The following is a 72,089-nucleotide window of genomic DNA, read 5'->3' on the forward strand; positions in this document are numbered from 1 at the left end:
ATGCAATCGTTTGTCCTATGAGCTGTCCAAGGTATGAGGCGCTTTCTTCTTCAGCACCACAGCTTAAAGGCATCAATTTTTTGGCGCTTGCGTGAGCGTATAGTCCAAGTCTCTGCTCCATATTGAAATATTGAGAATACAAGGGCATTCACCAGTCTCATCTTTATATTTTGTGAGATAGATTTGTCTTTCCAAACTTTAGTTAGGCGACTCATCGCATTTTTTGCCATACCAATACGTCTCAGAACTTCTACTTCACAGTTATCGTTAGTTATACTAGACCCCAGATAGACCAAGGTGTTTACTATCTGGTACTCCTGTAACGTGTTACTCAGTTGAATAGTATCGAATCTGTCGACTCCCATAATTTTTCTTAGCCTTATTGACTTTCAGACCAACTTTATTGCTTTCGTTCTCAACTCTCCTCGGGAGATCAAACATTTCTTGCTCATTTGCTGCTATAAGTGTAGTGTCATCAGCAAATCTTAAATTGGAGATTTTCCTACCAGCTACTGTTACTCCACCGGCCCATCCTTATAAAGACATCCTCATGACATGTTCGCCATAAATGTTGAATAAGTCAGGTGGCAACACGCATCCTTGTCTAACACCTCTCTCGGTCTTGGATTGGTTTGAGAACTTCTGATCTAGTCGTACTGTTGCTATATTAGACTAGTACAGATTTTTAATAAGTATCACCAGGTGCACTGGTGTGCCCATTTCTATTAAAATGGGCCACAGAGTTATCCAGCTAACACAATCAAATGCCTTTTTGGTAGTCAATGAAGCAGATAATCATAGGTACTTGAAATTCTCTAGGTACATTTTACATAAGTGATTCTTATTTATTGTGTATGATGAGAGAGTGATAAAGTTCTATTATTTAGGGCTGTTGAATCTTTGAGAATATAGGACATTTCATCGAGGAATCTTTTCTGATAATTTTGTTGGTCAGTATTTTGTGTGTCTGTCTATCAACAGGCCTATGTCCAACTTTAATCACAAAAGGCTAGATGATGATGATGGTAGTTGGGCAAATAGAATACTTTGTTGGGACTTTGCATAATAAGTGCCATATGAAAAAGGCAAAATTGTGACAAATTCTGGAAAAGACAAAAAAATATGGAATTGGCAGATGATTTATGTTTCTTATACAGGGTAGCGAAAAAGTCTAGCAACACTGTAATTTCTCGGAAACCGCTAGAACGATTTTTGTAGATTTTGGTGGGTTTAGGTATTCTAATACGGCCGATATTCTAGTGATAATAACATTATTGTCAAATCTTCCGTTTTTCTGGAAACTTAATGAACTTTCTTATTTCAAATGGAACACGTTGTATATTTTTTGAAGTCCTTAAGAAATACTGATTATTTTTTATGTTATATTCACTACCTATACCTAAATGCCAAAATATCGAAGATATTCCTACATTTACTAAAAAAAATTTAAACAAATTATAAAAATCAATTTTTTCGACCCGTGTAGACATTATTTTAGGTTCCTTGGATGATTGGGAAGAAAAAAGTCCTTTTGTAATTTTTCTCTAAAGTTAATCGTTTTCGAGTTAAAACATTTAAAACTGAAAAAAAATCAAAAAATACATATCAGTCTGCATAGTCCTGTCGCCAGGGGGAGTACAACGGCCTCCTGTATTCAGATGGACTTACCCAAGTTTTTTTTATGTATTTTGACCTGTAGAACACGAATTCTTTGGGTAACAGTTGATCCGGATGTCGATAAGATTGTTATAAACCAAGAAGTTGAGGAATCACATAACAGCGATTTCTCGCAAAACAAAACATTTTTTTGTATTTTTTGGTCCATTTTAACCGAAAAATGTTCCTACAAATTTTTTCGTAGGATGCATAGTTTTCGAGATATACGCGGTTGAACTTTCAAAAAATCGAAAAATTGGAATTTTTGAACCCGAAAAACTTTTGATTGAAAAATAAAATAGCAATTCTGCTTACCGCATTTGAAAGTTCTAGTCAAATTATATCGGTTTTAATTATTTGTATTGCCAAAAATGTATTATTTTATTTTTAAAACAAAGCTATAAACACCTAGTGCTTGAGTGATGTTTCAATGATTTCTCATTTAAAATCGAACGAGTACGTATATATAGTATATATAGTATATATAGTAGAGGAGGTAACAGTGCAAGCGGGGCTATTTCTAAGTAGCATGCATTAAAACGCATGTATTAGGCACGGGAAACAGTATGTGTTTATAGCTTTTTTTAACAATAAAAAAATAAATTTTTAGCAATGCAAATACTCAAAACAGATATAATTTGACTTAAACTTTTAAAGGCGGTAAGCAGAATTGCTATTTTATTTTTTATTTAAACGTTATTCGGGTTCAAAAATTGCAATTTTTCCATTTTTTGAAAGTTCAACCGCGTTTATCTCGAAAACTATGCATCCTACGAAAAAACTTGTAGGAACATTTTTTGGTTAGAATGACCCAAAAAATACAAAAAAAATGTTTTGTTTTGCGAGAAATCGCTGTTATGTAATTCCTCAACTTCTTTGTTTATAACAATCTTATCGACATCCGGATCAACTGTTACCCAAAAAATTCGTGTTCTACGGGTCAAAATACATAAAAAAAACTTAGGTAAGTCCATCTGAATTAAGAAGGCCGTTGTACCCCCCTGGCGACAGGACTAGCAATGATTTAACGGTAAATTTAAATCTCAGTTTTGCCATTTTATAATTAAAAATTATTATATTTCTATTAGAACAAATGTTGTTTTGTAATAATGTTTTTATTCAATAAACTTTTGACAAATAAAATTTAATTGCGTTTCTCTCTGTAAAACATAACTTTATAATTAATTTCATATGCAATATTAATGATTTAGAAATACATTAGAGGAAAGTAACCAAATATGGAATAGTGCCCTAATATTGATTTCTGCGAAAATATAAGTTGGAAGCGCACTACAAGACCATCCTCTATTTCAGTCGCTCTCTTTATTATCGCATTCACACCTCTGTGTCACATGCGCGAACGATACGTGTCTGACAGGCGCGTTTTGTTTTATCGTCTCGCAGAAAATTTCAAAGGTAAATATATTCAACGAGTATTATTGGTTATTATGCATGAATACAGACTTGTTATGCTATTGCGTATATCAATAGTACCTTAATTTTGATATTTTATGACCTGCAATTAAAACATTATGACTTGAAAAAATGTTGATACTAGTTTGAACTAATGTAGAAATCCAAATATGGACAATCGTTGGTGCCTAATTATGGAATAGTGGATTAATGATTTTACGATTGTGCTGGTCCAAAGTTTCATACATGGATCTGTGATGTCTGCAAGTGAATTAAGCTACTTCTTTCATTTTTTACAATTTTCTTATTTAAATTTATTTGATCTCAGATGTTTTATGCCTATTTTGTTACTTATATGTTGGTTTATGCCTATAGTCCATATATGGGTACCTATTCCGTATTTGGTTACTCATTTGGGATTTTTGTTTTTTTGTTCGATTTTTTTTTTGTTAATTAAGATATTTAATAGAAGGCTTTTAATTACTACATAAAAATGTATGACTGATGTCTCATAATAATAAATTGTTTTCATTTCTATAAAGATGATATTTTATATCCCCAAAACAAAATGGTATTCCATAATTGGCGACTTTCCTCTACCTGTAAAAAAGAAATAACATTTAAAGCTTATATTTATTATAGTTTAAAAGAAAACTGAACAGGTAACAAAAAATATTTTAGCAATCGAAATTAATTAATTGTCACTGTCAAAACACCTCACAAATCATAAGACTGTGTAACATAAAAATAAGAAGAAATTAATATTTTGACAGTGGTGTAACAAAATGAGAATAATTTACTAATAATCTTACTCGTAATAATTAAAATACGTAAAAGACTCATAAAGCCCAACACCGAAAGGTACGAATGGGCTTAACTGATTAAATAAATAAAACAAAAATAAAATACAAAAAGACTCATAAACAAACCTAATTTTTATACAAGATATAATGTACCATACTTGGTTTCGGCATTAGAATATTTTTTTCTATATTTTAAAAAAATATACAAACGCACAAATTTCCATGCTATGAATTAGACTATAAAACACCAATGAATACACTTCCAATTCTAAATTGTAATATCAAAAAGAATGACCCGATGATTAAAGAAAAATTCCTTATGACTACTAAACAATATGGAAATTAACCTTTACATTTATATACTGATGCCTCAAAAAAACAAAGAAAGGGTTGGTTTTGGGATATGCATCCCGAGTAGTAAATAGAATTCCTTCTCAAAACTTCCTGGAGCTCTAAGCATAAGCAAAGCACAGACAATAGCAATACATCAACCGGTGGAAATAGCAACTACAAAACATCTTAAGAAAGCCATAATATTTTCTGATTCGCTCAATGCAATGCAAAGCTTCAGCCGATAGATGGGCTCTAAAAACAAAGAAATTTATATATTCAGCCCATGAGAATGGCACCAAAATTCTCCTTTCTTGGATACCTGGACACTCTAATATATTTGGTAACACCAAGGCTGACATACTGGCCAAAATAAGAAGAGACCTGAATGTACCAATGAAAGTACAACTGGATACCCGGGATGCCCTATCAGTCATCAGAAAAAAAATTACAAAAGAGTACCAAGAAAAATGGAAATTTTTATTCCAGAAGAACACCTCACAATACAAAACAATTTAAGACTTTTTCCCACCAAACTTTGGTATTTAAATTTTCCATATAGAAATAGAAGACACACTACCACCATCATTAGAATGCGCCCGGCCATTGTTTAAAAAAACAACATCTGTATAAAGTGAATATAAGATATTTTTTTTGTGAATGTGGTCATCTCGAGGATCTAAACCACAACTTTTTTTTTAATGCTCGATTAATGTGATTCCTAATTTTTATAAATATGTTATAGTCAAAGCCCGAATTTCAGGCACTCCTAGGTTTGGTTAGGCAATCCTCAGGTTTGACTGCAAAGCCCGAAATAAATTACAGTTTCGGCCTTTGACTAGTCAAACCTAGGAGAGACTAAGTTGTTCAGCAAAGGTCGAAATTTAATTTTATAAAATCGGGGTTTGACTAGTCAAACCCCGATCAGCTATTAAAATGCCGCAGTTTGTTAGATTAGGTTTAATAAAACGTCATTTTTTAATTTTAATATTTATTATTTTTATATTATCGTAATTAAAATAAACAATAGTGTTTATTCTCACATGTTGAGGTATTATGGCATTTAGAGTTGCATAATACGTTAGACCATTTTTACACTTACATAATTTTTGAAGAGCATTTCTTATTGCAGTAGCATTCTATATAAATTCTTGTCCTCCAACTTTAGAATCTTTTATACTAATTTCTCTTAGAGACAGCTTAAAGTCTGGAAAATCTTCGAAACTAAGAAAATTCTCTTTGCATTCTCTTATTTGATTTCTTGAAAAAATAATGTTTATTGTTCAGTATTTCGACCTGAGGATTGCCTAGTCAAACCTAGGACTGCCTGAAATTCGGGTTAGACTATAACATATATGTACACAAAATTCATTTCCATGAACTTCAAAACATCACTCTCTATATACAATAGGTATTCGAAGTTCCGTAATGGAAGGATCAGTCAAGGTAATAATGCGTTTTCTTGCAATTAACAAAATAAGCTTACAAATTGCAAGGCTCAATCATTGCTCAACTGTTTATATGTATTCGTGTTATATGTTGCTATTTTTCATTTATTTCATATTTAAATCATACTTAACCTGACCTTCAAAAGCTTTTTACAAGTTAACATAGTCAGCGATTTAGACCAGGCCGTATCTGTAAAAATATTAGTACAGTGCAACCCCGATAAGTCGGCTCCCGATAACCCGAAAGTCCGGCTAACCCGGACCAATTTTCATCAGACAAACATTTCAACAATAAAAATGTATGTAACATAATATCTGAGAAATAATGTATATTTATGTAATTTGAACTATACGATAGTAAAAATGACTCATGGCACACGGCGGCGGAAGAGCGACGTTGATTGTTTCAGATTATCGGAAACAAACCATTCCTTTTTATTTATTTCAAACTGTTTTAGCATTGTTTAAAAAAGACTTAAAGACTATTTAAAAATTATTTTTTACACAATGGTCCTAGTATAAATTGTTCTTAAATATCATAATATCGTTCCGCTTGTGACTGTATTGTGTATAGTACAGTCTTGTATTGTTCGCTTCCGTTTTAATCGTGCTTCAGATAGTGTTTGTATTTGCGTGTTTTTTTGTCTAGGTAATGCTAACGTGTGCATATATGTTTCATGTTATTGCAATTATAACGGAGTTTATCTGTAATATACCGTATTTTATTAACTTTTACCATATTCTCCGGCTAGCCCGGATTTTCAATAACCCGGATCGGTCGCGGTCCCGATTAATCCGAGTTATCGAGGTTCCACTGTACATTTGGACGTTGAGAGGTGACTCATATTTTTTTGCAGAAATTGCTTGAAAATAGCTCATGTAATATTATTTGAATTATCCTCCCATTCAAAAAGGTCCGGAACATTGTTTAAATCATCAAAATGTCAAAAAATGAAGGAAAAATTCGATTTTTTTCTTCGTTTTTTGATTATAACTTTAAAAGTATTCATTTACAAGAAAAGCTGCAGTAACATAAAAATTGAGGAATTAAATTTTCTACAATATAAGATTAGTTATATATTTTAAAAATTGTCACCCTTGTTGCAAAATAGCAATAATTGCGAAAAAACATGAAAAAACAAGTATTCGCATTTTACGTTTTTTAACCATTTATGCTACACTTACGAACTTCATGTTTTACCCAGGAAAACTATATGATATAGTTAACCAATACTATGAATTTCATTAAGATCAGTTCAAGAGATATTGCAAAATAAATTTTGAAATCCAGCTTTCGCAAAAAAAAATTCATTTTTTTCAAAATGTTGAAGGATTGAAAATAAAGCAGACAGCACATTGATTTTTTTTTTCACATATAGAAGAATACTGTACCTTTCATTTGCGATTTGCAAAATTAAAATCGGTTAACGGCTTCAGGATTTTTTTAAATAAATATTAATTTTTGGTTGCTACGCCCAGGACAGCGGATAGTATTGGGCATTCCAATGCCCTTGGATAATGATTGATAAATTTTAATTTTTAGTACATTTCGATATAAATAAATAAATTTGTTTATTGCAAAATAAAAACACATACTCAGTCCTTTGAAATAACACTTTTTTAGCATAAGCTTTCTTTGTTGATAGATTTTAAATTACAGAATAAAAGTTTATTATTTTTAAACATATGCAATTGTTTAAACAATAATTCACAACCAATAATCAACTTAGATTGATTTTTGTGGAAATAAAATATTAAAATACAACAAAATGTGCCTAGAGTAAGAAAATAATATATTACAGGTATAGATTGGAATAAATTTTGGTGGAAATCAACTTATGTAAATCGAACACCGCTGTCCTGCGCGTAGCACCAAAAATTATTGGTTATTTAAAAAAAATTCTGAGGCGGATGGTAGTTACTCGATTTTAATTTTGAAAATTGCAAATGAAAGGTACAGTATTCTTCTATACGTAAAAAAATATCAACTTGCTATCTGCTTTATTTTCAGTACTGCAACATTTTGAAAAAATTAATTTTTTTGCGAAAGCTGGATTGCAAAATTTATTGTGCAAAATATTTTGAACCGATCTTAATCAAATTTACTGTGTTGTGTAACTATATCATAAAGTTTTTTTGTGTAAAATATGAAGGTCCTAAGTGTAGCATAAATTGGTGAAATACGTAAAATGCGACTACTTGTTTTATTTATGTTTTTTCCGCAATAATTGATATTTTGCAACAGTGGTGACAATTGTTAAAAATTTTAACCACACTTATATTGTACGAAATTTAATTACGCAACTTTTATGTTAGGACAACTTTTCTAGAAAGTAAACACTTTGAAAGTTATAATCAGAAAACGAAGAAAAAAATCGAATTTCTCCTTCATTTTTCGATATTTTGATTATTTAAACAATGTTCCGGACCTATCTTAGTGGGGGGATAACTCAACTATTATTATATGAGTTAATTCCAAGCAATTTCTGCAAAAAAATATGAGTCACCTCTCAACGTCCATCTCAGAGATGCGCCTTGGACTAATTTTGATATGGCTTAGAGCCAGACTACATCAAGATTGCCTATAAATCGTGCTAGTAATCGCCTTGCAACGAGACCAAAATCAAAAAGAAGAAGAATCTATGTTAAACAATTAAAAAAACAAAATTTATTTACAGTTTTTCTTTACATTAAAAGAGATCTATTGTGTGTTTGTTTATCTAGGCAATTAATTTTCATCAAAATTATAATGTTGCAGATATTTTTGCTTTCGGCCTTGATTTTACATGCTCATTTACAACGTAAGTAATAAAATGCATATTATCATTTAGTTTATTCCTTTTTTAAACTTATTTGTTAAAGAAAATGGAGCAAAAAGCAAAATTTTGACGCATGTCAAAATTTTCAATGTGTGTTTTAAATGTATTCATTTTTTTCGAGTCCTGAGAAAACTAATAAATATTTGTTTAAAATTTAAACGCAGAATGAAAGATTATATTACTACCGAGGGCCGAAAGTCCCTGAAAACTTCTATAATGTTTACGCTTACGCCTCTCCTGAAATCCTCAAAGGTATTCCGTACCAACCGCAACACGCTGATGTTTGGTCAATGGGTGTGGTGCTCTTTGCCATGGTTTTTGGACCGTTGCCGTTTGATGACAGTAACTACAAATAATTAATAAAACAGGTATCAAATAAAGTGACTTTTCCTAAGGAGCCCAAGATTTCAAGTAGTTGTAAATCATTAATCAACAAGATCTTAGCCCCACTGAAATCAAGAATTCGAATAAGTGGAATAAGAATTGATCCTTGGTTTACGTTTACTCAACCAGATTAAGGCAGAGCTAGAGCTGACTCAAGCGATTCAACAGACGACGAACCAAGAGTATCGATAGTTAGCAAGGATATACCGCCGCCCTCATTAATTACAAAGTCTCAATTAGAAGCAGCAACAAAACCGAAAGTAACTGGAAGAAGAAGCACGTTAGAGGAGACCGATATTCTCGTTAAAGATCCAGATGAACAAAGCCTTAAACCATACATTCTATAATGTTTATTTTAATAAGTTACAGGGGTGAAAATAAAAGTGAAAATTTAGTGTGATTTTAAATTGCAAATATTTCATTCAAAAGAAACTTTTTATTTATTCTAAGGGACTTTCGACCGTCGGTAATAATTATCGGTCTTTTATTCTGCGTTTAAATTTTTCAAAAATACTTATTAGTTTTCTCAGGATTCGAAAAAATTAATACATTTAAAACCAATGAACTGTCAATACTGATGGAATAGGCATGAAGAAAATTAATGCCGCCAACATACAAGAGCGAGGTCCTAGAGAGACAGAGAATTTTTCAGGTAAAATTTGACAGGTCGCGCCGTGTAATTCCAGTTGCCTATTGTATCAACTTTAATGTGGAAAATAGACCTCATATTTTTTAAATTTTATTAACTTAACTTAATTTTTAAATACTGCCTATCAGCCCTGATACCAAGTTAAAAAAATATGAGGTCCATTTCCCCGATTTTAGTTGATATATTATACGGCCTGTCAAATTTTACCTGACAAATTCTCTGTCTCTCTCAGGACCTCTCTCTTGTATGTTGAGTCAATCTTGCTTCACTATTTGAATGGGACGGGGCCATTCCATCCGTATTGACAGTTCATTGTTTAAAACCCATTGAAAATTTTGACATGCGTCAAAATTTTGCATTTTGCTCCGTTACCCTTATAAGGGAAGGCCTGGATCCCGCGTGCGAAAAAAAGTTGATTAATAGCAAACTGAAAATTTGTTAATAGCTTAACGGTGTCTCGTCGGACAAACTTTGATGTATGGGAACACTGTAACAGGGGCAGTTTTAATTGTGGAACAGGTTAAAAATTTGGAACGTCGAAAACTACGAAAACGTCCCATGTATTTTGTCGGACAGAACTTCCAATTGATTTGTTACCCTTTCATTAAACTGTCATGCAAAAATCAGACTTGTATTTTTAACAGTTCCATTTATGACTTGCTGGAATAATGAAAGATTGGCTCGTAAGGGGTACCTATTGTTTGTAGCTGTACACAAGAGAGAACGAATTGAATGAAGAGCTGTATCAGCTACTTCTTCCCACTGTTCAGTTTTTAAATTTTTAGATTTTAAAGCAAGAGAAATAGTTTTCCATATAATTCCATTATATCTTTTATCTTTCTATCTGGCCATTAGTCCAGGAACCAAAGCTTTTCACCTAACAATTTTTACAGAATCGATCAATTTGCTTGAAAATTTGAGAATAAGTAGTGGATAGTCCATGGATCAAAATCTATATAATGCCGACAGGCGCTTTTACAATGGGGGTGGTTGCCACCCCATCTCGGGGGTGGACAATTTTTATTATATTTTGACCGCAAATGTTAATAAAAACATTCATTCTAAGCAAAAAATGTTTTATACATTTTTTTGATAAAATTAATAGTTTTTGATTTATTCGCTATCGAAAGTGTTAGTTTTATATCTAAAAAATCAATGTTTTTCGATGGTATACTCATTTACGATTCAATTAATTTTTGCTGTAGAACAAATTTTATCAAACCAAGTTCTTGGGAATTAAATTACCTACAAGTTCATATTTAACCATTTTTTCGTATCTCTGACGCTAATCTTTCTATTCTGAAGAAAATGGCATTTTTCTCCAAATTGCAAACATTCGTTATTTTATCGTTAAAAAACTAATCATTCTAAGCCAGTCAAACTTCTAGAATCTATAATTAATACATAAATAAAGAAGAATAAATAAGGCCAATGACTAAAAACACCGCCAACTTACAATATTATGCTTTCAATTGGATTTCTCCTTTTTTTATCCAAAAAAATATATTGATTTTTTAACCTTAACCGTAACTTTTTATTTTCTATCTTAGAAAGTTCGTAAAAAAGAATTTTGTAGAGATCTATTATTTTTATAAGATCTATAAGGCTGTTAAGATTAAATCCTTTTAAATTTCTCAGTCACAAAAAGAGGAAGCATTGAAAGGGATGATAAAGGTGGTTTTTGCATGATATTACAAGATTTAACAAAACATAAATCCACTGGCGAAGCGTCCATGTAACCACTGTTACCATTGGTAATAGTTAAAAATCTTGCAATAAATATTTTATGACTGTTATGAAATAATTCCATTTATATTTTTTACCAACAGAAATATTTGTTAATAGTACCTAATTCAGTAAATTATAGCCAACTAGACGCACGAAAATATTGGCGAGATATGTGAATCCATTGCACTTGCACGTTATTATATACTGTTACCAATACTGGCAGTGGTAACGCAGGAGAAACCTCGCTACCGCTCGGGACTAGCTCGTTTCTGAAAATATTGAAGGAGCGACAGCTCTGTTAGAGACGGCGCGCGGGCACGCTGTGTATATCAGCATTGTAACCATTTCGAGGATTAGTAACATTAGTTTAGTACCTATTACAGATTACAGAGTGCGTGCATTTAAACATGGAAAAGTGTTGCTACGTATTGCGTAATTGATCAACTACTTAAAAAGTTATTCTCCTTGTATATTTTTTTTATATATAATTTTGAAGAAAAAAAATGAGATTATTGAAAATGGAAGAATTAAAATATAAACAATAGTTTTCAAAATTTATTCTTTTTCCTACTTGTTCATTTTTTTATGTTAATTATATGGTAGAATAATATGTTTAGTTTGTTTATTATTTATTGTTATACCTGTTACATATACATAATTTTATACATATAATTTCGGAATAGTGATTTGTTTAATTTTATCCCACAGGATTGAAAAAAAAAACTTATGTTTGAGAGGTTCAAAATAATTTTTTTAAATAAGATTTTTTTACATCTGGTTTGGTAACACTTTAGAAAAAGTCACGCGTCGCCACTGCATAAATCAAAAAAATCGAATCAGGTTAATGACAAATTTTAATTAGGGAGGTGATTGGGCGGTTGTTTACGATAATTTTTTGCTGAAAAAATAGGGACTGACATTCTTTTCATTAAAAGTCACTTATTTTTTTTAGCTAGAGATTTTTTTTACGTCTGGTGATACATATTTTTAAATACTTTTAATTAGTTTCAACAAGTTATCCCCGAAAATGCATAGTTTTCCCGTCCTCTGACTTTGAAACTACAATATTTAGCATTTGACGAAGAAGAGCCAACATATTATAATGTACTAGTAGTAGTATGGCTCGATTACTATTGGTCTTAACCTTCCGATGACCAACCTTTTTTTATTACACGGATGACCAAGGGGGGGGGGAATGATCCCAGGTCAAAAATGTCAAAAATGACAATTAACAAAAAAATGAAGTTTTTTTTTTAATTTTTTTTATGGCATGGACTTTATGTCATTCAGCCAGTTACAACATGAATATTAGTGTCATGTGTAGTGTGTATGTTGAGTAAGTGTCTTGTGAATTACACATAATAGGCGGTATTTTACTAGACATCAACTTCAGAATATATTTTTTATTCGTAAAATATAGGGAATTTTTTTTATTTCAAAATATGAGGATATCTAGAATGATATTTTAAAGTCAAATAAAAAATAATGAGTTAAAAATTGAAAATACTTTTGAATTTATTAAAGAAAAACTTACGCCTGGGTCACAATTTCCTCCGCTTGGTCATCCGATGGTTAAAGAAAATAAAAAAAATCGGTTTTGTTTATTTTTTCAAAAGGTACATTTTTGTTAAGTAAAGTTGTTTTGATAAAACGAAAACTTTTTGAGTTATTAGCAGAGAACTCATTAAAAACATTGATTTTTTCGATATAAAACTAACACTTTCGATAGCGAATAAATCGAAAACTGTTAATTTTATCATAAAAAATGTATAGAAAGTTTTTTGCTTATACTGAATCTTTTTACCAACTCTTGCGGTCAAAATACAGGGTGTCCCGAAAAGATTGGTCATAAATTATACCACACATTCTGGGGTCAAAAATAGTTCGATTGAACCTAACTTACCTTAGTACAAATAATGTGCTCATAAAACAGCCCTTTGAAGTTACAAAATGAAAATCGATTTTTTTCAATATATCGAAAACTGTTAGAGATTTTTAATTGAAGATGGACATGTATCATTCTTATGGCAGGAACATCTTAAAACAAAATTATAGTGAAGTTTGTCCACACCATAAAAATATGGGGGTTTTGTTCCCTTAAACCCCACCAAACTTTTGTGTACATTCCAAGTAGTTTATTATTGTGGTACCATTAGTTAAACACAACGTTTTTAAAACTTTTTTGCCTCCTAGTATTTTTTCGATAAGCCAGTTTTTATCGAGATGCGGCTTCTTTTTTAATACGTTTACATAAAAATTTTATGGGGTTTTGTTCCTTTAAACCCCCAAATGTTTGTGTACGTTCCAATTAAACTATTTTTGTGGTACCATTAGTTAAACACAGTGTTTTTAAAACTTTTTTGCCTCTAGTCTTTTTTGACAAGTCGCCTTTTATCGAGATGTGGCTTCTTTTTCAAAATATACCCAAAAATGTAAATTATAAATAAATTTTCAGATTTTTAACAGGTCTCTATTATCGTACTTAACCATATACAAATATGTGGTGGATTGGACAAATATTCAAAATATGTCGATAAACACTGGCTTTTCGAAAAAGTAATAAGAAACAAAAAAGTTTTAAAAGTAATCTGTTTAACTAATGGTGGCACAACAATAATTTAATTGGAACGTACACAAAAGTGTGGGGGGTTTAAAGGAACAAAACCCCCACAAATTTGTTATGGGGTGCACAAATTTCACTTAAATTTTTTTAAGATGTTGCTGCCATAATAATGACATATGTCGATTTTCAGTAAAAAATATCTAAGAGTTTTTGATATATGAATAAAAATCGTTTTCATTTGTAACTTCAAAAGGCTGTAACTTTTTTTGTGTGCACTATTGTATATAGCTAAGTGAGGTTCAATCAATCTATTTTTGACCCCAGAATCTGTGGTATAATTTATGACCAATCTTTTCGGGACACCCTGTATAATAAAAATTGCCACCCCTGAGATCGGGTGGCAACCACCCCCATGGTAAAAGCTCCTTTCGGCCTCATATAGATTTTGATCCTTGGACTATCCACTGCTTATTCTCAAGTTTTCAAGCATTGTGAATGGAGAAACGTAGTCTCTTCTTTTAAAATACTCCCATTAAGTTCTTAAGTTAGGATATTCTTCGTCTTCCCACCTTCGCTATTCACGAATTTTGACTTGCACAGTAAGTTGTAATAATAAGTATCTTTTCCCTCTCATCTCTCGTATGATAGTTAATATTACATATTTCCGCTTCATTTCGTATCCTTCTGGCTTCTTTCATGTTTGACATTTTTTGAATCCATAATATTTCTAGGATTCTTCGTTAACACTTAAATAAAAAGGCAACCAACTTATTTCTATACACTTTCTTTAATGTCTACTCTTCCAGACCATAGAGAAGAGTAGAGAACATGTAACACCAAAGCAATCTTGGCGCAGTTCTAACGTGAAGTTCCAACACAAAGAAACTTCTTAAGTTTAATGAATGATGCACATGCTATTTTCATATTATCTTTATGTCTTTGGTTTGGTATATATTTTATGTTATCCATGTTCCCAAGTATTTGTAGGTACCCATGCTCTCAATTCTAGTAGGTATCTGCAATAATCAATTGGATGTTCGCACCTGCTGATAAAGTCATCAGTCATCATCGTGCATTTAGTTTTCTTCAAATTCATCTTTAGCTCATATTCAAGAGAGAATTCCATAAGCGTTGTGTTATGTTCTGTAAATCATTGTTGTTGTCCGACATCATCACTGTATCTTCTGTAAAACGTATAAGTTATTCAAAAATTTCTCTATTGATGCATTAGGGCAGTCAATGAGGGTATGTGGCTCCGAATTCCATCCTACTATATTGATTTACGTGATATTTTCACAGTAAGTAGAGAATAACCCAAGAAACAAAGTCCCTACCCTATGCCGATGTGTGCTTTTGTCTTGGGGGTGGTTTCCACCCCTTCTCGGTGGTGGAAAATTTTTCGCTTAAATAACTACGGAAGCTGCTAGATAACCTAATACTAAGCAAAAACTGTTCTATATTTTTTTTTCGGAAAGTCAATACTTTTCAAAGCCATTTTCATTGAAACATAACACCTTTTCAAACGGTTTTTTTGCGAATACCTTAAAAACTATGCATCTAACTAAAAATATATACTTATAAAACATTTTTGTAGCTTATAAAATAACAAAGAGATTATTTCCTTTACGAATTTTCTAGTTATAACACAAAAAGAGATATGGTAAGTGAAAAAAACTAGTTTTCTTGGTGCATGCTCAAATCAGTGTATTTAACTTGAAATAACAGAGAAACGGTCGATTTTAGGTGTATAATTCTACCAATAACTTTTGTTGTGCTTGTAAAGACCTTTAAAATAAGCAATATTAAATGTCAATTACATTAAAACTATGCGAGATAATCTGTAAAAAATTTGATGACAAACGTATTTTAAGAAAAAAAATGAGAAGTGTATTTAACCCCTTATTCACAAGAATTTAAATGCATCGTTTTCCTTCTACAGTACATTTTACTATAGTGTTCTTTTTATGTTCAAAAAGTTGGGCTGGTTTAAAATGAATGGTTTTTGAAAAAAAAAACAAGATCAAATTATTTAGCGCATTTTCAAATTTTCTTAAAAATCTTCCTATTTCTCCATGTAACTCGAAAATGATAAGAGATGACAAAAAAAGATGCCATACAAAAATGTAGGTTTCTTTTAGGTTAACATTTTGATTTTATTTTTTATAACTGTATCTCTTATCATTTTCAAGTTACATGGAGAAAAAGGAAGATTTTTAAGAAAATTTAAATATGCGCTCTATAATTTGATCTTATTTTTTTCAAGGTGTGATATTTCAATGAAAATGGCCAATTTTCAACCACGAATAACTCAAAAAGTATTGAGTTTTCGAAAAAAAAAATAGAACAGTTTTTGCTTAGAATTAGGTTCTCTAGCAACTTCCGTAGTTGTTTAACCAAAAAATTTTCCACTCCCAGAAGGGGTAGGAACCGCCCCCAAGACAAAAGCACACATCGGCATAGGGTAGACTTTGAATAAGGAGATATTTTCAGGCTACTCCTAAAATTTCATTAAAATCCATGCAGTAGGATAGAATTCGGAGGTAATAACCTGTTCTTGCTCTCTTCGACTGGCGTACATATACCTACCCCAAATTGAATCTGAAAGCGCTTCTTTTATATTCCGTACTCATATATTTTTCCAAAGCTTACCTTAGCCTTTTCTTTGCGAAACTCACACACAAGTTTGCGTATTATGCTTTCATAATATTCAGATAGTAAAGAATGTCATCATCATCAATGGTGCTACAGCCCTATGAAAGAGCCTCGACCTTCCTAAGTGTATTACGCCAGTCAGTCCTATCCATTGCCAACCGTTGCCAGTTTGATGCGCCTATTTTTCTTCCATCCTCATCTACACCATCCTTCCATCTGAGTTTTGGCCTACCACTATTTCTACTTCCCACAGGTTGTAACATAAAGATTCTTCTACGAGGGTTGTTCTGCTGTGATCTTGCTAGAGGTTCTGCCCATCTTAGTTAAGAGATACTACGTCTTTACTGTGGTATCTGTGATATACCGCCTAGTTGTATCTTCTCCTACAAACACCATTTTCACAGAGATGCCACCGAATATTCCTCTCAGGATCCTTCGTTCAAATATAAGCAGAAGGTTTTCATCTGCCTTGCAGATGATCCATGCCTCCGAACCATATGTCAACACTGGTTGTAATATAAGGGTTTCGTATATGGTTATTTTTGTTTTTTGTCTTAAGTTTCTGCTTCTCATATGTCTTTTTCTTAACGTGCCCTATCAAGTCCCCTTGACGTTGGCGATTAACATAGCGAAACTGTCTCTGCCTCCAGCTGTTTTAAATAGGTGTTCTGCTTTCTTTATTCCCGTCCACTCCCGGATATTCTTCAACCAAGAGCTTTCTACCAATTCCTCTGCGTCCTTCGATTTTACCCATCATAATAAGCTGAAGAATATTATACCGATCTCCCCTTACTACGTGTCCAAAATAGGCCATCTTTCTATATTTGATGTTATCAAGCAGCTCGCGGGCAGCATTTGCTCTCTTAAGAACTGCCACATTTGTCAGCATAGCAGTCCATGGTATTTTTAGTATACATCTGTACAGCCACATTTCAAAGGCCTCCAAACGATTAATCTCGTTTCTACATTTTATCTCTTTATCTGGATCTAGTTGTTCAGTAATATGGCAACCAAGATATCTAAAACTGGGTACTCTTTGAATTATATGACCATCAACATATAACCGTGAATCTTGATGGGCCAAACGGCTAAATACCATGTATTTTGTTTTTGAACAGTTTATGTTTAGGCCAAACTCTCTTTCCACTGTGTCAATGGCATTTAAAAGGTGTTGTAATCCATTCATGTCATGACTTAAAATAACTGTATCGTCTGCATATCTGATTGTATTTATCAGAATTCCATTAAGTTTCACACCCCATTCCAAATTATGCAGCGCCTCCACTTGAATAACAGTGGGGACAGTATACAACCCTGTCTGACGCCTCTTTGTATTTTGCATATTTCTGTTGATTTTCCATTTATGCAAGCTGTCGCTGTTTGACGCCAGTATAATTTTTCTATGATTCGTACATCTTGACTATCAACTCCGTTATCCTTTAATATTTTAATTAATTTGTGATGTTGTACTCGATCAAAGGCATTCTCATAGTCAAAAAATACAGCAAAGACGTCTTTCCATTGATCTCCGCATTTCTGCAATAATACATTTAGTGCAAAGAGTGCGTCCCGGGTTCCCAGTCCATTTCTGAAGCCAAATTGTGTTTCATCCTGGTCTTCTTCACATTTCACATTTATCTCTGATTCTACTGCGGATGATACGTAGAAAGATTTTCAAAGTGTGGTTCAAAAGGCTTATCAGTGTATAATCGCTACAGTTTTTCGGACGTTGCTTTTTTTGGTAAAGTTATGAAGTCGGACTTTAACCAATCTTCAGGGATATCACCAGTCGAATAAACATAATTGAAAAGTTTGATTCGTATTCTAATGTTTTCCTCATTTATGAGCTTTAACATTTCTGTAGTATGTTGTCAGGACCAACGGCTTTCTTGTTTTTTGCCAATTTTATAACATGTAGTATTTCTGATTTTAGTATTTCTGGTCCTTCACCTTCATCTAAAGTCTCCAGTTCTTCGGGTCTATCATCATTATACAGGGTGAGTCGTGAGGAACTGTACATACTCCTACCTCGTATAGAGGCTCCTATGGGGAATAACAAACGACCATTAAAAAGTGTCTGCTCCCCTTGTTTAATAATATACAGGGCGAGTTTCGCATTTTGACAGAAATTTATATTCGTCATAATTTTTGAACGGTCAGATCGATGTGTCTCTTATTTTTGTCAATCGTTACACTATTACCACCTAATCAACTGATTTATTCAAACTAGAAAAAAATCAGGTCCGGCTTTAAAAAATTAGTTCGTTTGTGTCTTAGAAAAAATTTCACCCTGTATATGCTTTTTGAAAACTCTAATATGAATTTTACAAATTAGACAAATAGACAATTCATTAATATGTCTACTCAGCCCAAAACAGCATTTGTTTGCTAGGATTACCCTTCACTTAATTTCTTCCGTCATGACGTTCTCCTTGGTGATCACGGAGTCTTAGTATGTGAATTTGTCCACCACTTCAAAGGTAGAGTTATCAACCGTGAATTGGTGACCGATATTTTTGTCTCTATTGTTGGGTGTTGATGCCATCATCTTAGCTTTCTCCTCGTTTACTTGCAGGCTCATATTTTTTGAGGCGTTTGAGAAGGTGGTATACATTTCTTCTAGCTTGCGTGTTGTATGGGCAACTATGTACGTCCACGCCATCTGCATATGCCAAAAAATTGTAGACAACTTTATACGCATTATAGCCTTAACCAATCTTATCAGTTTATCAGGTATGCGGAATTCATCCATGGCTTCATACAATTTATTTTTTAGGATATTATCATAGGCTATATGTGTCGATATTGGATTCATTGGTTTTTTTCCACTATTTGCCTTAGCACAAAGATCTGGTCTGTTGTTGATCGACCAGGCCTAAAACCACTTTGATATTCTCCAAGAAGCTCCTCTCAATGTGCACTTAGGCGACGATATAAGATTCTCGAAAATATTTTGTAACCTGTAAAGTAAAGACTGTAGGCCAATATTTTGTAGTTAACTTTTAGGACGATCATTGCTCTATAGTTACCACAAACTGTTTGGTCTCCTTTCTTGTGAATAGGTACAATTATAATACCCACGTTCCAGTCTTGTGGTAGTTCTACCTGCTTCCAAATCAATCCTACTAGTACTTATACTAACTATAAGCCAGATTTTTGGCGCCAAAATTTAAAACTTCGAAAGTTTCAATTTTTGTATTTCTTTGATAGCTTCTTCCTCTGTTAGGATGTTATCTTTCTCTCTTTCGTCGTCCATACCTTCGAGCTGAATTTCTGGTGCTTGCAATCTCATCTCACTTTTTATATTTAGTCTACTCTCAAAATTTTCTGCCCACCTTTCTAGTATCTGGTCCTGATCACCAATAATTTCTCCTCTTCTGCTTCTAACTGTTGATAGAACTCTTTTTATTTACTTTTACTATTTACTTCTTGCCTCTTCTTGCATCATTATTCTAAAACTTATTTTAAAACTTACATTGGTAAATACATATATGTTTATCTTTTAGCCACGTATTGTCCAATGGGATCCTACTTTGAACATGAGACTGATTGTACGAAGTTTTATCAGTGCGCGCCCTGGGGCGCCCAATTGATGAACTGTTCTTCTGGCACTGTATTTGATCCCGAAATTAATGTTTGCAGTTGGCGTCGACCAGGGATATGTGGTTGGACGACTACAGAAATCACAACAAATCCAGAGTTATCTACAGGAAGTTGTTCGAAAGAACCAACAACGATTTCAACAACAATAAAACCAGTAAGATCTTCTTCTTCTTCTTTCAGTACCATGTCAGATTATCGGTATTAGTTTTGTTTAAGGCAGCTCTAAACAGATTAGCGGTGGTCTCTTGATACCACTTCCGAAGATTTCGGAGCCAGGATGTTCCTTTTCGGTGTGGGTCGCTTCTTCCAGCGATCTTGTCCTATAATATTATGAGGTAATATCTATACCTCTCTAGATGTGTCATTGCATGGCCGAAATATTGTAGCTTTCGAAATTTTATGGTTTTTGTTATTCCTGTGCTCTTATTCATTCGATGTAAGACAGTCTCATTTCTTATTCGATCGACCCCACTGATTCGTAGTACCCGTCGATAGATTCACATCTCAAAGGCCCCCAATTTTTTCATTAGTGTCTTTGTCAGAGTCCAGCTCTACATGCTATATACAGCAATGTGGAGAATTAATTACCAGAGAAAGGCAGTTCCCGTCAGTGGCGCATAACACCCCTACATGCGACAGTATATATACACGAAATTTTCGATTTTCTAAATCTGACTGAATTGAAAATCAGACCAAATCCCATCTTAAAATTTAGGAAAAGACTCGCCCATCCATATATCAAATCTCCATTTTGATCCAAGAGTGTGGATTTTACGGCCCTTCCCATTTAGGGTCTGTTTTTCGTTTACGTTCCCAAAACTCCCAAAAATTTTAATAATTTAATTCCAGCCCTTGCGTCTTCTGATAGTACGATCATTGCCTTTCCAACGCGTGTCTAATTTTGAAAATCGGTTTTACCGTTCAAAAGTTACCGAGCTCAGAAGTATGACTCAATTTTTATTTAAAAAGGGGAAATGTTGTGGATTTGTATGTATGTATGTGGAAAAGCCGATTACACCGATCTGAATTTTTTTCTGTGTTTCAAGAAGGGATGAGGGACGATTCAGAACCGGTGTAGTTTGTGACTTTTGACCAGCCATAAGTCAGATATAGGGCTTGGTAGATACAAAATGGCATATTTTTTGGGCATATATATCTTAGGTTCAAGAAGAGACAGGAAAACCGCAAATACACCAAATTAATAGCGTTGAGTTAATGATGCTTTCATGGTGCCTAAGCGGTTAGTATCAGATATACACACGGCTCAGTATAGCCGAAAAACTGAAAAACTAAACTTTGAAAATTTTGATTTTTTGACAATTACTCAAAATTTCAACCTACGAATTATGCCAATAACTGAGCGTTTGTAGGAGGACTTCAGACTCGTCTCAAGGTATATACCTCATATCTGAGAAAATCCGAATTTTTAAGTTATAGGCTTCATAGATATGATCAAACCTATTTCTTATGGGGAAAACTGTTTTTCAAGTTTCATAATTCCTGTAATACCTTCAGTTATCATACTTGACCTTGGATGCATCAGATACTACTTGTCAATACATTTCAAACTCATGTTTAATGATCAAATCTGGTAAGCCGTTCAGAACTAATCGAGCTCCAAAAGTATAATATCCCACCATAAAACACTGAAAACTTTTGTTTTCTATAGTTCCACAAAATTTTGTTTGTTGTGTAGTCTGTCACATGAGTTCTCCGTATATCATAAACCTACCCATACTGAGACAACTATACACAATTCATCATCCCATCCTACAAAACACAAATTAGCAGCCTACCATAGCATGATACATAGACTGACAGAAATTCCCATGACAAAAAATAACTTCGAGATAGAACTAAACATCATTAAACAAATAGCAGTAAACAACGGCTATAACGAACAAACAGTTAACAAAATTTTAAATCAAAAACTCCATAAGAAAGCCCTGAAATTAGTGAAAGAACCCAGTACCTTCTGCTCTCTCACATATACTGGCAAGATAACAACAAAAATAGATAAGATAATAGATAAATACATAAAAAGAAAGGAATAATACCAGCTTTCAGAACTAACAACAACTTAAGCAAATATATTAAGAACAATAAAAGCCGAAAGAAAAAGCAACTACAGAGTGGTGTGTACAAACTAACTTGTGGTGACTGTCCGAAAACGTACATCGGCCAAACTGGCAGAACTTTTGACAAACGGATAGCAGAACACAAAAGGGCTTTCAACAATAGAAAAACAGACACTTCTACATACGCACTGCACCTTCTAGATCATAATCATTCTTTCAATGAAGAGTTTCAAATCCTGCATATCCAAAATAGCTATCTTTTTTAGAATCTATGGAAATTAATAAACTGAAAAATACAGATATAATTCTGAATCACCAACTCGAGACAAACAGCTCCCCACTCCTCAACCTCTTCAGTTAGAGATTTAAAAAGGCAAACACATTTTAAATTATATCACTTGAGAAAGGCACTCTGCCGAAACAGCTGCAGTCACATAGTTGTAATAATAAATTTTGTGGAAGTATAGAAAACAAAAGTTTTCAGTGTTTTATTGTGAGATAAAATGAACTTCCATCAAGTAACGGTCGAATCCATCAATTAGTATAATATCCATTTAACCATTATCGCCGAAATGTTTTATGTAGTTGTAGTGGTTACGACGCTAAGATTGATCGTGCAATCCGAGTTCATTTGCCGGCTATAATTATTAGGATGGCTGGGATATGAACTCGGATTGTCTTATCATAAGTCTGGTGTCGTAACTACTAGATCATTTGGGAGAGAATGCGACAAAGGCGACCATTTATAACGCTTAACGTGTAATCGAGAAACAGAACATTCAACTTCATACATTTAATTTATGAAAAACTTTGAAAAATTCCTGATACAAGAATAAAAAACCGCTAAACGCCGTAAAAATGAGTGGCGCATACAATGTTCCAGCTACAAAAGAGCTGATATGAGGATTACGTGGCGCAAAAATCTATTTTTATTTTGATAAAAAATAAAATTCTAGTTTTATTTTGAAAGATTTTTTCCATAATATTTGCCAAATTTGAAGTAAAATGCGTCACAAAAGAGCCTCAAAATGCAAACTGTATCAAAGTTACTTTTTTGTGGCGCTTTTTATATTAGTATGATATAATTGATCCAAATAATGGCATAACCCAGACGTCCAAAGTGAAAGTTATCCTCCATCACCAAATTGTTCTATATGGTCCACATAATGTTCAAAAAAAAGTAACACCATTTTGAGCGTCGGATTTGGGGGGAAGAGGGGGAGAAATCGGCAAATTCGTAGTTTTTTAGGTTTTTCGTCAATATTTCTAAAACTATGCGGTTTAGCATGAACATCCTTTTATACAAAACTGTTCTACATTAAATTTGCAATAAGAAAGTCCCTATGCATAATCCTTCTAAAATGAACGGTTCCAAAGTTACGGAGGTAGTATAGTATAATTGGTCCAAAAAAAGCCTAACCCAGACATCTGAAGTAAAAGTTTTCCTCCAACACCAAATTGTTCTATATGGTCCACTTATTGTTCAGTAAAATGTTACACCATTTTGAGCGTCCAGTTTGGGGGGTAGATGGGGGAGAAATCGGTAAATTAGTAGTTTTTTTACGTTTTTTGTCAATATTTCTAAAACTATGCTTTAGCGTAAACAATGGCTTATACAAAAATGTTCTACATAAAATTTAAAACAAAAAAGGTCCGCTACATAATTGTTATAAAATTAACGGTTCGAGAGTTACGGAGGGTGAAAGTGGAGGTTTTCGATACTTTTTATATTATCTGGGCAATTGATGATGATTTTGGGTAGTGAGGTTGACGTTTCTTCCAGGGCTTCTCACTAACTATCATCGACCACTGAAATAGCAAATTCTATTTACAAAACACAATCATGTTAAAGAAAAGTTCTATAAATTGCCCAAAGAATATAAAAAGTATCGAAAACCTCCACTTTTTACCCTCCGTAACTCTGGAACCGTTGATTTTATAACAATTATGTATAGGGCCTTTTTTGTTTTAAATTTCACGTAAAATATTTTTGTATAGAACATTGTTTACGCTAAGGCATAGTTTTAGAAATATTGACGAAAAACCTAAAAATACTACTAATTTACCGAATTTTCCTCCATCTCCCCCCCCCCCCCCCAAACCGGACGCTCAAAATGGTGTAACTTTTTACTGAACAATATGTGGACCATATACAACAATTTGGTGTTGAAGGAAAACTTTTACTTTGGATGTCTAGGTTAGGCCTTTTTTGGACCAATTATACTATATACCTCCGTAACTTTTAAACCGTTCGTTTTAGAAGGATTATGCATAGGACCTTTTTTATTTCAACTTTAATGTAGAACATTTTTGTGTAGAAGGTTGTTCATGCTAAACCGCATAGAAATATTGACGAAAAACCTAAAAAAACTACGAATTTACCGAATTCTCCCCCCTCTCCCCCCAAACCCGACGCTCAAAATGGTGTGACGTTTTTCTGAATATTATGTGGACCATATACGCTGTGAGCTCGTACGTAGAGGGGATATTTACAAATTCGCGAACGCCAGTAGTGACAAGTTTGTAAACGTTTACTGGAAATTTGACATAAATGTCAAAGTGATTAATTTAAAATTAAAATTAAAAACATTAATTATAAACAATATTAGTTGGTCAAAGCTGTGGTATATATTTTTACCTTAAATATACTTACGTTTTAAATACTGAATTTAAGTTTTTTTAATGTTCCGTAATATCTAATTATAAATAATCTATTATAATCTTAGCGCCATCTACACGATTATTGTCAAAGTATCCGAAGTAAGAAATTGATATTTTATCAATAGAACGTCAAAATGATTAGAAAAATCTTAAAAAAATCGATTACAATTTAATTACTTTTTTGCGTTGTAAATATTAAGCGATAACAATTAAATAATAAATTTAAAAATTACCGGTAAAAGTTGAATTAGTAACCGCTAGGAGCGACACCAGCGAAGCTCACAGCGTATAGAACAATTTGGTGTTGGAGGATAACTTTCACTTTTAATGTCTGGGTTTGGGACTAGTTATACCATACTATATCCAATTTAGCAAATATTATGGAAAAATCTTTCAAAATAAAACTAGAATTTTATTTTCCATTAAAATGAAAATACATTTTCGCGCCACGTAATACTCATATCAGCCCTTTTGTAGCTGGAACATTGTATGCGCCACTCATTTTTACGGCCTTTAGCGGTTTTTTATTCTTGTCTGTTTATATACAGTGTATTAATCTGATTTTAAGGTTTAACGCGATATCTTTATTAATAAGAATTTTCTTTAGTTTACCGAAGGCGGCTTTGACTTTTTCAATGCGTATTTTTATTTCTTTATTTATATCCCAGTTATCGTTAACGTTGGCGTCCAAATAGGTAATTTTGTGGACTCTTTCTAACGTTATTCCATACTCTATGGTGTTCATTGGTTGAAACTCTGATTTGCTGACAATCATAAGTTTTGTGTTAGAAGTATTAAGTTCTAGCTCATATTCATCACATGCTTCGGTCACCCTGTTTATTAGTCGTTGTAAATCTTCTTCATTGGAAGCAATCAATACTGTGTCATCTATGTATCGGAGATTGTTGACATTAATTCCGTTAATTTTAATGCCTACACCTTCATCTAAAGGCTTTTTTGAAAATGGATCCGGAGTAGATATTAAAAAGTAGAGGTGATAAAAAACATCCTTGCCTCACTTCACGTCTTTTTTCCACTGCTTCCGTCGTGTTCTGACCAATTCGTATGTTTGCACATTGAGGCCAATACAAATTTTTGATAATACAATCATCAACGAGTAGTAAAGCACCAAAAGTTTCAACTGATCTGACTGAAGAACCGGTCGCGATTGATTGATGGTATTTAAAAAGTTAATTTGTTGCTTCGCAAACTGCAAAATAAGTGAAAATCGTTAATTGTTAATAACTTTTACTAAAACTAACTTAGCACTTAAATCATCATCGTCATTCTCTTTGCCTTATCCCTATGCGGGGTCGGCTTCCCTAATTGCATTTCTCCACACAATTCTTGCATCTTGGGTCATTTCAATGTTAATCCCCTTTACCAACATGTAGTGCCTAATCGTCTCCCCCCACGTCTTCTTTGTTCTTCCTCTCCTACTCCTTTCAGGAATCTGCACTTCAGCTATTCTTCGTATTGGGTGATTAACGTCTCGACGTTGAACATGACCAAACCATCTTAACATATGCTCTCTCATTTTGGCATCAATTGGTGCCACACCTAGACTTCCCCTAATAGACTCATTTCTAATTTTATTCTTTTTTGTCACTCCTCTCATCCATCTAGGCATTCTCATTTCCGCCACATACATTCGTTGTCCCTCTTTCTTTTTCACTGCCCAACATTCAGTTCTGTACATCATAGCCGGTCTTATGGCTGTTTTATAGAATTTTCCTTCAGCTTCATTGGAATTTTTCTGTCACACAACACACCATTCGCTTTTTTCCACTTCATCCATCCAGCCCTAATTTTACTGCATGTATCTCCATCTATTTCTCCATTACTTTGTAATACCGACCCTAGGTACTTAAAACTATTGCTTTTCACATTTCAAAGATACCATTTTATTTGTAGTAACTCCATCTTTAAATGAATATTCCAAATACTCTGTTTTTTCCTACCAAGATTTAAACCTTTTTCTTCCAGAGCTTGTCTCCACTGTTCCAGTTCTTGATCTAAGTATCACTATTTCCTATTAACACTACATCATCAGCATACATTAGGCACCATGGAATGCTACCCAGTATTTTCGCTATTATCTGGTCCAAAACTAATAAGAATAAATAATAAGGACTAAGCACTGAGCCTTGGTGTAATCCTACTTTCCCCTGAAATTTATCAGTCTCTCCCACACCTGTCCTAACACTAGTCGTTACTTCCTCAAACATATCTGTCACAAACTTTACATATTCGCCAGGGACTCCTTTCTTATTGAGTGACCATCACAGAATCTCTCGAGGAACTCTATCATATGCTTTCTCAAGATCAATAAATACCATATGAGCGTTGGTCTCTTTATTCCTGTATTTTTTTATCAGTTGCGTTACAATGAAAATTGCATTTGTTCTTGATCTGCCCTGTATAAAGCCAAATTGATTATCGGATATTTTGGTTTCTTCACATATCCGTTTATCAATTACTCTCTCCCATATTTTCATGGTGTGACTAAGTAGTTTTATAGCCCTGTAGTTTGTACATTGTTGTATTTCTCCCTTGTTTTTGTAGACAGTTACTAATACACTGTACCTCCATTCGTCTGGCATTTGTCCAACTTCCATAATTCTATTAAGTAGACCTGCTAGCCAACTTATTCATGTCTCTCCCAATGCTCTCCATACTTATTAGTACTCATCTGCAGTTGGATATGGGGGTACATAACAAACCCTCAAACCGATCCATTAATTAGTTTAAAAGTTATTCTATTTGTTTATCCCAGAGACCTTTATTTTGCAATAACATAAGACAGAAAATAATGAAGATAGGACAATTCTGCGTATGCTAAATGAAAGTAGAAAAGTGATACTATCAAAATGTATTAAAAAAAGAAAAAAAATTATCTATATAGTCAAGAATCCTAATGCCAAATTTTTGAAATTTTGTAGTTTATAAACATTTAGAATAACTTTAAGAACATTGTCCGTAGAAAAAATCGTTTTACTTAATACTCCAAAAGCTGGTATTCTACACGAATTTTTAAAAATGTAGTTCAAATGATGAGTAGTCATGGTAAGTCAAGGTGGGGCGGGAACCGACAAATGCACGAGTTCAAAAACTAAAAAAGCAACTTGAAACTACTATTATTTTCTATATCTCGGGATCTACTTAATGGATTTTGATCTTTCTTTTTTTTAATTTGTATGTAATTTTTGTGTACATTAGAAATATGCAATTTGTCTAGACATTTATTAATTAAGAAACAGTCTAATTTGCTTAAACACATTTTAAAAAATAATTTTTTTCAAAAATTCATGTTTTAATCATACTGTCATTACTAATCATAGAAAAAGTTAAGGTATACTTTAATAAATAAATTACCTTCAATAAATAATTATCTAATAAAAATATTTATTTATTAAAGTGTCCTTTAACTTTTTATATGATCATTAATGATACTATGTTTTAAATAATAGATTTTTGGAAAAAAATATTTTTCAAGAATTGTTTTAACAAATCAGACTGTTTATTAATTAATTAATTTACAAACAAATTGCATATTTGTAATGTAGATCTCTCGATCTTGATAAATTTGAGTTGATCCCGAGATACAGAAAATTGTATTAGTTTGAAATTGCTTTTTCGGTATTTTAACTCGGTGAATTTGTAGGTTCTCCCTAGAAACCGTTTGAACAACATTTTTGAAAATTTGTAAAGGGCGCTGTGAAAGTACAATGTTTGTGAAATTTTTTTAACAAAAAATACATATCCCATTCTTTGAAATGGCATCAATGAGATTTCTTAATTGTTATAAACAAATTAGCTGTGAATTAAAAAAAAAATGGCTATCTTTGTCCCAAATGAACCCAGACTAAATTTTTTTTCAATTAACAAGTCATTTTCAACGAAAATATTTCGTTTATAAATTTGCAAAAGTGTGTGTGTGTTATTGCGTTGCCGCTCCTGCAATACTCAGATCAGATTTATCGATGGATTCTAATGTAGTTTTTTCTTCTGAATCCAAATCTGAAAACGGCAGTTTGATATTTCTAACCGTCTTCGAGATAATCGACCTCAAAATTTAAAATGTGACGTCACAATGGTTATATTTTCTGCCGACACACTACACGTCCAGCTGAAATCGTTGCTATTAAGTAGGCTAGTTTTTTAATCTCGATTTGTTAAGCAAAGCATAGGTTATTTACATTTGAGTTTGACACTTCGTGAATGTCAAACTAAATTTTAAATTAAGTATTAATAAAACATCAATGGCATTTGATAGTGAATTTAATTATTATATAAAATAAATGAGATGTTCAAAAATACAATTTGAGTATCATTTAAAAGCAATAATTTATTAACAGCTTTAAAAAGGTTTATTCGAGTATACGGCCTCCCCTTTATGATAAATGGACTGTTCCATTTGCTATGAAATTAAAATATACGCTGTGAGCTCGTACGTAGAGGGGATATTTACAAATTCGCGAGCGCCAGTAGTGACAAGTCTGTAAACCTTTACCGGAAATTTGACATAAATGTCAAAGTGATTAATTTAAAATTAAAATTAAAAACATTAATTATAAAAAATATTAGTTGGTCAAAGCTGTGGTAAATATTTTTACCTTAAATATACTTACGTTTTAAATACTGAATTTAAGTTTTTTTACTGTTCCGTAATATGTAATTATAAATTATTCTATTAATCTTAGCGCCATCTACACGATAATTGTGAAAGTATCCGAAGTAAGAAATTCATATTTTATCAATAGAACGTCAAAATGATTAGCAAAATCTTAAAAAAATCGATTACAATTTAATTGCTTTTTTGCGTTGTAAATATTAAGCGATAACAATTAAATAATAAATTTAAAAATTACCGGTGAAAGTTGAATTAGTAATCCGCTAGGAGCGCCACCAGCGAAGCTCAGAGCGTATAGTCGGTTCGCTAAACTCGACACAACTGGCTAGTGATTTTAGTAGGTAATTTTTTTGTTTTTGCGAATTTTGCCAAAATTGACAAAATTACTAATTATTTAGTAATTATTAACTAATTAGTAATTATTTTTTTGCCAAATTGGCAAAATTATTGACTAAAATCACTAACCAGTTGTGTCTGAGTTTAGCGAACCGACAGTATATGAAATAATTGTTTGGTATAAAAAAAATTATGGTCTGATATGTGCAATTACATCCTTCTAATGGAAAAAAATATTTGAAATTTTTTCTCAAATTATGGATACCAACAACGTTTTCATTTATAACTCTTTTATTTTTTATTTGACGAAGAAAAGATATTCTTCATAAAAAGCTCTTCATGTTTTAAGATTTACGATGCAACCATCATATGTAAAATTTTATTAATTTTATACGAGGTATATAAAAAATATAAATTTCGATCAAGAGTATACTACCTTTATAGTTCATAACATTTAAATTAGAATGATATAATTGCACATTAAAACATAATTGTTAATTCTAAACTACTTTTCATAATAGTAATTTTCCATAATATGAATTAAAATACGTAAATAAACAAAGTTTTCGTTATGATAATGCTCGCATTTTCAGCTTGTTTATTTTTAAGTCACTTACATATTTATGTAACTAACAAAATTTATTAGAGAACTAAAACTAACAAGTAGGTACACTATACCTGTCAACTGTCAAAGTCAAATTATTAATGTAAACATAGTTAAATCAAAATAACCATTTACTGTTTTTTACCATTCTGCCAAAATACAGGGTGTTTTATAAATAAACGTTAAAATGTATAGATACTTACGTAATGAAAAATAGATATTGTACAGAGCGTCAATAAGTTTAAGCGACAGACAACCTAGGTCAAATTTCTTACATTTAGTACTATCCTGGATTATAAGCTTTTATTTGACACCTCATTTGTCATTCTACCTGGTATAATGACCGAGGAGTTATATTCGAGGTCGGACGGGCCGACGGACAGACAGCCTAGGTCAAATTTCTCACCTTTGGTACCATCCTCGGATTATAAGCTTTCATTTGTCACCTTATTTGTCATTCTACCTGGTATAATGACGGAAGAGTTATGTTCGCGGTCGGACGGACAGACGGACAAACTGCCTAGGTCAAATTTGTCACATTTAGTACCATCCTTGGATTATAAGCTTTCATTTGACACCTCATTTGTCATGCTAGCACGTATAATGATGTAGTTGTGTTCTCAGACAGACAGACAAACAGACAGACGGGCGTGGATATTTCAAAGTTTTCACATTTTTTCAAAATTGGGTGAAAACAATAATTAAAGACACGCGTTGAAAAGAAGTAGAGGCAAACCTCAAACCTGATATACTCATGACATCGAGCGAATGGCTGGTAAAAAATGGATGCAAATAGCAATGAAGAAAAACTGAATGAACATATATATCCAAGGGAGGCTTACATCCGACGATGGATCGAATAGTTGTTGATGATGCCATCAATGACAGGGGTGTTCAAATCATCTATAATTAGTTGCCATCTATCGTTCGTAATGTAAGGACATATCCATCTGATCAGCAACCCACGTGGTGTGTACTGATTCAGGCGATGCCTAAGGGCCAATCCCCAACAATTTCATCAATCGTTTGGAATTATATTGAATAATGTTTTAACACATGTTTATAGCATTTAAGGGGTTTATAGCCAAGTATTTTTCAGCTGTGGTAACCTTTTAATAGCACTGATGATGATATTTTTATATCCAAAACGTTCTGTTATTTGATGCAGCCTTTGAAGGGGTTTCAATAAAATTATATACCTTTTATATAGGATTTTCATCTACAGTAAACTCTCTCTTAACGGACACCTCCTCTTACCGGCGATTTTGAAAACAAAAATCATTTGGCGATATATAAACCTATACACTTTAACTCCCCTAGACGTACACTCTCAACACCGGACGCGGACAGTAAAAGAGGTGTACATGCGGACACTAAATGAAAAAAAATTACATTCTTTTCATATATTTTACAATATACTTTGTATAATACATTTATTATTTCAAATCATTACAGATGTCCACGACGAAATATTTGATATTTTTCACGTTATCAACACTAAGTAATAAAAATTTAATGTGTGTGTCTGTCGATGAAAGAAATGCGGCAGCAGGAACTTTTTAAATTATTGTTTTGACTGGAACAAGGATTTAGAATTTTGACCAAAATGTATGATGCAGCCTATTCAATAGACGTAGTTGTATTATGAGTGTTTTGGCAACGTGAATAATAATCCGGTCAACTTAGACATCAAAATGCTTGGCAAATAACAAAAATTGCCGGAGAGCCAAATTTTGGTGGAGAGCTAGGATATACCATAACAAATAAAGTTTAAAAAGTCCTCATCGATCCCATGTGTGCGTCAAAAGTTATTCGGGGTCAAAGGTGAAAATTTGAGATTTTTTGGATTTTTTTCGAAAACGGTAAGTTTTATCAAAAAAAAAACCTTTAACCAAAGTTGTAGATCTTAAAATTCTCTACAAAAATAGTCCTTACTATTTTTTTCCTACGAGTTGCCATTCCTGAGATATCGCGATTCAAAGAGTCACATTATACATGATATGCACACGTTTCCACAACACCTCCTGTGAGGTAGTGTACTCGGCGCGTTTTTTTTTACAGTGGTTTCCCCTGTAGGCCTACTGCACTAACTGTTTTGACAATTTTAGGATAATTTAAGGAAACAATACCGGTCAAGTTCTAGATATTACCTTATTATTGATATTGATTATTGATATTGCTATTGATTATTATGGTTAACTATTGTTTTGATTTCTTTAGATATTTTAATCAGATTCATATTCTTGAAAGTCTACTTCAACAGTCAAGTCTTCTTCGATTTCATCTTCTTCCTCTTCCTCTTGCTGGATGTTCAAAAATTGTTCAAATGTGACTGAGTCATTGGTCTCTTCATTAAAATCACAGGAGTCTTCCTCTGTTGTACTAAACTGGACATTTGAGCAAGACTGACCTTGGCAGTTGGTACACACTAGAGAACACGGCAACCCGACTTTTTTACATCCACATTTGGCACTACAACCTTTTTTGCAATTGCAAAAAATAGTGTTAAGGAGTTTTTCTGCAGCAGGTGGGAGTAAGGTTTTAATCGATTCCAGAGTATTATCTATTAATTTCCAACCCCAGTCTTCTGGATTCAGTTCATTGCCTAGCCATGTTTGAACTTGATAATATACTCGATACAAATGTTGAAAAGCAGATGCTGATGTTGGAGGAAGACATGATGGTTGTACTTGTTTCTTGTTTCGCGTATTTTTTACAAAAGTTAAGTATCGGTATTTATCAAGACAAATAATTTTTTTGGAGCTCCATAAACCGCAAGAAGAAAGCGAATTCCTACCGTAATTATTGTTTGCGGTGTAGAATCAAGTTCTGTAAAAACTTTACAGCAGTCAGTCAAATCTTTTTTTTTTTTCGAATAATTTAAGTACTGACGTTTTGCCCCTTCTGTACATTGCGGACGTAGTGTCACAGCCGGTTATCGCATGTAAAAATAAAATGTACTTTTGGCATTTGGGATAAGCCGATAAACTATTCGAAGAATATATCTCTGTTCGCTGTTGAGCCCTTCCAGGTTTCAGAAAATAAATAACTTTATCTACTGGAGTCCTTGCAGTAATTAGTACCAACAAATCAACACCTTCACCAACTACAATTTTTGTGTTTGTTGCCTTAAATTTTTCAATTGCTGTCTCAATTATAAGGACTGCGTCATTTAGCAGAATTTAGAATAATATCTGCGTCATTTTTAGCTTGTTTCACTTCAATATTCGCAGCTGTTAAATTGTCAGTTAACATTTCAGCTTTCTTTCAGCTTTCTTCTTGCGGTTTATGGAGCTCCTAAAAAAATTTTTTGTCTTGATAAATACCGATACTTAACTTTTGTAAAAAATACGCGAAACAAGAAACAAGTACAACTATCATGTCTTCCTCCAACATCGGCATTTGCTTTTCAACATTTGTATCGAGTATATTATCAAGTTCAAACATGGCTAGGCAATGAACTGAATCCAGAAGACTGGGGTTGGAAATTAATAGATAATACTCTGGAACCGATTAAAACCTTACTCCCACCTGCTCCAGAAAAACTCCTTAACACTATTTTTTGCAATTGCAAAAAAGGTTGTAGTGCCAAATGTGGATGTAAAAAAGTCGGGTTGCTGTGTTTTCTAGTGTGTACCAACTGCCAAGGTCAGTCTTGCTCAAATGTCCAGTTTAGTACAACAGAGGAAGACTCCTGTGATTTTAATGAAGAAACCAATGACTCAGTCACATTTGAACAATTTTTGAACATCCAGCAAGAGGAAGAGAAAGAAGATGAAATCGAAGAAGACTTGACTGTTGAAGTAGACTTTCAAGAATATAAATCTGATTAAAATATCTAAAGAAATCAAAACAATAGTTAACCTAATAATCAATATCAATATCAATAATCAATATCAATAATAAGGTAATAATCCTTTCCTTTCCTTAAATTATCCTAAAATTGTCAAAACAGTTAGTGGAGTAGGCCTACAGGGGAAACCACGGTAAAAAAACGCGCCGAGTACACTACCTCACAGGTGGTGTGGAAACGTGTGCAATAGTGTGCATATCATGTATAATGTGACTCTTTGAATCGCGATATCTCAGGAATGGCAACTCTTAGGAAAAAAATAGTAAGGACTATTTTTGTAGAGAATTTTAAGATCTACAACTTTGGTTTAAGTTTTTTTTTTGATAAAACTTACCGTTTTCGAAAAAAATCCAAAAAATCTCAAATTTTGACCTTTGAACCCGAATAACTTTTGACGCACACATGGGATCGATGGGGACTTTTTAAACTTTATTTGTTATGGTACACCCTAGCTCTCCACCAAAATTTGGCTCTCCGGCAATTTTTGTTAATTGAAATGGCTATATAGACCGGGTTATAATATGGGGTCCGATAAAAGGAAGTTATAAATTTGAGAGATAAAGTCGATGTGGTTTATTATGGGGAGACGCATAAGTTAACTGTTGGACAGTTAACAGAAAATTTTTGAATTGGAAAACCTCAAGCCAGTGAAATTTTAAAATATAAAATTGATATATTTAATCAGTTTTCTGACAGCGGAAAAGAAAATTTTTGAAAACCGAGGGTGCTGGATTATACCTAGAAATACCTGGTTGTTTTCGATTGATTTTATAAAGTGCTGTCTAAAACTATTCCTGTTTCTGGTAAAGTTATTCAAAAAAATGCATTAAGAGTTGCAAGGCAACTAAGCGTCGATGTGAAAGCTTCTGGTGAATGTCTCGAGAAATTCTGTAAGCGACATAATATTTCCTTCGAATCTGTATGTAGCTGCCGTAGTTTTATTAGTGGTTTCTATCTGGAAGGAAAAACTGCCCACTTTAATGAAATTATACCCTCTGCGAGTCATTTTTAACGAAGATGAGACGGGATTATTTTTTTAGAGTTTGTAGCATTACCCAAGAGAACTTAAACTCTGAAAGGAGAAAGATGCACTGAAGGTAAGGCTTCAAAGATCTTCTTCTTCTTCAAGTGCATGCCGTCTCCTAATCGGAGGTTGGATATCATCATCACTATCTTTATTCTATCCACCGGTGCTCTAAAGAGTTCTATAGAACTGCATATAAAAGAACTGCACTTCAAAGATAGGATCACACAATTCTATTTTGCACCAATATGATGGGGCACAAAAAAAAGGCCACTGGTAACCGGAAAAAGTAAAAGTCCTCGTTGGTTTAAGGGTTCATACGCAGAACAATTACCTATCGAATGGTACAGCCATAAGAAGTCGTGGATGACAAATAAAAGAAATCATGACAGATTTGCTAAATAAATTTTATAGAAAATGCAGAGAAAAAATCAAAGTTCTGTTGTTCCTAGACAATGTTGCGTCTCATCCACAACTTGTGTTATGTATCTAATGTTAAACTAATGTTTCTATTTGCCTATTATGTATATACAACATACATACATGCACTTAAATTTAAAAAATTTAAATTAACATATTTTTTTTCTCTTCAACGGACACTTCCTTTAAACGGACACTGTTGCGGAACAACTACTGTCCGTGCATTGTATAATTATTTCTTTTCAATCGAATTAAAAAAAATATTACTCATATATTATACTTTTTATTATCTTTTAGGATCCAATAAGTATTTGCAGGGAGCGACCTGAGGAAGTATTCATTAACGCGAATCCTTACGATGGTTCCCAGTTCATAGTGTGCAATAGTGGTAATGGTGTAATAAATAGCTGCCCTAATGATAAATTCTACGATCCTATAACAGGAAGTTGTAGTTCCCAAAAAAAAGCTGACACCTGTGAAACAAATCCAGACCAAACTGTCTATGTATGTGGAATTCTAAAAACAGTTAAAAATCCACTTTTGGGACGCTGTGGCGACATCTCTTAAATAAATGCGAAAAGTCTCAGATACAACATTGACTATTAAAAAAAAATTAAAATAGTACAAAATTGTGCATCGCCTCTGAATCGCAAGGAAACATAAACTGTCTTTCAGTGGCGGCGGGTCAGAGTTCAGGCCTACACATTTATGGACACATTATAGATTTTTTTAAATATTTAAGTTAATCAGAGTTGATGATATTCGTTTCTGTGAAATAAAAAAAAATATCTGTGAGATAATACAGACTAAATTTTATTCATTGTTTTTAAAAGAATTCGATCGATCCGATAGGTTAAGTGAACCCTGTGCGCTGTGCGTAAGAAACTTTTCAAAGTAATGATCCTAGCCAAGCACCTGATTGCGATTGTGTGAATTCTTATAAGGCCCGCTTCGGCAAGCCGTCCCCAGATTGACCATTTGCTTGTAATTAGAAGCTATGGAATATTAGCCGATAGGCAACCAATTATACATTCCCCGTCTTTATTTGAATGACAAGTACGGCAGATAAACAATCTGCTGAGCGGTGATCTGCAAACGGCAACAAGACACGTACCTATTATAGACCAGGGCACATCTGTAAAAGTATTAGTAAATTAATTTGGACGTTGAGAGGTGACTCATATTTGTTTGCAGAAATTGCTTGAAAATAACTCATATAATAATATTTGAGTCATCCTCCCACTCACAACGGTCCGGAACATTGATTAAATAATCAAAATGTCAAAAAATGAAGGAAAAATTCGATTTTTTCTTCATTTTTTGATTATAACTTTAAAAGTATTCTTTTTCGAGAAAAGTTGCACTGACATAAAAGTTGAGTAATTAAATTTCCTACAATATAGGATTAGTTAAAAATTTTAAAAATTGTCACCCTTGTTGCAAAATGGCAATAATTGCGAAAAAATCATAAAAAACAAGTATTTGCTTTTTACGTTTTTCAACCATTTATGGTAACTTAGAACCTTCATAATTTTACCCAGAAAAAATATATCATATAATAAAACAAATTAATTTCATTAAGATCAAATAGATGTTGCAAAATAAATTTTGCAATCCAGCTTTCGCAAAATGTTGCAGAACTGAAACTAAAGCAGACAGCAAGTTAAATTTATTATTACGTATAGAAGAATACTGTACCTTTCTTCTGAAAAAAAAAAAATTCAACTTGTTATCTGTTTTATAGTCAGTACTGCAACATTTTGAAAAAATTAATTTTTTTTGCAAAAGCTGGATTGCAAAATTTATTTTGCAAAATCTATTGAATCTATCTTAATGAAATTTACAGCATTGTTTTATTATATCATGAAGGTTTTCTGGTTAAAATATGAAGGTCGTAAGTGTAGAATAAATGGTTGAAAAACGTAAAATGCGAATACTTGTTTTTTATATTTTTTTCGCAATTATTGCTGTTTTGCAACAAGGATGACACTTTTAACCGATCCTGTATTGTAGGAAATTTAATTACCCAACTTTTATGTCAGCATAACTTTTCTCAGAAGTGAATAGGTACTTTGAAAGTTAAAATCAAAAAACGAAGAAAAAAATCGAATTTTTTCTTCATTTTTTCACATTTTGATTATTTAAACAATGTTCCGGACCTTTTTGAGTGGAAGGACAACTCAATTATTATTTCCAAAGAATTTTCAAAATATCTATTAGACAAGTTCATTAAAAATTATATTATTCTTTAATCGAATAAAATAATAAAATGGATTAACAATTTTATATGCTGATCTAAATATTTTCGGAAGGTGGGATAAGTTACAAAATATGTTTAATTTTATATACTGCAATTCATTATACCCCAGGCTGTGGGTGAAAAATAGGTCGATTTCAGGATATAATTCAGGAATTTTTGAAACCTATCAGGTGTTGTAAAGGACGATGCCAGGAATAACTTCTACTAAAATGTAACCAAAAATATTGTGCGCTTTTTTTTAATTGCGATTTTCATTTGTTAAATTTGCAATTTTTATTGATTTTTAATTTTGTAGCTTAGGATATTGATTTTAAAGAAAAACTTTTTAATAGAAAGTTGTAGTAAATTAAAAAACCTACAATTTGAGCTATGGTAAGTTTAATTTCGTTAATTGGTTATTGCAAAACAGCCTGCGAAAAGTCCAAAATGGCCGTTTCTTATAATTGCATTATTTATTGTACAAATAATTTTTTTATTTTTTAAAGCTTTAAAATGAAGATCTTTCAATTCCAAACATAAAAAAAATTGTAAAGCCTGATTAACGAATTTTTTGCTTAGATATTTTAAATTGTTTATTACAAGAGGTCAAATGTCGAAGGCTATAACTTTTTGAAAAATAAATCGTAGAAATTTAGTGAATCATCCAATCTCTTTCGAAAGATTTATATTTTCATATTCTGATGTAAATAAATGCGTAAAACATTTTTAAACCTCTAATTTTTGGGTTTGAAAATAAGGGGGCAAATTTCGTTATAAACATTTAGAGCTGAAGCGGCCCTGTACATCCTATGAGTTTTTAACTTACAGATTATTGTTGCTAAAGATGAAACAAAGATTTATAAAAAAATAAAAAATTTCTACGACCAACTGACGCCGAGATAATTTTTGGGTTTGCAAATAAGGGGGCAAATTTCGTTATAAACATTTAGAGCTGAAGCGGCCCTGTACATCCTATGAGTTTCTAACTTACAGATTATTGTTGCTGAAGACAAAACGAAGATTTATAAAAAAATAAAAATTTTCTACAACCAACTGAAGCCGAGATAATTGTTATTTTTTCTTAGTCGTAGTGCCTTTATTTATAACAATTTAGAAATTATTTTACAGTCATTGACTAAAGAAAGACTTATATTATCTTAAAATAAAAATTATTATAAAATATAATTACATTTAATTATTAAAAATTATTTTTAAAATCGGTGCTTTTGCGAGCGGCCGAATTTTGCAAATCGCCCGGCTTGCTTAAAATCCGCGCGGTCGGATAATTTTTACGTAACTTGTATTAAATTTTGACAAAAAACAATTTAATGATATTACCGTTATAATATACAATCTATTTACCACTGTATTTGTTTTTCTTGATAAACTTTTATATGTGAAATTTCATTTCTGAAGAAATAATATTACAAAAATGATACATATATATAAAATATATAACTATATTTTTAATTTTTTCATTGTTATATAAATATAATAATAATAATGTTACTTCTTACTATAATATACAATATAAAACTTTTTCTTCTTGTAGTGACTATTCTTTTTGGATTTCACATATAACAGTTTATCAAGAAAAACAAATACAGTGGTAAACAGACTGTATATTATAATGGTAATATTATTAAATTGTTTTCTGTCATTTAATACAAGTTACGTAAAAAATTTCCGAGCGCGCGGATTTGAAGCGAGCCGGGCGATTTGCAAAATTCGGCCGCTTGCAAAAGCACCGATTTAAAAAATAATTTTTAATAATTAAATGTGATTATATTTTATAATAATTTTTATTTTAAGATAATATAAGTCTTTCTTTAGTCAATGACTGTAAAATAATGTCTTAATTGTTATAAATAAAGGCACTATGATTAAAAAAAAAACAATTACCTCGGCTTCAGTTGGTTGTAGAAAATTTTTATTTTTTTATAAATCTTCGTTTCGTCTTTAGCAACAATAATCTGTAAGTTAGAAACTCATAGGATATACAGGGCCGCTTCAGCTCTAAACGTTTTTAACGAAATTTGCCCCCTTATTTTCAAATCCAAAAATTAGAGGTTTAAAAATGTTTTACGCATTTATTTACATCAGAATATGAAAATATAACTCTTTCGAAGGAGATTGGATGTTTCACCAACTTTCTACGATTTTTTTTCAAAAAGTTATAGCCTTCGACATTTTACCTCTTGGGATAAACAATTTATAATATCTAAGCAACAAATTCGTTAATCTGGCTTTACAATTTTTTTTATGTTTGGAATTGAAAGATCTTTATTTTAAAGCTTTAAAAAATAAAAAAAATTATTTGTACAATAAATAATGCAATTGTAAAAAACGGCCATTTTGGACTTTTCGCAGGCTGTTTTGCAATAACCAATTAACGAAATTAAACTTACCATAGCTCAAATTGTAGATTTTTTAATTTACTACAACTTTGTATTAAAAAGTTTTTCTCTAAAATCAATATCCTAAGCTACAAAATTAAAAATCAATAAAAATTGCAAATTTAACAAATGAAAACCGCAATAGAAAAAAAGCGCACAATATTTTTGGTTACATTTTAGCAGAAGTTATTCCTGGCATCGTCCTTTATAACATCTGATAGGTTTCAAAAATTCCTGAATTATATCACGTTTTTTCACCCACAGCCTGGGGTATTAGGTATAACAAACTGTTCCCGAAATTAATAAATTATTGTGCTCAAATGTGGGCAAATTCTGCCTCAAATGAACTGGATTTCTCTGGTCTCAAAAGAGTCAAAACGTATTGTTGGAACACCATGAAACAAGAGAGAATGTCAAACTTGTCTCAAATGTCAGTAGAAAAAAACTTTTAAAACCTCTCCAAAACAATAATAAATTTTACAATGACGTTATAACCCATTTTGCTACTTCGAAACAACATAGACTAGAGTTCATTTATAAACAGGTTTAGGTTCTAAATTTATAGGAAAAAACAAAAAAAAATAAAAAAAAACAAATACCAAAAATTTTCTATGAAATTGAAGCCTTTTAATTAGATGGCATACCTATCTGAGGAGACAAAACCTTGCCGACCCTGTCCCTAAAGCCACCACCGCCACTGCTGTCTTTTTTCACTTATATTTTTACTCAGATTTGAGTACTAGAAATTTTCTTTCAGACCGTTTTTTTTTAGACGAATGAAAGTGGAATGTGACTACTATTGTAGAGTCCTCTTCGCTTTCTTTATTCATCGTCTGTTGTCTTATAAATTGTAAAAGTCACAGATTAAGAATGTGCCAGTTCTAAGAAGAAAAGTTTTCGGATTTAAATAATTATTTACTATTTTAATTTTTATTTTAATAGTAACTTTTGTATGTAAGACCACAGAATATATAACCACACAGAAGCGAATCTGACTGTCGTTTCCATTGATTTTGTTGGGACCGAAATATTTGACCTTGTGCACCAGTTACAGAATAGAACTTGATGTTCTAAGGAATAGACCATTCCAAATGATGTAATATTTTTGACAAATAGATATTAATTAAATATGAAATATAAAATTTAACTATAAAATATAAATAAAATATAAAATAAAACATATATAAATATAAATTTAAATATAAACAACTGTCATGTCAGTCGCAAAAGTGAGGTTGCACCAGTTACGTTGACACATGAGCATGAAAATTATGTTACCGTTTTTTGAAGGAGTTTCGCTTCTGTACGGTTATTTATTCTGAGGTAAGACCTTTCGCTTTTATAGACATTTTTTCATCTATAATTATTTCTTTTCAATCAAATAAAAAAATACACTTCTGGTCAAAAAATCTGGACAACTTAAAATAGGTCATTTTTGATGTCCCGAATTTCCTAAGCCTGTTCGGCGATTCGTGATTTTTTTAATATATTACACCCTTATTCTTTAACAATAGGGCTCTAATAATATTTTTGTTTGACAGATAAACTGTCATTGTATACCGGGTGTACCAATCAAACTTTGTTTTTTTCTCAAAGTTCGCTACACCCTGTGAAATATTCTAGCATTTATAAGATACTGAAATAAAACCCAACTATAACTTCAGATTTTGTTTTTTGGTTCATTCGCTTATATTGGATAATAAAAGAGTTAGGTACTTTAACAACTAGCCATGGTTTTCGTGAATACACTGTGTTTTTAAATAAATATGACAAACTATAACGGGTGATTCTGCATGAATAAATAAAGACAGTTTGGTTTATAAACGTATGTCCGCAAATGTTTCGTTTCCGAAATACGGGGTTTTGAAATTTTTCTTACAAACTGACGATTTATGTATTGCTCTAAAACCGGTCGAGATATGCAAATGAAATTTGGTAGGGTTTTAGAGTTTGTTATGGTGCATTTTTTGACATTCCATTAAGAAGTTTATATTCAACATTGGTGCGCATACGGGTAAAATGACCCGTATGGGTAATGGACTGAATTTTTTTTAAAGATAAAATTAGTGCGCCACTTAGATATTTCAAATTAAAAATAATTTTTGAATTTCTCGTTCCATTTACAACAAAAAAATCTTGCTTGCCTTATTTTCATATGAGGCGCCGTTTTTATGCAAAAAATAAAATATCTTAACGCTTACAAAATATTCGAGTTAGGTAGTTTTCATATGCATATAAACTTATTTCAAATACCTACTTGAGATGGTAAGATGTTTTATTTTTTTGCATAAAAACGGCATCTCATATGAAAAAATGCAAGAAAGATTTCTTGTTGTAAATTGAACGAAGAATGAAGAATACAAAAATGATTTTTAATTTGAAATATCTTAGTGGCGTACTAATTTTTTCCTATAAAAAATTCAGGCTATTATCTGTACGGGTCATATTAGCCGTATGCGCGCTAATGGTGAAAATATAATTCTTAGTTATATGTTAAAAATGCGGAATAACTAACTCTTAACACCAATCAAATTCCATTTGCATACCTCAACCGGTTTTAGAGCAATAAATAAATCGTCAGTTGGTAAAAAAAAATTTCAACACTCCCGCATCTCGGAAACGAAGCATTTTCAAACATTTATAAAGCAAACTGTCATTATTTTTTATGCAGAATTACCACTTAAAGTTTGTCATATTTATTTAAAAACACCCTGTATTTACGAAAACATGGCTGGTTGTGAAAATACTTTTCGTTTATAAATTCGCAAAGTCTGTGTGTTATTGCGTTGCCGCTCCTGCAATATTCAGTTCAGATTTATCGATGGATTCTAATGTAGTTTGTTCTTCTGAATCCAAATCTGAAAACGGCATCTCGATATCTCTAACCGTCTTCGAGATAATCAACCTCAAAGTCTAAAATGTGACGTCACAATTTTATTTTCTGCCGACACACTAAAAGTCAGCTGAAATCGTTGCTAGTAAGTAGGCTAGTTTTTAAATCTCGGTTTGTTAAGCAAAGCATCATTATCATATTAGTCCTGTCGCCAGGGGGGGTACAACGGCCTCGTTAATTCAGATGGACTTACCCAAGTTTTTTTTATGTATTTTGACCCGTAGAACCCGAATTTTTTGGGTAACAGTTGATCCGGATGTCGATAAGATTGTTATAGACCAAGAACTTGAGGAATCAAATAACAGCGATTTTTGGCAAAACAAAACAATATTTTGTATTTTTTGGGTCATTTTAAGCAAAAAATATTTCTACAAGTTTTTTAGTAGGATGCACAGTTTTCGAGATAAACGCGGTTGAACTTTCAAAAAATCGAAAAACTGCAATTTTTAAACCCGAATAACTTTTGATTAAAAAATAAAATAGCAATTCTGCTTAGCGCCTTTGAAAGTTCAAGTCAAATTATGTCGGTTTTGATTATTTGCATTGCTAAAAATTTATTGTGTTATTGTTAAACAAAGCTACAAACAACTAGTGCGTGAGTGATGTTTCTATGATTTCTCATTTAAAATCGAACGAGTAGGTAGAATAGGTACTAGTGCAATCAAGACTATTTCTACGTTACATGCGTTAAAACGCATGTAAAAGCACGGGAAACCCTACGTGTTTATAGCTTTGTTAAACAATAAAAAAATAAATTTTTACCAACGCAAATAATCAAAACCGATATAATTTGACTTAAACTTTCAAATGCGGTAAGCAGACTTGCTATTTTATTTTTTAATCAAAAGTTATTCGGGTTCAAAAATTGCAATTTTTCGATTTTTTTAAAGTTCAACCGCGTTTATCTCGAAAACTGTGCATCCTACGAAAAAACTTGTAGAAATATTTTTTACTTAAAATGGCCCAAAAAATACAAAATATTGTTTTGTTTTGCCAAAAATCGCTGTTATTTGATTCCTCAAGTTCTTGGTCTATAACAATCTTATCGACATCCGGATCAACTGTTACCCAAAAAATTCGTGTTCTACGGGTCAAAATACATAAAAAAAACTTGAGTAAGTCCATCTGAATTAACGAGGCCGTTGTACCCCCCCTGGCGACAGGACTATATATCAAGTACCTTTATCCATAGTTCATAACATTTAAATTAGAATGATATAATTGCACATTAAAACATAATATTAATTCTAAACAACTTTTCATAATAGCAATTTTCCATATTATGAATTAAAATACGTACAGAAACAAAGTTTTCGTTATGATAATTTTCAGCTTATTATCAAACATAAGCGAATGAATCAGAAAACATAATGTTAAGAAAACCTGAGGCTATAGTTGGGTTTTAATTTCGTATTTTATAAATACTAGAACATCCCACAGGATGTGGCGAACTTTGAGAAAAAACACAGTTCGATTGGTACACTAGGTACACAATGAAAATTTACCTGCCTAGCAACAATATTATTACAGCGATATTTAGTATAATATATACAGTGAGCAAGTAAAGGTTGGAATAAATTAATTTTTTCAAGAACGGACGATTTAGTCCTGTCGCCAGGGGGGGTACAACGGCCTCGTTAATTCAGATGGACTTACCCAAGTTTTTTTTATGTATTTTGACCCGTAGAACACGAATTTTTTGGGTAACAGTTGATCCGGATGTCGATAAGATTGTTATAGACCAAGAACTTGAGGAATCAAATAACAGCGATTTTTGGCAAAACAAAACAATATTTTCTATTTTTTGGGTCATTTTAAGCAAAAAATATTTCTACAAGTTTTTTAGTAGGATGCACAGTTTTCGAGATAAACGCGGTTGAACTTTCAAAAAATCGAAAAACTGCAATTTTTAAACCCGAATAACTTTTGATTAAAAAATAAAATAGCAATTCTGCTTAGCGCCTTTGAAAGTTCAAGTCAAATTATGTCGGTTTTGATTATTTGCATTGCTAAAAATTTATTGTGTTATTGTTAAACAAAGCTACAAACAACTAGTGCGTGAGTGATGTTTCTATGACTTCTCATTTAAAATCGAACGAGTAGGTAGAATAGGTACTAGTGCAATCAAGACTATTTCTACGTTACATGCGTTAAAACGCATGTAAAAGCACGGGAAACCCTACGTGTTTATAGCTTTGTTAAACAATAAAAAAATAAATTTTTACCAATGCAAATAATCAAAACCGATATAATTTGACTTAAACTTTCAAATGCGGTAAGCAGACTTGCTATTTTATTTTTTAATCAAAAGTTATTCGGGTTCAAAAATTGCAATTTTTCGATTTTTTTAAAGTTCAACCGCGTTTATCTCGAAAACTGTGCATCCTACGAAAAAACTTGTAGAAATATTTTTTACTTAAAATGGCCCAAAAAATACAAAATATTGTTTTGTTTTGCCAAAAATTGCTGTTATTTGATTCCTCAAGTTCTTGGTCTATAACAATCTTATCGACATCCGGATCAACTGTTACCCAAAAAATTCGTGTTCTACGGGTCAAAATACATAAAAAAAACTTGAGTAAGTCCATCTGAATTAACGAGGCCGTTGTACCCCCCCTGGCGACAGGACTAATTTTGGAGAAAAATCCCGAAAAAGGTCAATTTTTATTTTTAAATTAGGACTTTTTGGCATACATATTATACTAGTGACGTCACCCATTTGGGCGTGATAACGTCATCGATGATTTTTTTAAATGAGAATAGGGGTTGTGTGATAGCTCACTTGAAAGTTATTTCAATTCTCTATTGAGTAGTATAAATACTAACATAATTATTTATACAAGGGGTTGGAAAAAAAATTTTTGAATTCAATTTATTGACATAATAAGAAAGATATGTGTAATTTATTTAATTCAAAATACATTTTACTGCTCTCCGAAAACAGAAAAAAATTTGATAAAAAAAATTATTGCTTTTCGCTTAAATAAAATGCTCAAATTTTCAAAAGGCAGGTGGGTGGCTGCTTTATTATTGAATTTGCAAAAACAACATTTTTTATTTTTCAAATAAACATTTTTTCCTGTTTTCTGATAGCAGTAAAATGTATTTTGAATTAAATAAATTACACAGATTCTTCTTTTTATGTCGATAAATTTAATTTAAAAAAAATTTTTTTGGACACCCTGTATAAATAATTATGTTAATCTTTATATTATTTAATAGAGAATTGAATTACCTCTCAAATGAGCTATAACACGACCCCTATTCTCATTTAAAAAAATCATCGATGACGTCATCACGTCCAAATGGGTGACGTCACTAGTATGATATATGTGCCAAAAAGATGTAATTTAAAAATAAAAATCGACATGTTTTGGGATTTTTCTCCAAAATTGTCCATTCTCGAGAAAATGAATTTATTCCAACCTTTACGTGCTCACTGTATACTAATTTAGTATGATACAATAATTGATCCAAATAATACCATAACCCAGACATCCAAAGTGAAAGTTATCCTTCAACACCAAATTGTTCTATATGGTCCACATAATGTTCAGAAAAAGTCACACCATTTTGAGCGTCGGGTTTGGGGGGTAGAGGGGGAAGAAATCGGTAAATTCGTAGTTTTTTAAGTTTTTCGTCAATATTTCTAAATCTATGCGTTTTAGCATGAACAACCCCCTATACTAAAATGTTCTACATTCAATTTGAAATAAAAAGGTCCTATGCGTAATCCTTCTAAAATGAACGGTTCCAAAGTTACGGAGGTAGTATAATATAATTTGTCCAAAAAAGGCCTAACCCAGACATCCAAAGTAAAAGTTTTCCTCCAACACCAAATTGTTCTATCTGGTCCACATATTGTTCAGTAAAAAGTTACACCATTTTGAGCGTCCGGTTTGGGGGGGGATGAGGGAGAAGTCGGTAAATTGGTAGTTTTTTTACGCTTTTCGTCAATATTTTTCTAAAACTGTGCTTTAGCATAAACAATGTTCTATACAAAAATGTTCTATACATAATTGTAATACATAATTAAAAAAAGGTACTATACATAATTGTTTTAAAATCAACGGTTCCAGAGTTACGGAGGGTGAAACGTGGAGGGTTTCGATAACTTGGACAATTGATGATGATTTTGGATGGTGAGGTTGACGTTTCTTCAATGTTCTAACATACCATCGGCCACTGAAATAGCAAATTTTATTTACAAAACACAATTCTGTTAAAGAAAATTTCTCTCATAAGTAAAAATATTAAAGTTGCCCAAAAAATATAAAAAGTTTCGAAAACCTTCACTTTTCACCCTCCGTAACTCTGGAACCGTTGGTTTTATAACAATTATGCATAGGGCCTTTTTTGTTTTAAATTTTATGTAGAACATTTTTTATCAAACATTGTTTACGCTAAAGCATAGTTTTAGAAATATTGACGAAAAACGTAAAAAGCTACTAATTCACCGAATTTTCCCCCATCTCCCCCACAAACCGGACGCTCAAAATGGTGTAACTTTTTACTGAACAATATGAGGACCATATAGAACTATTTGGTGTTGGAGGAAAACTTTTACTTTAGATGTCTGGGTTATGCCTTTTTTGGACCAATTATAGTATACTACCTCCGTAACTTTGGAACCATTCATTTCAGAAGGATTACGCATAGAGCCTTTTTTATTTCAAATTTAATGTAGAACATTTTTGTATAGAAGGTTGTTCATGGTAAACCGCATAGTTTTAGAAATATTGACGAAAAACGTAAAAAACTACGAATTTACCCATTTCTGCCCCCCTCTCCCCCCTCCAAACCCGACGCTTAAAATGGTGTGACTTTTTTCTGAACATTATGTGGACCATATTGGGACCGTGCAAGTTCGGCAAAGCGACCCCTATTTCTACGCTCTGTACTATTATTCGCACTTTTAATTATATTGGCCAATTATATTAGTCCTGGTTACTGGATAATTGTCAAGGCCATAGTCCAAAAAAAAATAATAAGAAGAAAAATAAGATTCAGGTTATGTTATGAAAACATCAACAATTGTATGTAGTAAATAAAATTAGTTATTAAAATGCAGTACTGCAAGCAAAATACAATTAACTAAATTTACCTTTATATAATAATTGCATATCATATCAATATTGTGGAGCAATATATAATTTTTCTGCTTCATTGACAGAAGGTATGAAATATACGTCAATTTGACAATTTCAATTGACTATGAATTATTTAAGATAGTTGCAATATTTCTCCGCGACTCGCGCAGGGTCGTTTCTCGTTTCCCTTTCCAAGTACTTGCACACCGCGAATAGAACAATTTGGTGTTGGAGGATAACTTTCACTTTGGATGTCTGGGTTTGGGTCTAGTTATACTATACTATATTGCTAAAGAACAAACAATACTAATAATGTATTAAAAAAGTTACTTAGATCGAACAACAGGTTTAGGAAATTCGAGACATGAAAAATGACCCATTTTTAAGGTGTCCGAGTTTTTTTGACCGGGAGTCAAAATTGGTTATACTTTTTATTATTTTTTAGGATCCAATAAGTATTTGCAGGGAGCGTCCTAATGAAAAATTCGTTAAGGAAATCCCTAACAACTGTTCCCAGTACATAATGTGCAATTGTGGTAATGGTGTAATCCATACCTGCCCCGATAATCAATTCTTCCATCCTAAGACAAAAAGTTGTAGTATTTTAAAAAATGATAACTGTTCCCCAAAATAACATGTAAATAATATAGACCTGGATCCCGCGTACCAAAAAAAGTTGATTAATAGCAAGGTGAAAATTTGTTAATAGCTTAACGGAGTCTAAAACTTTGATGTATAAGAATACTGGAACAGGGGAAGTTTTAATTGTGGAATTGGTTAAAAATTTGGAACGTCAGACTATGAAAACGTTCCATGTATGTTGTCTGACAGAACTTCCAATTGATTTGTTGACCATTTCATTAAACTCTCATGCAAAAAGACTGGTGTTTATCACCAACTGGGTATTTTAATGAGTGGAACACGAAGAACATGTCAAATGACAATAATAATGTTGGTTAGTAATAGCAGTCTAATTTTTACATGAGAGTTTAATTAAAGGGTAACAAATCAATTATTGGATGTACTGTCCGATAAAATACATACTGTATCGTAATCTGACGTTCCAAATTTTTAAACTGTTCCACAATTAAAACTTCTCCTGTTCCAGTGTTCCCGTACATCAAAGTTTGTCTGACTAGACACCGTTAGGCTATTATCAAATTTTCAGCTTGCTATTAATTAATCAAATTTTTTTGATACGCGGGATCCAGGTCTAATATAATTCACAATAAATTTCATAATTTTCTGAAACTGTTTTCTTGCGGCATTATTTTTATAATTCTCAAACATTTACCAAGAAGAGCCATCGTGGTTCTCACTACTTTATACAACTTTCCTCATCTTTCCTACTATCCAACGCAATGGAAATTTGCTGAAATTATCATGTTCGCCAAACCTGAAAAGCCTCCAACAGAAGCTGCCTGTTACAGACCTATAAGCCTGCTGCCTATACTTTCTAAAATATTTGAGCGACTACTTCAAAGTAGAATAAATAGTATAACCTCGATTAATAATTTAATACCAAATCATCAATTTGGCTTTAGGGAAAAACAGATCACAACTCAGCAATGCCATAGGATAGTAAATTTAATCAGAGACGGCTTGGAAAACAAGAACCTTTACACTGCAGCATTTCTAGATATTCAGCAAGCCTTTGATAAGTTTTGGCACCAAGGGCTGTTATACAAACTAAAAACAAACATTCCGTGTCAGATTTACTTACTTCTAAAATCATACCTTTCCAACAGACATTTCGATGTCAAAATGAAAACAGATAACAGAAGCTACCAACTCATAAAGGCAGGAGTACCCCAAGGCAGTATTTTTGTATTTATAATACACTGCTGATGTACTACTACTAACGAACTACTAACGAAACAACTATCGCCACGTTTGCCGATGATACAGCAATAATTGCGCTTGACCATGATCCAGTAGTGGCCTCCAACAAGCTACAAACACATTTAGATCGATTACAAAACTGGCTCCAAAAATGGAAAATCAAAGTAAACAACGAAAAATCGGCTCGCATAACATTTACGAACAGACATGTAAATTGTCCACATCTTACAATAAACCACCAAGTTATCCCAATAAAGACCGAAGTCAAATATTTAGGTATTCATCTTGATCAGAAACTAACATGGAAAGCGCACATTAAAGCTAAAAAACAACAACTCCAATTAAAAACCAGACAAATGAATTGGCTTCTTGGTGAAGATCCATAGAAAACAAACTGGCAATATACAAAATAATACTAAAATATATATGGACCTACGGGATTGAACTATGGGGATGTACGAAACCATCAAATACCAAAATTCTACAGACATCCCAATGAAAAACTTTAAGAATCATTGCAAATGCACCCTGGTATATTTCAAACAAACCAAACATTATATGAGGACTTAAAAATACCATTTATAAAGGACGTAATAGGACTGCATGCGACCAAACATAGAAAAAGAAGTATCAATCACAACAACGAGCTGATTTCGACGCTTACCAATCGTCCATTACCAGTTCGGAGACTCAAGAGACAGTCGCCAGAAGACTTGTGTGAGTGAACTTGTGTTAGTGATTACTTTTGTTAGTTTTTATTGTTGTGAGGACAGTGACAAAAAGCAAGTTCATAATTGTAGTGACTTTTTAAATAGTTTTTAAAAGCAACAGGTACGTACCTTATTGTAAATGTCTCAGTATTGTAATAAAAAAATTACAAATTAGGTAAATACCTATTTGGAAAATGTACAGCCGGTTCCTCAAAAAACTGATACGACTCTTAGTAAGATTTGATCATTTTGAGCAGTGTATGATTGATCTGATATTATATTATATTTATTATGACAGACAAATAATAAAATAAACAAACAAACAGCCATTTTTTGAGGTTGAATTTATCTGACCAATTTTAAGATTTGGCAGTAACAGTGACAGTATGTAAATAATAAGTATTTATGCTTCAAAATATAATAGGACCGGTTGTTCGAACGCTAATCAACAATGATCACTATCAAATAGTTAATTACTGTCAATGTCAATTTATTGGGTTGCTGAAAACATAATTGATTATAATTATGAGATTAGTTAATCAATTAACATAACAATTATTAACATAATTTATTAAGTAATTTCGTAATTGTAATCAATAATTATGATTTCAGCAACCCAATCAAAGATGACATTGACAGTTGGTGACAGTAATTAAATATTTGATACTGATCATTGTTGATTAGCGTTCGAATAACCGGCCCTAAATATAATTAAACTCATATTCATTATATCACACCTCATCAAAAGCGATTTTGATATGGCTTAGAGCCAGATTACATCAAGATCGCCTATAAATCGTGCTGGTAATTGCCTTGCAGCGAGACCAAAAACAAAAAAAGAAGAAGAAGAAAGTACACAGCTCAATTTTCTACAAAATAAGCTTTAAGAGTCGTATTAGTTTTTTGGAACCAGCTCTACCTAGCTAGTAGGTAATGCTTTGATTTACATAATTTGATTACCAACAAAATTCTCCGTCTAATATATTGCTTTTTTAGTCTATATTTTGTCGTATTTTAATTCCACAAGAATCAAACTTATTTGATTAAACTAACAGAATAAGTAACTGTCAAAAAATTTTTAAAACGTTTAGTTGCTAGGTATGGAAAGCTATACCTTATTTACATCTCTCGGTAGTTAAATTCTGTGTGGGGTGAGTTCAAAATAATATAAACCTGATATACGCAGGTTCAATTCCCAATACAAATTTTTATTTTTTTATTTTTTTTATACATTTTATGATTGTAAGTATATTTATTATATTTTTTTTTCAGAAAATACGTATTTAGTTAAAATTTTCTCAACAATTGTTTAGAAATAATTTCTTTGGTTTTATTTTTCAATGTGTTTGGTGTGTTTTATTCTTTTATTTTTTTAATTTTTCGTATTGTTTTAATAAAAATTTTTGGAAAGTAGTAAGTATTAAAATTAGTTTAATATTTAAATAAAATATAAATAAACTGTTAAATATATTGATTTCGTTGAAATCATACAATAGAAGTATAACTTCTTACGTGCGTACAAAGTACACACACATTCTTTTTTTTTTTTTTTTCTAACGCAATCGGTTTCCAAAATAGCAAACCGTAAGCCGTAGAAAAATTCTGAGCACACGAGAAGCGAGCGACACAAATTTTATATACGAAAGGTGCAACAGTTTAACTTTTGAACTCAGATTGAACAAAATATGAATTTTTTTATTTTACGAAATTTTAAAAAAATTGGAATCTACAAACGGAATTTTTACTCACGAATCATAAGCCTTACAAAAATTCTGAGCAAACGCGTAGAACGAGCGACAAATTTCATGGAAGTACAATGCTGCAGTTTAACTTTTGGACTTGAAATCGAACAAAATATGAATTCTTTAATTTTATGAAATTTTTAAGTGTCAGTGTTAGTTGCCATACTCCTCCGAAAGTGATCAATAATGTGAGATCCGCAAAAAGCAGATCAAGCTACCGACCAAATGCTGTTTTATAGTGTTACAACACACACGATTCGAGTCATTTCAATCATTTATCACCTTGCATGGCAGATGGAAAATGTACCAAAAGGTTTCATAATACATTTACCTACTAAAGATATGATCACAAAAATATCGACGAGTATCCAATCACGTATTAAAAATATCAATAAGACAGATATTGACATTGACAATCGTTGGTTGGGACGGTACTTAAAATGATTAGAAAATTTTACCTATCCCCACTGTTCTTTGTAACTTCAAAGGGCTGTTATGTCATAAGGCTGTTGTCGTCATATACAAAATATGTCATACAATTAAAAAAAATTACAGTTTTTCTTTACATTAAAAGAGATCTATTGTATAGTTGTTTATCTAGTCAATTAAATTTTATCAAAAATATTACCTATAATGTTGCAGATATTTTTGCTTTTTGCCTTGTTTTTACATACTCATTCCAAACGTAAGTAATAAAATGCATATTATCATATAGTTCATTTCTATTTTAAATTAATTTGTTAACTTATATTTTTACTCTATCAGTATTAATCTGTATGGTTTTGTGTCTAACCTTTCCACGCTATATATATGTATAATAGCATTAAAGGCCTTAGAGGCTCATGGCTTGAAAAGTTTGATCGTTCTTCATTTTCACTTTTCTTTAGGTAACACATTTTTTTCATATCTTTTTCGACCTCTTGCTTCCATTTATTTTTCGATCTTCCTTTTCTCTTTTTTGAGGTTATGGTGTAGTTTAGTACCCTTTTGGAGTCCTCGCGTTTGGCATCCTTTCTATTTCACCTCTCCATCTAAGTCTCTGTGTCTTCTCCTATTATATTAGGTTGATTGTATAATTCCTTTAACTCATGATTTGATCTTCTTAACCACAAACCGTCCCTTATTATTCCTCCATATATCTTCCTTAGGATTATTCTTTCCCAAATCTCCAATAAACTTTGTTCGTTTTTGTCATTGTCCATGTCTCACTGCAGTATGTTACTATTGGTTGTATAGTTCTTTTGTATAACTGTATTTTTGCCTTTCTTGATAAAAACTTGCTTTTTAACATTCCATTAAGCGCATGTACACTTCTGTTGCCAGCCATTATTCTAGCTTGTATTTCTTCTTTAATGTTCGGTTTACGTGATATTACTACTCCTAGGTATGTAAGTCTTTCTGCCATTTCGAATTCGTAAGATGTTCCTTCTTCTACTTCTACTTTAAGCTTTTGTCCATTCCTGAACTGACCATCTGTCCATTTTTGTTTTAGTTTCATTTATGTGCAGTCCCATTTTCTTCGCTGCTTTTACTATTCTCTGTACTATTTCCTGTAGCTCGTTTGTTCCTCTTGCAAGCAACACTACATCATCCGCAAATGCCAAAACTTGGTGTCTTTTTTGATATAGGAGTCCTTCTCTATTGATAATCGCTTCTCGCATTATTTTTTCTAGGCATAAGTTAAAGAGTAATGATGACAAAGGATCGCCCTGCCTTACTCCTTCGTTTACTATAAATGTGTCCGATGATTGATTGTTTATTTTGACTCTATTTTCTGTATTCTCTAAAGTAAGATGTATCATGTTGCGTAACTTTCTGCTAACTCCCAATTCCTCAAGCGCCTCTTTTAAATTCTTCCTCTTTATTCTATCGTATGCTTGCTAGAAGTCGATGGATAGCGCTATCGTTGGTAAGCTGTGTTCTGCTTGTAATTCTCTGATTACGAATATTTGGTCCGTTGTGCTCCTTTCTCGTCTAAATCCGAAATGATATTCACCTATTATTTCAGCTTCTTTTTCAAGTTTATCTTTTATGGATTTTGTTATGATTTTATTTATGGTATTTAGTAGTGCTTCTTCTTCTTGTGCCACTCCTTTCGGAGATTGGAAATTATCAAGACTACCCTAACTTTGTTTACAGCTGACTTAAAAAGTTCATTAGTGGTGCAGCCAAACCACTCTCTCAAATTCCGCATCCATGACAGTAGTGCTACTCCTCTGTAATTACTGCCTTCTGTTTTGTTGCCTTTTTTGTGTAATGGGCAAATAATTGCTTCCCTCCAATCTGCAATTTGTTCTTTTATCCATATCTGACTTATTATCTGGTATATCCAATCATGTAGCCATTTTCCTCCATATTTCATCATCTCTGTTGGTATATTATCACTTCCAGGGCATTTGTTATTTTTCAAATTTTTGTATGATTTCCTCGATTGGTTCCTTGCTGGGTGAATTATCTTCTATATCGTCTAAGTGTTCATTTCCTGCTTCTGCTTCCATGTATTCTCTTTAGTTTGACTTATTCTTGCCATTTAGTAACTCGTCAAAATACTCTTTCCATCTCTCTTCTGCTTCACCGCTTATATTATCCCCAGCTTTGTTTTTAACGAATATGGGTTTTTCCCTTGAAATGAACCTTTCCACACTACGACTTGAAAAATATTTTGTATGTACCTACTCTACCCTCTGTAATGAAACTGCAAAACCTTTATAAACTACGTTTTAATATACAAGAAATTAGCATGAGGTAATTAATGAAATTACAGTAATATGACATATGCATATGACAGTAACTTAGATGAGAAATAACAAACACAGTTCACAGACTATACTACATTCACCTCAGCTTTATTTTTGAACAAAGTCTTTAAGATAAGCAGGAGCGTTTCTCTCCCTGGTACCTCTTCTAATAAGAATGTCTTTATTTTCTTCCCTTAAATCACTTTCAATATTACCTTGATCTTCCAGAACGTTAACAGGAAAAATACTTGGATTTTCCTCACATGTATTACTCAATCTAAGGCTTGGTGGATCTTTGATAAACTGTTCATTACAAACCGCAGATTCCGATCCAGTAACATTATCACAATCCAGTAGAGATGCATCTCCTCGTGGTGAAGGTTGTTTTAAGGCTACTGTTGCTTCTTTGCCATCTTCACGTCTAACAACAGCATAGTTTGGAACACAGTTCACAGACTACACTACACCCTTCACCTCTATTATCTGTCCACAAAAGTTAGGTTTCTAACAGTGCCTATGGGGCCGTTCAAGTATTACGTAACGCAGGTTGGGGGGAGAGGGGCTCAAAAATCTTCAAAAATTGCGTTACGTAATACTTAACGCCCCATTACGGTGCGTTACTAGATAGGGAGGAGGGGGGGTTACTTCTGATAGTTAATATTTTAATATTAATTCCGCTTTATTTCCTATCTTTCTAGCTACTTCCACGTTTGACATTCTTTGAATCCATGATATTAATAGGATTCTTTGTTAACACTAAAACACAAAGGCAGCCAACTTATTTCTATACACTTGCTTTAATGTTCACGCTTCCAAACCATAGAGAGGAGTAGAGAACATGTACCGCCAAAGCATTCTTAGGCGTAGTTCCAACGTGAAATTCCAACAACAAAGAAACTTCTTAAGTTTAATGAATGATGCACATGCTATTTTCATATTTTCTTATTGTCTTTCGTTTGGTCTACATTTTATGTTATCCATGTTCCTAAGTATTTGTAGGTGTCCATGCTCTCAATTCCAGTATCTTCAATAATCAATTGGATGTTCGCACCTGCTGATAAAGTCATCCTCATGCATTTAGTTTTCTTCAAATTCATCTTCAGCCCATATTCAAAAGAGCATTCCATAAGCGTTGTGTTACGTTCTGTAAATCATTGTTGTTGTCCGACATCATCACTGTATCATCTGTAAAACGTATATATGTTACAGTTCAAGTTGATTCTCAGTTAGAGTTGACTTTTCCTTGTTCGAGTCAACTCCAACTGAAACGAGCAGTAAAAGTTGATTTGAAAAATTTAAATCAACTTTTATTAGTTGAAGTTGACTCTTCCTAACTCTTGTTAGTAAAAGTAGATTATACACTTTATACGAGTATAATCTCACGTGCATTTTTGATGAGTGTGCGTCTCTTTGTTTTGACCGTTTCACCCACTTATTAGTCCAGACTGTAACGTCGCTCCAGTTAGGTAAATTATTCTGATTCGATTTTTTTGCACAAACTTACTCAAGCAAATACATCCTTATAACAAATACACAGTGTCAGGCGGTACTGCGGTCGAAAAATTGTTTAACCAATTTTTGTTAACCAAATTCACAAAAATAATTCTTATCTACTCTACTTCATATTATGTATAAGTTTTTATTGTGTGAAAATTGTAAATATAGATAGCAGTACATGAAGGGTTTAAAGTGTGCCTGAAGTAATAATGTATTTTAAATGGGATTTACTTTTTCGCACTGCTTTTTAGCACACTTTCATATAATCAAATATCCTTAACTTTCGCCTTGTCATGGTCATGGTGATGACATGTGAGCAATAAATTACAAAAAAAGTTTTTGACAGTTTTGTGGTTTGACAGAAGTTTGAATTTTTAAATGTCAAAGTTCTAAAAAATTGTAAAATAGGAATGTATTCCAGTGACGAAAAGTTGCAGTTTTTTTATTTGTTTTTTGGTAGATAAAATATTGTATGAAACTGTGCGTGAAGTACTTTTTGCGCACTTAGGCGATGTATAGCACTCGGCCCGCTCGTGCTCTAAACATCGCGTGCGTGCGGAAAAAGCATACTTCACGAACTGTTTTATAAATAACTAAGTATTTCACTCCGGACAAATTTTTTTAGATTATTTTGGTCATTCGGAGCAAAAAAGGTCTCTTGTGATTTTTCTCTAAAATTGATAGTTTATTTACGAGTTATACGCGATTTAAAATTTGAAAAATGCGAAATGACCATTTTTAAGGCTTAATAACTCGATTAAAAACTATTATTTTGAAAGTCAGAAAGTCACCTAATCAAAGTTTAAAGCCCCCGCTACAAAATCCTGAAGAAATTTGTGTCATTATTTTATTGTATGTATTACACCGTTCTTAGGCGTCAACGCCCTTCATAGGGATCTATGGGGAGTATCACCGAGCCGCAAGTCCGTATCCCTTGCCGTACTGCTCCCTCATAGGTCGATCAGATGCCCGCATATTCCAGTCTAAGCGCCAGATACATATTTAGAATTTTATACTGGCGCGTTAGCCTTTTTGTTTTTCCGATGGCCTGGACTGGGCTTGAACTCACATATCTCAAGGCGAAGTGAAGTGTGGGTCAGCCGCTAGTCGCACTGAGCTATCCGATCGACGTCATTATTTTATTACTAAGCTGTTATATTTAATTATCAACAATGAGCGCTATGCGAGTAAGATCCTCCATTCCGACCGTCCAATGGTGCATCTCAGTCGCACTCACATTGACAGCCACCTAAATACGCTCCTAGCGCTCATTGTTAAAAATTAAAAATAACAGCTTAGTAATACAATAATGACAAATATTTCTTCAGTACTTTGTAGGGGGATCGTTAAAATTTGATTTGGTGACATTCTGACTTTCATAATAATAATTTTTAACTGAGTTATTAAGCCTTGAAAATGGTCATTTTCGCATTTTTCAAATTTTAAATCGCGTATAACTTGAGAACAATAAATTTTACAGAAAAATCACAAATGTCCTTTTTTGCTCCGAATGACCCAAATTAATGAGGAAAAAAAAATGTCCGAAGTGAATTCTTTTTGTGAATTTGTTTTAAAAAAATTGTTTAAACAATTTTTCGATTACGGTACCACCTGACACCCTGTGGATTCGTTATAAGGACCTCTTTTTGAGTAAATTTGTGCAAAAAAATCGAACTGGAATAATTTACGTAACGGGGGCGACGATACAGCCTGGACTATAAATATCACGATTTGAACATAATATACAGTAATAACATTTAATTTCTAGAATCGGCTGTTTGTGTGAATCAACTTTTACTAAATGGCATTGGGAAGAGTATACTTTAACTAGTTGGAGTCTACTTTAACCAGTAAATGTTGAATAAAAATCTTCATTTTATATTTATAATCAACTTTTACTAAAACCAGCCGTTTGAGTCGACTCTAACTAGGAAAAGTCAACTCCAACTGGATAATCAACTTGAACTGTAACATATATACTAAGGATTTCCACAGTTTTCACTGTATTCCTTCACTCAAGCGTTCTCTCCAGCTCTTTCTGTCTTGCCATTCCCCTTCCTGTAGATTTCTTCTCTCCATTGCTTCCTCTACTTCATCTCTGAAGGATCTTCGGGGTCTGCCTCTCTTCCTTTTCCCTATTGGGCTCCACTCTATTATTCGGTTTATCCACCGATTTTAGTCTGCTCTTCTGACATGTCCGTACCAGGTTAATCTCTTCTGTTCGATGTAGTCTATTATGTCTGAGTTCACTCCCATTCTTCTCTTTAAAACTGTCTGTGAGTAAAAACTGTCTCTTAAAACTGTATGTAAAACGTAAGTTATTAAGAATTTCTCTATTGATACATATATTCGCGGTGTGCAAGTACTTGGAGGGTATACGAGAAACGATCGTGCGCGAATTTTTCAACTTTCTTAAATAATTCATAATACTCGTAGTTGCGTTCGCGGGTACAGTGGACATATTGTCATCGACAATTTCTAACCTCACTTAATATAAATAATACCGTTAATTTATACTAGGTAAATATCTTCTTCTTCTTCTTCTTATAATAGGCTTCTTGGCCTGTTCTTTACCGATTTTGAGCTTGTTTTCGTAGCTGTGATGTTGACTGCCAGCTATCTCGCCACCTTTTAAAGGGCCTTCCTATTGGTCTCTTGCCTGTTACCTTCGAATCCCTGGCTATACGGGCTATTCTCTCGCAGTCCATTCTCGTCACATGCTGATTCCACTCTCGTCGTCTCTGTCTTCCCCACCGTACTATATCTTGTATGTTACGGTAAATATACATAGTCGCCCACAGGCACCCGCAAACGCACTTATTGTCAATTGAAATAGTCAAATTGACGTGTATTTCATACCTACTGTTATTGAAGAAGAAAAAGTATACGTTGCTCACAATATTGATATGACATGCAATTATTATATAAAAGTATATTTAACTAATTGTATTTTGCTTGCAGTACTGCATTTTAATAATTAATCTTATTTACTACATACAATTGTTTACCTTTTAATAACATAACCCAAATCTTATTTTTCTTCTTATATTTTTTTGGGCTATGGCCTTGACAATTTTCCGGTAATATAATTGGCCAATATAATTAAAAGTGCGAAAAATGTTGCTGAGCTATGAAACCAGATGTCGCTTTTCCGAACTTGCACGGTCCCAATACCCCATATTGAATCTGAAAGACTTTCTTTTCTATTCCATACTCATATGTTTCTTCCAGAGCTTACCTTAGACTTTTCTTTGCGAGACTTACATTCGTATTTGCTTTCATAATATTCTGATAGTCCATCGTAAAGGATGTAGGCCAATATTTTGTAGTTACCTTTAGGAGGGTCATTACTCTGTAGTTATCACAAACTGTTTTCTCTGCTTTTTTGTGAATAGATACAATTCTAATACCCACGTTCCAGTCTTCTGGTAGTTTTACCTGCTTCCAAATCAATCCTACTAGCGTACTTATACTAACTACAAGCCAGATTTCAAAAGATTTAATTTTTGTATTTCTTTGTTGACTTCTTCCTTTATTGGGATGTTATCTTTCTCTCTTTCGTCGTACATAACTTTGATCTAGATTTCTGCTACTTGCAACCTCACCTCACTTCTTATTTAGTCTACCCTCAAAATTCTCGGCCCACCTTTCTAGTATCTGGTCCTGATCACCAATAATTTCACCTGTTCTGTTTCTAACCGTTGATAGAATTCTTTTTATTTAAAAAACTCATACAGAAGTAAAAACTTCAAATTGTATTTTGGTATAAAATCGTTTATTAAAAAACTATCTAAAAAGTCATCCAAATGGATTGCAAAACGTTTTCGTTCTAAAGTTCAATGGGCACAGACCAATTAAGTTGGTCTTAGTTGGTTAGTTGGTCTGTGCCCATTGAACTGGCAAGTACCTAGCATTTTCGAGCAGGGAACCATGTTGCCCTTTGAGCATGTATTCTATTATATCTAACAACATCGACTTGTAGTCACCATACAGGGTGAGTCATGAGGAGCTGTACATACTCTCACCTCGTATAGAGGCTCCTATGGGGAATAACAAATGACCATTAAAAAGTGTCTGCTCCCCTTGTTTAATAATATACAGGGCGAGTTTCGCATTTTGACAGAAATTTTTATTCGTCATAATTTTTGAACCGCCATATCGATGTGTCTCTTATTTTGGTCAATCGTTACACTATTACCACCTAATCAACTGATTTATTTAAACTAGAAGAAAATCAGGTCCGGCTTTAAAAAATTAGTTTGTTTGGGTCTTAGAAAAAATTTCACCCTGTATATGCTTTTTGAAAACTCTAATATGAATTCTACAAATTAGACAAATAGGTAATTAAAATGGCATATTTATTTTTTTCCCACACGATTACTTAAGTTTTTATAGAAAAATCAAGTTTGACTCTGAATTAAAAGTTTGGTAAAGTGAACCATAGATTTAAAAAAATTAACTTTTATTAAAAAAAATATTTAATTTATGTTACCACCCAATCAACTGATTTAAATAAACTAGAAAAAAAATCAGGTCCGGCTTTAAAAAATTAGTTCGCTTGGGTCTTAAAAAAATTTCACCCTGTATACGCTTTTTAAAAACTCTAATATGAATTTTACAAATTAGACAAATAGGCAATTAAAATCGCATATTTATTTTTCCCCACACGGTTACTTAATTTTTTATAAAAAAATTAAATTTGACTAAGAATAATTAAAAGTTTGGTAAAGTGAACAATAGATTTCAAAAAATTAACTTTTATTACAAAAACTAATTTTTTTTGGAACAAAAATATTTGATTTATGTTACCACCCAATCAACTGATTTATTCAAACTAGAAAAAAATCAGGCCTGGATTTAAAAAATTAGTTCGTTTCGGTCTTAGAAAAAATTTCGCCCTGTATATGCTTTTTGAAAACTCTAATATGAATTTTACAAATTAGACAAATAGGCAATTAAAATGGCATATTTATTTTTTCCTCACACGATTACTTAATTTTTTATTAAAAAAATCAAATTTGTCAAATTCGGAATTTTAACCTAAAAATGAAAAAAAAAAATGAAATCATTGTTTAACTCGCTACAACTTGGTTCCATTTTAATTTTTTTTTGAAATTTTTACAGCACATATCTCTTACCGTTGTGAAGACTATGAAAATTGTTGTAGACTTTCAGTCTTCTTCTCGTAAAAGTTTGAATTTTTAAAAATAAAAGGTGCAGATTCGTGAATTGCAAAGTTAAATCACAAAAATTAAGTGAAAATATTTAAAATGTATCTATTTTCAAGTCTTTGTTAAACTATAGTCCAAAGAGAAGTGTTGTGGGGAGTTTTAGATCTAGACGTGTTATAGAAAAAAATGGTGAAACTTTTAATGTTAAGAAAAACGTTGTTTAATTTTTTTTTATTTTTATGGTAAAATTCCGATTTTGACAAATTTGATTTTTTAATAAAAAATTAAGTAATGGTGTGGGGAAAAAAATAAATGTGCCATTTTAATTGCCTACTCATCTAATTTGTAAAATTCATATTAGAGTTTTCAAAAAGCGTATACAGGGTGAAATTTTTTCTAAGACCCAAACGAACTAAATTTTTAAAGCCGGACCTGATTTTTTTCTAGTTTGAATAAACCAGTTGATTGCGTGGTAACATACATTAAATATTTCTTAAAAAAAATTAATTTTTGTAATAAAAGTAATTTTTTTAAATCTATGGTTCACTTTACCATAATTTTAATTCATAGTCAACTTTGATTTTTTTTTATAAAAAATTAAGTAATCGTGTGGGGAAAAAATAAATATGCCATTTTAATTGCCTATTTGTCTAATTTGTAAAATTCATATTAGAGTTTTCAAAAAGCGTATACAGGGTGAAATTTTTTCTAATTTTTCTGATTGAAAAAATTTCACCATCAGCATTCAGCAGAATGCACTGAAGATGTTCTGAAGTAGAGCGAAAACGTTTTGCAATCCATTTGGATGACTTTTTAGATAGATTTTTAATAAACGATTTTATACCTGAATACAATTTGCAGTATTTACTTCTGTATGAGTTTTTTAAACTATGGTATACAGCCAACTATTGGGATTTCCCCATTGATTTTATTTTCTTTTTATTTACTTTTACTATTTACTTCTTGCCTCTTCTTGCATCATTATTCTAAAACCTATTTTAAAATTTAACTAACATTTTAAATACATATATGTTTATCTTTTAGCTACATATTGTCCAATGGGATCCTACTTTGAACATGAGACTGATTGTACGAAGTTTTATCAGTGCGCGCCCTGGGGCGCCCAATTGATGAACTGTTCTTCTGGTACTGTATTTGATCCCGAAATTAATGTTTGCAGCTGGCGTCGACCAGGGTTATGTGGTTGGACGACTACAGAAATCACAACAAATCCAAAGAAGTCTAAAAGTTTTAACAGAGATCTTACTGAAGCACCGGTAATTGAAATTCCAGGAAAAAAACCATATATTTCAACAAATATTTCTGACTCAAATATAAGACTCAAAGATAAGGCTCGTCTTAATAAAGCGGGATCAGTTAATCAATCTACTGATACTGAAGAATCAAAAGCCAGTACTGGAGAACCAGTAGTGAGTACTGAAGAACCAGCAGAGAGATCTTCTTCTTTCAGTACCCTGTCCGATTATCGAAGGTTTGCGATCATATTGGCAATTATAACTTTGTTTACGGCAGCTCTAAACGGATTAGCGGTGGTCTCTTGATACCACTCCCGAAGATTTCGGAGCCAGGATGTGCTTCTTCGGCCTGGGCCTCTTCTTCCGGCGATCTTGCCTTATAGTATGAAGTGTAGAAGGTTATACCTCTGTATATGTCTCATTACATGGCCGAAATATTGTAACTTTCGTATTTTTATGGTTTTTGTTATTTCTGTGCTCTTATTCATTCGATGTAAGGCAGTGTCATTTCTTATTCGATCGTCCCCACTGATCCGTAGTACCCGTCGATAGATCCACAACTCAAAGGCCTCCAATTTTTTCATTAGTGTCTCTGTAAAGGTCCAGCTCTCCATTCCATACAGCAATGTGGAGAATATGTAGCAGAGTATTAATCTGATTTTAAGGTTTAACGTGATATATTTAATAAGAATTTTCTTTAGTTTTTAGAAGGAAGCTTTGGCTTTTTCAATGCGTATTCTAGTTTCTCTATTTATATCCCAGTTATCGTTAAAGTTGACACACAAAATAGGTAATATTGTGGACTATTTCTAACGTTATTCCATACGCTCTGGTGTTCATTAATTGAAACTCCATTTTACTGACAACCATAAGTTTTGTCTTAGAAGTATTAAGTTTTAGCCCATATTCATCACATGATTCGGTCACCCTGTTTATTAGTCGTTGTAAATCTTCTTCATTTGAAGCAATCAATACCATGTCATCTGCGTATCTGAGATTGTTGACATTAATTCCATTGATTTTAATGCCTACATCTTCACCTAAGGCTTTTTTGAAAATGAATCTGGAGTAGATATTAAAAAGTAGAGACGTAAAAAACATCTTCGCCTCACTTCATGTTGTATTTCCACTGCTACCGTCGTGTTCTGACCAAATTGTATGTTTGCACATTGATTCATGCCAATACAAATTTTTGATAATACAATCACCAACGAGTAGTAAAGCACCAGAAGTTTCAACTTATCTGACTGAAGAACCGGTAGCGATTGATTCCGAGAAACCTAAAACTGATGAATCAATAACTTATATTTCAGCACCAGAACCTTCAACAAATATTTTTAAGGAATCTGAAGAGCCTTCATCCAAGTACAGATAATCAATCTACTGACATTGAAGACCAGCAGCCAGTACTGAAGAACCAGTAGTGAGTACTGACGAGCCAGCTGCCAATACTGAAGAACCAGCAGCGAGTCTTGAACAATCATCAACTGATCTGACTGAAGGACCGTTAGTGACTCATTCCGAGAGGCCTGAAACTGATGATCGGTAACTGATACTCTAGCACCAAAGCCTTCAACAAATATTTCTGAAGAATATGAAGAGCCTTCATCCAAGACTCATAATAGTACAAAGAATTCAGATAATCAATCTACTGATACTGAAGAATCATTATTTTTATGTAATATAGTATTAGTGTTGCAGAGAACATTACTTGCAACGCAGTGTTAGCATTTCCCACGATGTTTTGGCTAAATTCTTGGTAAATTTATTGTGTACATCTCCACAAGTCCTTAGTTAGTTCAATATTTTTCTTACAGTTTCATTGTAAATATTTTTGTTTTAATGTTGGAAATTAAAAATATCTGCACCTTAATGTTTTATACATATCACCTACTATTAGCAAAATATGTCCCTTTTCTTCCAGACTCAATATTGCTGCCATTTCTACCATAGTATTGAATAATATTGACAATATATCTAAATTATTAATATGAAAAAGGCATATAAAATTAAATTGTATGTATTTGTATTACCAAATAACAAAATAAAATAATTTAATTAATTTATATTTTGTGAACGATTTCCGGCGTAAAAATCTGAACGTCAAATAAACTTATTTTAAGGGGATCGGTGCAAACTTTCGGCTCCAATGCTCAATGGTATTCATTTTTTTCTAATCCTGAAAAAATTAAAAGTGTTTTTTAAAAATGTAAACGCAGAATGAAATATTATTTACCGAGGGCCGAAAGTCCCAGAATACTTCTATAATGTTTATTTTAATAAGTTTTAGGGGTGAAAAACTAAGAAAAAATTTAGTGTGATTTTTAATTTTAAATATCTCATTCAAAATAAACTTCTTATTTATTCTAAGCAACTTTTGGCCCTCGGTAATAATTTAGTCTTTCATTCTGCGTTTAAATTTTTTAAAAATATTTATTAGTTTTTCAGGATTTGAAAAAAATGGACACCATGTCCGTGGTGATATTTTCCAAATCCAGCATTCGCTATCTTTGTCATCCAACGCATTCAGTCGAATAGAATATGGTGACATGACAGTGATAATTTTAAATATTTGACGTGGCATCGGGAATATCTTGAGTTGTTTATTAAATATCTAATGTTAATAGTGTATTTGATAAATAATTTATTTAAGACGTGAAATTAATAAAAAGTTATTTATTTTTTATTATTTATGGAAGATCCAAGAAGAGAATTCACCAGGATATATTCTGTGATCCAAGTGTTTTGTTGTCAAAGATGTTCAAAATTGTAAGCATTCCACAGTAACAATATATTATTAGAAAAATCACTTTATCCATTTTCCTCTTTTCTCGATTGGGTATTAGCGTTTGTTGAACAGTAAATAAATTATTATAATCACGGAATACATAGTTAGTGAAAAAATTATCATATTAATTAACTGAATTAATAATTTAAGCGATAATACACGTAACAGTTATCCAAGAACATTCAAAAGCCATCTCGTATGTTAATGATGACAATGTCATTGGTCACATGTCAAATTTTGTTGGTGGTAAATAGCAGTCTGATTTTCGCATGAGAATTTAATGAAAGGGTAACAAATCAATTGAAAGTTCTGTCCGGCAAAATACATGGGACGATTTCGTAGTCTGACGTTCGAAATCTGTAACCTGATCCACAGTTAAAACTTCCCCTGTTCCAGTGTTTCCGTACATCAAAGTTTGTCCGACTATATAGACACCGTTAAGCTATTAACAATTTTCAGCTTGGTATTATTAAACTTTTTTCGGTACGCGGGATCCAGGCCTATGTGGCTAATTTCCATTAATTAGTTCTATTAATTATTTATATTTTACGATTTCTATAGATAATATTGCTTAATATATGTTTAAAGTGTAAATTAGGCCATCAATTAATTTATTTCTCTAAACTGATAACTTATTCCACCGACGGCGAAACTTTTAGATTTCTTTACTGTTGCGAATATGGCGAGACAAAACGAAGAAGAAGAATGACATCTTGACAGTCGAGTGCACCGGTCGCATGCAACAGTCAACACAGTCTTCATAAATTAGAGCCTTTGTTAGTCGGTTATACAGTTTTCTAATTATCATAATTGAAATAATTGATGGATTCGACCGTTACTTGATGGAAGTTCATTTTATCTAACAATAAAACACTAAAAACGTTTTTTTTCTATACTTCCACAAAATTTATTATAACTAAGTGACTACAGCTGTTTCGGCGGAGTGCCTTTCTCAAGTGATATAGTTTACAATGTGTTTGCCTTTTTAAGTCTTCAACTGAAGAGGTTGAGGAGTGGGGAGCTGTTTGTCTCGAGTTGGTCATTCAGAATTATATCTGTATTTTTCAGTTTATTAATTTCCATAGATTCTAAAAAAGATAGCTTAAGGCCTTTATTTTGAATATGTAGAATTTGAAACTCTTCATTGAAAGAATGATTATGATCTAGAAGGTGAAGTGCGTATGTAGAAGTGTCTGTTTTTTTATTGTTGAATGCCCTTTTGTGTTCTGCTATCCGTTTGTCAAAAGTTCTGCCAGTTTGACCGATGTACGTTTTCGGACAGTCACCACAAGTTAGTTTGTACACACCACTCTGTAGTTGCTTTCTCTTTCGACTTTTATTGTTCTTAATATATTTGCTTAAGTTGTTGTTAGTTCTGAAAGCTGGTGTTATTCCTTTCTTTTTTATGTATCTGGCTATTTTTGTTGTTATCTTGCCAGTATATGTGAGAGAGCAGAAGGTACTGGGTTCTTTCTGTGGTGGTGGATACACTAATTTCAGGGCTTTCTTATGGAGTTTTTGGTTTAAAATTTTGTTAACTGTTTGTTCGTTATAGCCGTTGTTTACTGCTATTTGTTTAATGATGTTTAGTTCTATCTCGAAGTTATTTTTTGTCATGGGAATTTCTGTCAGTCTATGTATCATGCTATGGTAGGCTGCTAATTTGTGTTGTGTAGGATGGGATGATGAATTGTGTATAGTTGTGTCAGTATGGGTAGGTTTATGATATATGGAGAACTCATGTTTGTTGTGTAGTCTGGAAATCGTTACATCTAGAAAGTTTATGGAGTTATTCTGTTCTGTTTCTATTGTAAACTCAATATTATTATGAAGTGAATTAATATATGATAGGAATTGGTCAAGTTGTCTGTTAGTTCCTGTAAAGCATACTAGTATATCATCCACGTATCTCCACCAATATAAGAACTGTTTAAATACGGGATGTTTAGACATTGTTGTTTCAAGTTGGTTCATAAATATATCTGATAGCAATGGGCTTAGAGGATTACCCATAATAAGTCCTGCACTGTTGTTTGTGTATATTTGATTATTGAATTCAAAATAGTCTTGATTTATGCAAATTTCAAGAAGGTGTAAAATTTCAGATGCAATGATCGGATTTGTACTATTATGGTCTAAAAGATTCTTAACTAAAACAAAAGTTTCTTTAGGAGGAACACTAGGGAAAAGATTTTTTACGTCAAATGAAATTAGTCTGGAGTTGTTGGGCAATTGAAAATGTTGTATTTTATTAACTAGTTCTAGTGTATTTTTTACGGTGAATTTAGGTGACTACACTAAATTTTCACCTAAATTCACCGTAAAAAATACACTAGAACTAGTTAATAAAATACAACATTTTCAATTGCCCAACAACTCCAGACTAATTTCATTTGACGTAAAAAATCTTTTCCCTAGTGTTCCTCCTAAAGAAACTTTTGTTTTAGTTAAGAATCTTTTAGACCATAATAGTACAAATCCGATCATTGCATCTGAAATTTTACACCTTCTTGAAATTTGCATAAATCAAGACTATTTTGAATTCAATAATCAAATATACACAAACAACAGTGCAGGACTTATTATGGGTAATCCTCTAAGCCCATTGCTATCAGATATATTTATGAACCAACTTGAAACAACAATTTCTAAACATCCCGTATTTAAACAGTTCTTATATTGGTGGAGATACGTGGATGATATACTAGTATGCTTTACAGGAACTAACAGACAACTTGACCAATTCCTATCATATATTAATTCACTTCATAATAATATTGAGTTTACAATAGAAACAGAACAGAATAACTCCATAAACTTTCTAGATGTAACGATTTCCAGACTACACAACAAACATGAGTTCTCCATATATCATAAACCTACCCATACTGACACAACTATACACAATTCATCATCCCATCCTACACAACACAAATTAGCAGCCTACCATAGCATGATACATAGACTGACAGAAATTCCCATGACAAAAAATAACTTCGAGATAGAACTAAACATCATTAAACAAATAGCAGTAAACAACGGCTATAACGAACAAACAGTTAACAAAATTTTAAACCAAAAACTCCATAAGATAGCCCTGAAATTAGTGTATCCACCACCACAGAAAGAACCCAGTACCTTCTGCTCTCTCACATATACTGGCAAGATAACAACAAAAATAGCCAGATACATAAAAAAGAAAGGAATAACACCAGCTTTCAGAACTAACAACAACTTAAGCAAATATATTAAGAACAATAAAAGTCGAAAGAGAAAGCAACTACAGAGTGGTGTGTACAAACTAACTTGTGGTGACTGTCCGAAAACGTACATCGGTCAAACTGGCAGAACTTTTGACAAACGGATAGCAGAACACAAAAGGGCATTCAACAATAAAAAAACAGACACTTCTATATACGCACTTCACCTTCTAGATCATAATCATTCTTTCAATGAAGAGTTTCAAATTCTACATATTCAAAATAAAGGCCTTAAGCTATCTTTTTTAGAATCTATGGAAATTAATAAACTGAAAAATACAGATATAATTCTGAATGACCAACTCGAGACAAACAGCTCCCCACTCCTCAACCTCTTCAGTTGAAGACTTAAAAAGGCAAACACATTGTAAACTATATCACTTGAGAAAGGCACTCCGCCGAAACAGCTGTAGTCACTTAGTTATAATAAATTTTGTGGAAGTATAGAAAACAAACGTTTTTAGTGTTTTATTGTTAGATAATTGAAATAAATGGCATAAGAGAACAATAATTTGTTAAACCCTCTGTTTATGAATCGGTATCAATAGGGAGTTAGATGTTTCGTTATGCCCTACCTCATCAGACATCTGGGTAAAATACAAATATATGAGCAATATTCTCCACTTTTTGACCACTTTGTAGGGACGTGTCAGCGGATTTTTACCAAATTTTAGTAAATAATATTATTGTACCTTAGGAAAGTAGCGTATAGTTGTTTTTTAGCCCTCTAGGTGAAACTGAAATTTCAATAGAAGTTGTTAGGCCTGGATCCCGCGTACCAAAAAAAGTAGATTAATAGCAAGCTGCAAATTTGTTAATAGCTTAGCGGTATCTAGTCGGACTGTCTAGTCGGATCTGTGTCGCTGTTTGGAATTCAGGAAAATGGCCATCTGATTGATGTACCTCAATTTATATCCCGCTACACAAAAAAGGAACTACTACCAGATGTGAAAACTACCCCACACTGTCACTAATAACACATAACACATGCTAGTAAAATCTTGTAACACATCATCAAAAACAGATTAAAAACCTATCTACATTACCAAATACCTCAAGAACAAGCGGGGTTTGTAAAGGGTAAAGGTACAAGGGAACAAATCCTGAACCTGAGAAAACTCATTGAAAAATCTAGAGAATTTCAAGTACCTACGATTATACCCTTCGTTGACTACCAAAAGGCATTTGATTGTGTAAGCTGGATAAATCTGTGGTCAATTTTAATAGAAATGGGAGCACCAATGCACCTGGTGACACTTATTAAACATCTGTACCAGTCAAATATAGCGACAGTACGACTAGAGCAAAAGTTCTCAAACCAATTCAAAACCGAGAGAGTTGTTAGACAAGGATGCGTGTTGTCACCTGACTTATTTAACATTTATAGTAACCATGTCATGAGAATGGTTTTAGAAGAATGGGCCGGTGGAGTAACAGTAGCTGGTAGGAAAATCTCCAATTTAAGATTTGCTGATGACACTACACTTATAGCAGCAAATGAGCAAGAAATGTTTGATCTCCTGCGAAGAGTTGATTACGAAAGCAATAAAGTTGGTCTAAAAATCAATAAAGCTAAGACAAAAATAATGGTGGTCGACAGACTCGACACTATTCAACTGACTAACAGGTTACAAGAATACCAGATAGTCAACACCTTTGTCTATCTCGGGTCTAGTATAACTAAAGATGGTAACTGTGAAGCAGAAGTTCAGAGACGTATTGGTATGGCAAAAAATGCGATGAGTCACCTAACTAAAGTTTGGAAAGACAGATCTATCTCTCAAAATATCAAGATGAGACTGGTGAATGCCCTTGTATTGTCAATATTTCTTTACGGAGCAGAGACTTGGACTCTTCGCGCATGCGAGCGCCAAAAAATTGATGCCTTTGAGCTGTGATGCTGGAGAAGAATGCTGCGCATACCTTGGACAGCTCATAGGACAAACGTTTCCATTCTAAACCAACTCAAGATTAAAAAAAGGCTGTCCACAATATGTCTGCAACGAATACTGCAATTCTTTGGTCACGTGGTTCGCAGAGGTGACGACAGTTTGGAGAGACTAATTGTTTCTGGAAACGTTCCGGTGAGAAGATCAAGAGGACGATCACCAACTAGATGGTCTGACCAAATAAAACATTCAGCTGGAAACTCATTCTGCGAAGCTCTTAGAGCAGCTGAAGATAGAGACCAATGGAGAAACATTGTTAGGAATATTGGAAGAAATCACGATCCTCAGTAATGGGGAAACGACAAAGGATAGAGAACAAACTTTGATGTATGGGGACACTGGAGCTGGGGAAGTTTTAATTGTGGAACGTGTGATACTGACAAATTTATGATTGTGAAAACTAGCAGGTTGTTTTAAGTTAATTCAATAGCAAACTGTATATACAATATATGAAAAAATGTTTGTCCGACAAATTTGTTGGGCATTTTAATAAGTTGAGCATGTCAAATGACTGGAATTATATTGGCCGTAAATAGCAGTTTGATTATTGCATGAGAGTATAATGAAAGGGTAACAAATCAATCGGAAGTTCTGTCCGACGAAATAAGTGGGACGTTTTCGTAGTCTAACGTTCGAAACCTATAACCTGTTACACAATTAAAACTTCCCCTGTTCCAGTGTTCCGGTAAATCAAAGTTTGTCCGACTAGACACCGTTAAGGTATTAACAAATTTTCAGCTTGCTACTAATAAACTTTTCTTGGTACGCAGGATCCAGGCCTATGTGGGTAATTTTTAAACGCTTTTATTTAGTTCAATCATCATCATCAACCCGTACGCGTCCACTGCTGGACATAGGTCT

At 32.6% G+C, this 72,089-nt stretch overlaps 2 protein-coding genes across 2 annotated transcripts; both read left to right on the top strand.

Moving 5' to 3' along the window:
- Positions 1-8,311: 8,311 nt before the first annotated feature.
- Positions 8,312-49,526, top strand: LOC114338771 (chitin-binding domain protein cbd-1-like). The gene is made up of 4 exons (XM_028289382.2): positions 8,312-8,451; positions 19,952-20,202; positions 35,955-36,161; positions 48,721-49,526. Exons 1-4 carry the CDS (start codon positions 8,400-8,402, stop codon positions 48,907-48,909), a joined length of 699 nt encoding a protein of 232 aa, XP_028145183.1. The 5' UTR covers positions 8,312-8,399; the 3' UTR covers positions 48,910-49,526.
- Positions 49,527-53,102: 3,576 nt separating this feature from the next.
- Positions 53,103-64,545, top strand: LOC114338774 (uncharacterized). Its single transcript, XM_028289389.2, has 2 exons — positions 53,103-53,254; positions 63,020-64,545. The coding sequence occupies exons 1-2, from the start codon at positions 53,203-53,205 to the stop codon at positions 63,535-63,537; spliced, it is 570 nt and encodes a 189-aa protein (XP_028145190.1). The 5' UTR covers positions 53,103-53,202; the 3' UTR covers positions 63,538-64,545.
- Positions 64,546-72,089: the final 7,544 nt, after the last annotated feature.

Source organism: Diabrotica virgifera, chromosome 6 (assembly GCF_917563875.1).
Source record: "Diabrotica virgifera virgifera chromosome 6, PGI_DIABVI_V3a".
In the NCBI taxonomy this organism is placed as follows: Eukaryota; Metazoa; Arthropoda; class Insecta; order Coleoptera; family Chrysomelidae; genus Diabrotica; species Diabrotica virgifera.

Coding starts and splice junctions, on each gene's coding strand:
- LOC114338771 (XM_028289382.2), top strand. CDS start 8,400: ATGTTGCAGATATTTTTGCTTTCGGCCTTGATTTTACATGCTCATTTA. Junction 20,203..35,954: donor TTTCAACAACAATAAAACCA/GTAAGATCTTCT, acceptor ATTATCTTTTAG/GATCCAATAAGTATTTGCAG. Junction 36,162..48,720: donor ATCCAGACCAAACTGTCTAT/GTATGTGGAATT, acceptor ATTATTTTTTAG/GATCCAATAAGTATTTGCAG.
- LOC114338774 (XM_028289389.2), top strand. CDS start 53,203: ATGTTGCAGATATTTTTGCTTTTTGCCTTGTTTTTACATACTCATTCC. Junction 53,255..63,019: donor TTTACATACTCATTCCAAAC/GTAAGTAATAAA, acceptor TTTATCTTTTAG/CTACATATTGTCCAATGGGA.